This window comes from Helianthus annuus, chromosome 15, assembly GCF_002127325.2.
Source record: "Helianthus annuus cultivar XRQ/B chromosome 15, HanXRQr2.0-SUNRISE, whole genome shotgun sequence".
Lineage (NCBI taxonomy): Eukaryota > Viridiplantae > Streptophyta > Magnoliopsida > Asterales > Asteraceae > Helianthus > Helianthus annuus.
Window position 1 is genome coordinate 23,668,652 of NC_035447.2, and position 68,497 is coordinate 23,737,148.

Genomic DNA, 68,497 nt, shown 5'->3' on the forward strand with positions numbered 1-68,497 from the left:
TAAGTCCGCAACAGATTCGTGAATAGATCGCTTATCATGTCAAATGTAACAGTGCAGGATATTCATGAGGAAGAACGATTTGATGGCTATTATTATAATCAGTTTCTAATTGTGAATGATTGTTTGCACAGATACAGATTCATGGCAAAATGGATGTTCTTCTTTGATGTTGATGAGTTTATTTTTGTTCCCAAGAAGAGTACTCTGAAATCTGTTATGGATTTGTTAATGGAGTACACACGATTTACTATTGAATAGAGGACCATTTCTAATAAGCTTTGTTGTGGATTTATGAACTGTTATTAACCTTTGTCAAAGTGAATAATTGTGTGGTCCAATCGCATGCAATGTTGGAATAATTTCTTGCCCAATGTTGTAGATCTGAATTTGGAAAGAGTTAAATTGTTTAATCTAGTCTTTTTTGTGAACAAGCATTTGGGATATCTAGTTGTTTATGTTACATTTAGGGTTCCATCTGTAATTTTGATGTTTGCTATTATTATTTTTTAATCATTTTTAGGATGTTTCTTTATTGTGAATTGATTTCACCTTTCATTCGTAGTAGTTGGGTGTTGGTGGTGGTGCTGAGAGATGGAATGTAGCGGCTGAAGGTTGGTGGTTGGAGGTTGTGGCGGCGGCTGAAAGGTAGTGGTGGGAGGTTGCGACGGTGGGTGTTGGTGGTGGGAGGTGGTGGTAGTGGATGAAGAGAGAGAGGAGAATGTGTGATAGAGAGAGAGAGAGAGAGAAGTGAGAGGGAGGGAGAGTCAGAGACAGAGAATTCAATATTTATACTTTATTTGCCATTTCTTACACAATTAGTCCCTTGAATATTAAGTTATTTACTCAATAGTCCATATGGATTTAAAATGACAAGAATACCTTCATGTGCAAAATACATGATCATATTTAACTAAAAAATATAGTTGGGTTTGGCCTAAAGGTTAAAATGTGCAAGATTTTGAAACATAAAGCACAAAATTTGCAAACTTTTGTGTTAAAGGACACCGCCTGCAAAGTGGTGTAAGCATAAAGGACAAAATTTGTAATTTACTCTAATTATTATTATTACTGATGTTTTCAAGATTTGGTTGCCTGTCCTTCTCACATTGCTCGCAAATTGCGCTTCCTTCATCCTCTAAAATCATGTTATGTAAACTAACACACACGTAAAGCGCATTTCTAACTACAAATTTTTCCATAATCCTACACGGTATGCTCAAAATACGCCACCTGTTCTGCAAAACACCGAAGGCTCGTTTGATGTCTTTTCGTGCCGCAATTTGAGCACCATTAAACTTCGTTCTCTTTTCTTCTAACGTAGTACGCTTTGTAAATGATTTTACGAACACCACATATTCCAGGAAAATTCCACCCGTTAGATAATTACCGTCTTTGTACTCCGCACTGTTGACAAAAAAAGCCTACGGTCCAACACTATTTATATAGTCGTTGAAAATGGGTGTTTGATTAATAATATTTAAATCGTTATGATATCTTTCCTCCTTTTGGGTTGTGAGGTCCCTTCATCTTTAAATATAGTTTGAACAACTTTCTGAACCGCTGATATTATTAGCTCGGGTCTCTCGTCATCCGATGATGAGAATAAAAGAAACTTTTTAAGCGAAGACGATGGCGAGGAAAATGAAGATGATGAACTTGAGCGTTTCATTTTTCTAAAGAATAATAAAATTAAGAGTGAAAACAAATGTTTACAGGAAGAAATAGGTTGAATATGTTGTGTGTGTTTGAAGAAATAATGTTACAATGGTTTAATATATAGGATTTTTTGGAAATGTTTTTTAAATTTAGAGTGGTTCAACGGCTAGTTTTTTAACCAATGAGCCACAACCACGTCACCAACATCAACCCCTCCACGTCGGTCGAGTTATCTACGCCCCTCCCCCCCTCACGACGGGCCTTGCGGCGATGTGCCAAGGTGGTTGAAGCCTTCACGCCACCCCTAATCCTTCCACACCGTCCGATGTAATAGTTCAAGAGGGAAGCTTACAAAGTTGTTTAGGAAAAAAGAGTAAATTGCCAAAATCGTCCCTAAGGTTTGGGCATTTTTGCCATTTTCATACAAAACAATTTTTTTGTACAACATAATCCTTCACTTTTGGGTTTTTTTTTCCATTTTCATCCAAACATCTAATTTGCTTTATTTTTTCTATCAAACATTTGGATGAAAATGACAAAAAATCTTAAATCTCAGGGACGATTTTGGCAAATAAAGTCAGACGTTTAGATGAAAATGGCAAAAAATACCAAAAATGAAGAAGTATATGGTACAAAAAGTTGTTTTGTATGAAAATGACAAATATACCCAAATCTCAGGGTCGATTTTGACAATTTACTAAAAAAAAAAAAAACTAAAAACATAGTATTGTCGCAATAATTAACCTTACCTCTACAAACGAGAGACTCCGCTAGGAACCTTTTAGGTGCAAGATTTCAAGATGCATGCTTGTTTTAGGAGGCGTTTGTATTGTCAAAATTTAATGTAAACCAGGATTGTTTCATCTTATTGGTGGTTAGGTAGCAATAAGAATAAACTGGAAAATGTGTAAAATACCCGCTTTACAAGATAATGAAATTTCTACAATTCTATCATCTTATAAAATGTTTACAAAATAAATATTAGTAATAATTGTTTCAGTTGGCTTATTTTATTATTCATTTTTTTTAAAAGAAAACTTTATTAAAACATAGCCAACCTGAAACCCGGGTGGCAAAGAACAACACACAACTACGTAATTACAAATTTACAACAGTTATCCCAAGGGAGCTGATTCCACTTAGACCTATTCTTAAACCAGATATACCCGGTTGAGCGAATATCGCTCAAAACATCGTCAATCTTAGAGATCTTTCCGGAAAAAATTAACTCATTTATGGCCTTCCATATATGCCAGTACACTATCAGAACCAACCCATGGTAAACCTCTTTCGCCTTACTATCGAGCCCCCATAACTTAAATGCCTCCACAATGTCTTTAAAGGAAAAAGCCACCAGGTAAGGAGTCTTGGTCCACCTACTGATCTTCTACCATAGACCCGAAGAGAAGTTGCAGACGGGGAACAAATGGACCGTAGTTTCCGAACCTGAGTTACATAACGGGCAAACATCATCCAAGATAGGTATGTTTCTTTTACAAAGCTCGACTCTAGTAGGTATGTTTCTTTTGCACCAATCCCATACGAACCTAGATCTGCTGTTCAAGTTTCTGTCAAAGAGTCTCTTGATCGAACCCACACTGAATTAGAGAGGACTCGTTATAACACATTATCTTTACTATTATCATTAATTAGCGGGATTAAACCTGCGTGTTGTTGTGAGAACACAACATAAATTAATTGGTATTGGTATCAGCTCGATACGGCATCAGTATATATTATAGCAAACGAGAGATAAAATCTAAAAACGCACATATGGTACCGGTTTGGTTGGTAAAAAGAAAACCAAACCCAATAATTACAATAGAGGTTAAAATAGTACATAAGTTTACTTAGATTATTTTAATTAAAATTATGTCAACATTTCTATCTATTCCATTGTTTAATTTCTTAGAATAATACATCAACAAATAACATCTATTATCAATTATCTAAATCTAAATCTAAACTATATAATAAAAGAAACCACTTTAGTGACACTTGTCATCATATTAGACAATCTCTGATAGATAATTATTATTTTAGTTTAATCACTTCTAATTAATTATAGATAACCCTCCTACTAAATATTATTTAGTTTAATATCTTATATTATAGATAACCCTTCTACTAAAAATTATTAGTTTAAGATCTTCTGAATAATTATTATATAGTTTAATCTCCTTCTCATTTATAATATTATTTATTTGAATTAATTATATTTGAACGTTTTGTTTAGTTTGGTATCAAATAGATTTTACGAAACTTAAAATAAATTTAATTAATATTATTTATCATTTATACATTTACGGTGTTTTAAGTAAAGGATTAAATTTATTGAGATTTCGTCAACAAATTTTGCAACAACATAATAATCTATTTTTATCACAAAAACCAAACTTTATTTTCATTATACAAAATTACATTTCGACCCATGTAATACATTTAAAGATATATTGTTTTATTATTTATGTAATACATTTAAAGATATATTGTTTTATTTTTTAGTATATAAAATTCATTTATTCAACCCGGTGCAATAACAAACACATCCATACATCATATATCTTCTTTGTTACTACACAATTCTGTCACAGGTTTGTTTATTATTTATGAATATAAAAAAACTGTTTGAGTAAACAAACAAAAAACAAAACCTATTGAAGCCAGATAAAAAAAGCAAAAAAAAAAAAAAAAAAAAGCAAAAGAAAATTGAAATATGGAAGCTATCACCCTTTATTATGTGGATGTTTTATGCAGATAGGTGGTCTTGATACAATTACTTAATTAAGTAATCGTTTTAATTTAGTTTAGTATATGTGGCCTGATTATGATATGTAAGTTATTAGTCATATTTTCATTTATTATAGTCATTAAAATAGTAAATTATATAAACATCAAAGTAAAAATTGCATATTTGTCCTAACGTTTATTTTTAAGAAATTAACGGGTATGCCCGATACCCGACGGGTAATTACCCGAAAAATACCCGACGGGTAACGGGCCTGGTATGGGTCAAAAAATTACAACCGGGTACGGGCCTGAAATTACCAATACCCGGCCCAAGCCCGGCCCATTGCCATTCCTAAGAAATACCAGGTCTAGAAACTGAGTCATGCATATCTAAAAACATTAACGGACTTACCACCAGACTAGATAGTTGTTTAACTATCTTTTTGATGTGTCATTTATATACTCGTAAAATATAATGGATGTAGCACTCATCCGTTAAGTAGGAGCATATTAACACCATAGAATAGTTTAAACCTTCTTTCTTTTAAGGCTAAATTGCACTGTTCGTCCTTTATGTTTCAGGGTTTTTCAGGCGCTGTCCTTTAAGTTTAAAAATTACACTCTATGTCCTTTATGTTTGCAACCTATAACAGGCGGTGTCCTTTCTGGGTTTATGAGAAAGGACACCGCCTGTTATAGGTTGCAAACATAAAGGACACCCCCTGTTATAGGTTGCAAACATAAAGGACACCGCCTGTTATAGGTTGCAAACATAAAGGACATAGAGTGTAATTTTTAAACTTAAAGGACAGCGCCTGCAAAAACTCTGAAACATAAAGGACGAAAAGTGCAATTTAGCCTTCTTTTAATATTATATATAATTATTATTTTGCATATTTATAGCATAATTATTATTTTAACTATCTATTTTTATGAAAAAAAACCATTTAGTAATAACCAAGGTTTCCACACATCACTTTTAGCATATTTATAACATAATTATTATTTTAACTATTGCTACCAGTGACGGACCCATAAATTATTTGTCGGGGGTGCGGATGAGGTGTTCAATCATATTTTCAAGGGGTGCGGTCGGGTTTTTTTAGCTAAAATATACATTAATTTTTTTTAAGGGGTGCGGCCGCACACCTTGGCCAAAGGGTGGATCTGCCCCTGATTGCTATTTTTATGAAAAAAAAAAATCATCTAGTAATAACAAAGCATTCCACACATCACGTAAGTGCTCAAACCTTTTTTTTACTCTAAAATCACACCTTTTTAGCTAAAATACATCACAAACCTTTTTAGCTAAAATACATCACATTGGTGTTTAAAGCTTTTTTTTTTTTTTTTTTTTTTTTTTTTTTTTTTTCTAAAATTACTCAACTTTTATTAGTGAGTTCACATTTGAATCATCATTCTCATCCCTATATTTAAGCTAAAAAACACGTTTATCTCTAAACATTGTTTATCTTTTAAAAACCTCTTACATCCAATTCCCCATATATTATTTTTATTATATATTTTCTTTTTATTTCACTCTTAAGAAAATTATTATTCACTCACAAGAAAATTCCCTATTTTAGGGAATTGGACGGAGTCAAAAACTGACGAAGACTCATTTCTTTCTTTAAATTATACAGACGAGGATAACACAGGGATTCTAATGTGAATGCTCTTTTATTTTCAAAACTTATTAGAAGTTCATTTTTTTTATAAATGTAAAACGCTTTAAACTAAGTGATTTAAATAGAACATATTTAAATCATGTTTAATATTAATGATTAAGGATTCATTTCCTATGAGAACGTCTCCGAGTTGAGTTAACTAGCGAGAACCCTACTTACCGTATGAGTTTTGCAACCAAATTATGCACAAAGGTAGATTAACATCTAACAAATGCACCAGTAAAAAAACCGAAAAGAATTTTACAAGCCGAGTTTTTTTCGACATGTGATTTTCATTTATGGTGGTGTAAATCACTGTACTCAGAATGGTAAAGTGATTCTACCCCACCATAAAAAAGTTATCTACCATAATTTTTCATTTTAACCCTTTCCTAATGATTAATGTCTTAAATATGGCTTGAAGCAAGAAGTAATAGTAAAGAAAAATAATTCATTACCACTTAAAAAAGAGTAAATTACGATTTTGGCCTCTTTGGTTATATCAATTTTACTTTTTTAGCACAAAAAAATTCTTTTTAACATCTAAGCCCCAACGTCTTTTTTTCTAACCATTTTGGCCCCTAACGTCTTTTTTTTAACCCTTTTTGCCCCTAATATTTAATGGATACGGTTAGTGTTAGGTGCCAAAACGGTTAGAAAAAAGATGTTGGGAGCTCAGATGTTAAAAAATTCTTTTTTAAACTAAAAAGGTAAAAGTGATATAACCACATGAGCTATAAAATCGTAATTTACTCTAGAAAATAATGAAAAACCACATTACATCTTAGAAAATGGGTCCAAGCCCAAAAGAAAAAAAGGCTGGACCATCTGCTAATCCACCCACAAAAGCCCAGCACAAAGATCGAGGTTTACACACAACCCACCACCACTATAACAAATCCGACCGTTGGCACCTCAACTCGCTCGCCATTGTCACACAACAAACACTCGTTGAGAGAGAGTCAAGAACCTTCAACGATGGTGACGATGAACAACAACAACATTCAAGAAACAACCCCAACTGCTTCTTCTGATTACGAGAAATGCAGAGAAGAAAGAATCAAAGAAAACCTTGAAAGAATGCAGAAGCTGGGGATTTATGATCTGTCACTTAAGATGAAATCTGTTAAGCCCAATAGCTACAGGAAGAACAATAAACTGTTGTCGAATAATCAGATCAAAACCCCTGATAATCGGTGTATTCCCCCTTTGCCTTCCTCTGTTCCCACTAGAAGATCCTCCAGGTTTTTTTTATGCTTTTACTTAACTCTTGTTTAACGATTAAATGAATCTGACACGAAATTTGTGGGTTTAAGTTTAGTCTAAATGGGTTGGGTCATTTTTTCGGTGGATTTGTGGGTTGACCCGTTTGTTTACTTTAATTTTATTTTTTAATGTATTTTATGTGATTACTTTGACTATCTTGGTTTTGTTTATATTTTTTCTATTTAATTGTTGTTTAGTTTTAGGGATGCGAGATTTTTTTAGGTGACACGGGAATTTGTGGGTTTGGTTTAAACGGGTTTGGGTCAGTTTTGGGTTGAACCCGCGAAGACGTTTTGCTGAACGGATTATGTTTGTGGATTTTGCGTTTGGTCTAAACGGGTTGGGGTATTTTTGGTCGAACCCGGAAATCTGTTTAGCTTAACGAGTCATGTTTTTGTTAACCTGAGAGGTTCGTGGGTTGACCCGTTTAAGTGTTTAATCCATTTATTTAATTTTGTATTTTTTTTTTCAAGTGTTGGTATTTTTTATGCTAAAATTGTAAAGTCTATAAAATAAGTTGTCATAGGTTAAAGATTATTGCTTAAAAAATAGAAGTTATATGTATATTTAGAATTTTAAAAGTGTTTATATGCAAAAAGAGGTAACTAAATTTTATTGGATTTAAACGGATTGTGTTTGTGTCAACCTGTGAATACACGTGTTGTGTTTGGGTTCATTTGTGTGACACCCTTTTTGGGTTGGTGTTTGGTTCTACACAGATTTGCACTTTGCAGTTTGTTTGTTTGTTTTTTTTTTTTTTTTTTTTTTTTTTTTTTTGCATTTTGAACTTTAAGTTATAGTAATTTTGTGTCGGTTATTATGATTTGATTGCATGCTTTGAAATTGAATTTTGATGTGTAGACTGCAGAGTACACCAGCAGTTAGCTATGCGGAGGTAGACGTGTCAAAACCGGGTAAAAATGTGGACGACTTGTTGATGTCAAAGAACCCTAGGCCCGAGGTTTACACAGAAGAGCATGAAAAGCTGTTGGGTGAGGCTAAAACCGAGTGGACTCTGTTTGTTGACGGATACGGGAAAGATGGTAAGAGAATCTATGATCAAGTCAGAGGAAAAACTTGTCACCAATGCAGGTATCCGACTTGAGTTTTGATCATGATCATGATCATTATCAATCATCATCAACGTTGTTGTCGTTATTATTTCTTTTGTATATATTTGTTTTTGAATTGTTAAATATTTGCTATTATGCTAAAGATGGTTTGGTTGGTTTTCTTGAATTTGTTGCAGGCAGAAAACGCTCGGTCATCGCACCCACTGCATCCAGTGCAACCTTGTTCAAGGCCAGTTTTGTGGAGATTGTTTGTATATGAGGTATACATTTACACTGGTTTCTTTCTTTATTTTTTTTTTAAATTAAGAATACAAGTATAAATTTTATTATTTTACATCCTTGGTTTAAAAGGTAACATGTGCTTTTGGGTCAAAATTGGTCAACGTTGGTTAAAGTTAGGGGTATGTTGGACACTGATATGCAAAAACAACCCTAAACCCGTAAAAAAAATTTAGTGTATTATTTAGGCAAAAACCCCAGTCGCCCCCCCCAGAAAATAAATCCTGGGTCCGCCACTGCTCGCGTATGTGATGCCCGCACCTTTTTCCTTGGCTTTTGGAACCAAACACCTCAAAGCGTCTCACACTTTTCTTGATTAAAATTTTATATCATATATACAATTATCTTTCTTCTTTGTAAACAGATATGGGGAGAATGTACTTGAAGCAAAGCAAAATCCTGATTGGATTTGTCCTGTCTGTCGGGGAATTTGTAACTGCAGTTTGTGCCGCCAGGCCAAAGGCTGGGCTGCCACTGGTATGCTTTATAGGAAGGTTCGTTGTTCCCGTTTGTCAAATATATTTTTAAAGTAATAATCTCAGTTTTCAAATAAAATGATTTAAGAGGGTTTATGTAATCCCGTTTAAATTTGAGCGGAATGTATCTGTTTTGTTATTAGATTTCAAGTCAGGGGTACAAGTCAGTTGCGCATTATCTGATCCAAACGCGTCGATCTGACCCAAATATAGAGACGAACGAGAAGAGCGATACACAGGTTTGTGCTAAAAGGTCACTACCCTTTTCAAAGGAGGAAGGAGTGGCTGAAGGCGTCGCTGAAAAAAGTGAAAATGTCGAGTTAAAAGAGAAGAATCCAGAGGAAGAAGTCAACAATGAGAAACCGCCTGAATTACAATCAACAGACAAATCTGAAGCCATTTTGGCCAAAAATGAAAGTTTCGAGTCAAACGATAAGAATCTTGAGGCGGAAGTCAACTCTGATGAGAAACCGCCTGAATTGCAATCATCAGACAAATCTGAAACAGAAGTTAATGAAGGTGAAAATGAAAAGTCAGAGTTGACAAATGGTGAAGATAAAGTCAACAACACAATTGAGGAGGTCAAAACCGTTGTTCTTACACCAGAAACAAAGCCGGGGTCACGAAAGAAACGTTGTAGCATCGTGTTAGGGGATAGCATTGCTGGAAGACTCAGGTCTAGGCGTGCACGCGCTTGAAATCTGTTCTATCGTATGTAATTTTCTTGGAGGGACTATACTAGCCGTTTCGTGAGTTTTCTGCAACATTTTGTTTCACCTTTGGCCCTTTTCATGTAATTTAGCATATCTGGCATTTTGTTTCATATATGGCATAATTAAACATGGGCGTGAGTTTTTGAGATATCAAAACTTTTTATGGATAGTTATTGAAATGCTGATTTCGTAGGCAGAGGCGTTTTTCAATTAAAAAAAATAAGTAAAGAATTGCAACAACCGTATAAAAACTTGCTTGTCATGTATAAAAAAATTATTATTGGCCCGTCTACCGTTGGGGAACGTCCACACCGCCCCCCACAGCCCCGTCGCATCCCCAACGTCTCCTCCTGAACGATGCCACCGACGGCCCACTTTTCAAAAAAAAAAAAGTCGTTTGATAACGGCTATATTTTATTAAGAAAATTATTTAATCTATATAAATATACCAAATATATTATCCATTTTCAACATAATCTCCACCAAATTCTCTTCTTTTATAAAATCTCCCTACATTTTTTAAAACTATTCAACTTTTGCCATGGATCCATACAATCCAAACAACCCGAATCCAAACCCGAATCGTAACCCGATTCCAAACCTTTTCGAGGTACCGGGCTATGCTCCAACGCTCGATCCGGAATGGTCGGCATCCCGATTTTCTTTTGTGGGTTTCCAAGAAACCCCTAACGCTTTCACCCAAATGAACCAAATGCAACAAATGCTAATGCGAAACCCGTTTAACACGCAATTTCAACCGCAAATGCTAATACACCACCTCCACCGATTGGATCGTCACAGCCAGTAGAAGACGAGGTTCAAGAATTTGTGCCTGAAACGCAACCCCAAACTTCCAAACGGAAAAAAGCAACCTGTGTGTGGAAGCGGTAACCAAACTTCGAAACCAAAAGCACAAGCTTGGTCGAAAATTGAGGAGGAGACATTAGTCAAGGCGTGGGTTGCTACATCAAAATCCCCAATTGTTATATTTTTATATCTTTTAATACATTATTAAAATTGTAAAAAAATGTGTGTGTGTGTATATATATATATATATATATTGTTGATAATTTTTATTAAAATGTAGGCAACAAACAAACCAGAGATGGTTTTTGGAAGAAAATAGTAAAAAAAATTCCATTCGATTATAGAGCAAGGTCCGTATCGAGAGATTGATTCCGTCTCTTTCAAGTGGCGGAAGATGAATACCACGGTCCAACTTTTTTGGGGGATTTATAACAATTTGTATACTCATCCTCAAAGTGGGTGGAACGACGAGAATATTTTCAAAGAGGCGATGCGTAGATACGAAGATCGCCACAAGCATCCTTTCCCGCACGTTTGGGTGTGGGAAGTTATGAGGAAAGCTAACAAGTGGGCGCCGATTTCAAACGACGTTGCAATAGCTAAACGAACCAAAACTTCGGAGACTGGAAGTTACAGTGCGGGGAGCTCGGACGCACGTTGTCAAATAAATATAAACGACGAGCCTGAGTTTAACAAGAATATGAATGAAATTCTGAAGGAGGAACGTCCCACAGGAAGGGACAAAGCCAAAAGGCGGTGGAAGCAAAAAAAAAAAAAAACAAGCCTCATCAGAGGGCAGTTCGAAAATTGTCGATTTGATGACCCATTTTAAAGCATACACTAAGGTCACAACCGAAAAGATAAAAGTGATGAAACGTGAAGTCGACGAAAGACTTAGGTTGAAGGAAGAGGCGGCAAAAAGAGAGGATTGGAAGATCATGACAACTGATATCAACACGTATCGGGAAGAAAACCGTGACATTTTAAGAAGATGAAGGAAAAGATTAAAAAAATGGAGTTTGTAGGTTTTTTAAATTTAAGCAATCTAGTATTTTTTTTTTAAGTTAGGATTTTTTTTTAAATTAGTTTATGTTTTTTAATTAGAGAAAAATGCCCGAATAGTCCCCGTGTTTTGCTCATATTTCTATAATTACAGCTATAGTTCCTAATTTTTGAACACTTGTTCTCGGATAGTCCCTGAAGCGGATGGAGGTTAGTTTTTTTCAGTTAAGTGGGTATGAAATGACCTAAATACCCTTACTGTTAAATAAATAACTAAAAAGTTAAAAGAAATATAATTAATATGTAAAAATTTATATGGGACCCAACACCCACCCCACCCTCTTCATCTTCCCCAATCTTCGCCACCTCCACCTTTCACCACCACCATCACCTCACCCTGCCGGAAAAAACGCCACCACCTCACCCTTCCACCATCATCTTCAACTTCATCCACCACTACCATCACCCTCCACTTCGTCCCCCAAAACACGATTTCTCTCCCAAACACTAACCTTCATCCCCTCAACTCAATTCCCACACAATCCGTTACTATTGCGTCAACATTCACGGAGAACAACTGTTATAAGTAACCGATTTAATTTATTCCGTGTTGCTAGCTAGTTTGTTTTGGTTTTTAATAAAAATTGCAGCCTTCCAAAAAAAAGTCTTTTTTATGAAACTTTATTTTTCATGAAAAATAAGAAATCATGTTTGCTTTTTATTAACCTCATAAACAAATGTCAAATCTCTAGATCAAGTGTTTGAAGGTTTGTATTTCTTTTGTGAGATTCAGGGTTAACTCTCGTTTGGTGCAGAGTAAGATATTGGTGGGCAATGATAAGAGACCCAGAGAAACTTGAGTTCGATCTTTGAGCCAAACCGGTTTTACCGATAATTTCACCGTCATGCCTACAGGCAGATGAATTATCGGGTTTTCCCCGAAATTGATGATGGACTCAGGTTACTCTATTGTAGTGCGTTTGATATAGCGGGTATCACATAGTGCTCGAGATTAATTATGTTGGTGGTTCAAGAAAAAAAATCGAAAGAAATAAAAATGATCATAACTCTTCACATCCCAATGTATAAATATCCATTAATTACGATATGACTGTCTATTGCAGCAAGAAATCGTCATCAATTACGTGTAAGTAATCATTAGTCCGCCGATTCATTTACATGTGGTGGTAAGTAAGAGGTGGTGGTGGTAACTAGATCATTCACAGTTTGAAAATGAATTTCAGAAATGGAGATCAAGCTTCTTCCTTCTACAGAATCTTGCCCAACAACGACTCAGAATACCTAGTGAGTTCCATCATATCTTTTAACACACCATTTTCTATGATCGTTATCACACTAACCTTCATTATGCATATGTTGCAGCCATTACCGTCTGCTTTTGCCAAAAAGTATTTGGAAAACGGTGACAACAAGAAGCAAATCATTGTTCTGAAAACACAATCTGGTGTCGAATGGAGAGTCAAATATACAAGGATTGAAGACAGGTATTACTTCACGGGTGGATGGCTCAAGTTCATGAACAAAAATCATCTTCAACTTGGTGACCTTCTCGTCTTTTGGCTTCGGTCTTTTGATCCAAAACCCATGTTTGAAGTCATTATCTATTCACCAAATGGATGTCTTAAAAACACAACTAGTTCAGACGATACAGGTTTAGATCGTAAGAAGAAACCCTCTGTTGAAGAAGCAACAAGTGATAGTGTTTCGTTGAAAAATGTGGATGAGCCGTTGACATTGCTGAGGGTTGTCAGGAAAACTTACATATATAGAATGGTAACTATGTTGGTATATATAAACAGGGCTATACTATATGCTATTCGGGGTTTGCTTTCTAGTCTCACACCGTTTTAAAATGATTGTTTGAAATTGTCCCCTAATTTTAAACGGCCGTTTGATGATTCGTCGATCGGCTGTTTGAAGGTTAGGGCTTGCGTCATAAACTCCTACCGGGTATTTGTTAAAAAGGGTGTAGTGGTATAATGACCCGTAATGCCCAATAATGGTTACCCGATTATTATCTTTTTTAGAAAAATAAAACAAATAAATGAGTTGGAAATTTGTTATTGGTTTTGAAACTTTTGAACAATGTGGCGTTTTAATCAAGACGCCCAACAAAAAATTGCGTGTTCGGCGTGGATGGGGCAAAAAAAACGGCCCAAATTGGCACCCACTACGGGTGGTCTAAATTGTCGTTTTGAGTTTCATCAAAAGGCTGTTTGAAAGTTGGTGGAGTGTATTGCATCATATAAACACTCAATTATGTTTCCAAGATCGAACTGGTTTCAAAGAAAAACCAGTTCGGTTTGGAAAAACTAACCGATTTAGGAAAAAAAAGAGGTTTTGTACACCTTTACTTTCAGCCTCACCCTTATGCATTCACTGATAACCTTGTGAATATTATTGAACACATACATATATATACTGAATTACATGGAATTTAATAATTAAGCTAAAGAAACTAAACAAACAAAAGAGATCATGTTGGTGTTAAACCTTTTTTATAATTGAGTAATTCTCAACAAATTATGTAATTATCTATTGTAATCCTAGAAGTTAAAGATTAAAGCTTTATTCATGTAGTTGGATTTATTGCAGCCGCTGACGAGGGATTTCGTGAAAGCTGCTGGAATCGATGACTATGGTGTTTTGCGGCTGGAGAACATCGATGGAAAGATGTGGGATGCTACTTTAGGTAAGATTGGACCGCACCAGGCCCCAGTCATTGGAGCAGGATGGTTTGATTTCACGAAAGATAACAATGTGAATGTAGGAAGCAGGTGTGTTATTACTCATGTTCAAGACAACCTCCTTCGTGTTCATGTGAGCAAGAAGAGAGGAAGACCCAAAAGATGTGCCAAACACAGTTCAGATGATACAGCTTCTGGTAATGAGAAGAACCCCTCTGTTGAAGAAGCAACAAGTGATAGTGTTTCGTTGAAAAATGTGGAGGAGCCGTTGACCTTGCCGAGGGTTGTCAGGAAAAACTACATATATAGAATGGTAACTATGTTGGTATATATAAACTGGGCATATATGCTATACCGGGTTTGCTTTCTAGTCTCACACCGCTTTAAAATGATTGTTTGAAATTGTCCCTTACTTTTAAACGGCCGTTTGAGGCCTGTTGGAAGGTTAGTTTGAAGTTTAGGGCTTGCGTCATAATCTGCTACCTTTAAACTGTCAGTTGAGTTTTCGTCGTGGTGGTGTGGGAAAAATAGCATGCCTCATGTAAACACTCAATTATGTTTCCAAGTCCGAAATAGTTTTAAAGAAACCAGTTTTAACTTGTAATGATAATATATATACTTAATTACATGAACTTTAACTAATAGAGCAAAAGAAGTAGACAAACAGACTATTTAATTATATTGAATTACATATTGTAAACAAATTATTTAATTAGATGTTGTTATCCTAGAAGTTAAAGATTAAGGCTTTATTCATGGAGTTGGATTTATTGCAGCCGCTGACGAGGGATTTCGTGAAAGCTGCTGGAATCGATGAATACGGTGTCATGCGGCTGGAGAACAACGACGGAAAGACTTGGGATGCGAATTTCGAGAAGTCTGGGCCGCGCGAGATCCCGGTCATTGGAAGGGGATGGCCAGATTTTAGGAAACATAACAATCTGAAGGTAGGAAATAGGTTTGTTATTACTCATGTTCAAGACAACCTCTTTCGTGTTCACGTGAGCAAGAAGAGAGGAAGGCCGAAAAGATGTGCCAAACAAAGTTCAGATGATACAGGTTCAGGTAATGAGAAGAAACCCTGTGTTGAAGAAGCAACCAGTGACAGTGTTTCGGTGGAAAATGTAGAGGGGTCGTTGACATTTCAGATTGATGTCAAGGAAAGCTACATGCATCAAATGGTAATTATATAATTATAATTGGAGTTTAGTAATTCAAATTATGAAATATCGATCCATAATAATCATCGTTCTTATTAACAAAGGTCACGAGTTGGCTCCGCCTCGTTATTAAACGCTCCTCAGTAAAGGTTGGGTTCGAGCCCTTTTAAGCTCAACTCAATCGGAGTTTTTAAGAGTGAGTCAATCTTGACTAGCCCACGAGCAGCTTAGCTTGTGCACTAGCGGGTGCCAATATAGACTGGCCAGAGTAATAGTCTAGAGTATCAAAATCCAATTTGTGATTATTTAATTATGCATTGTTATGGGAGAAGTTTTAGGGTTAAAGGTTAATGTTTTACTCATGAGGTTAGATTTATTGCAGCCATTGAATGAGGCTTTCGCAAAAGCTACCCGGATCAATGACTATGACCGTCTGCGGCTAGAGAACAACAAGGGAAATACTTGGGATGTGAGTTTGTGGAATGGCGAGCCGAACCGGGTCCCACGCATTGGAAGAGAATGGTCCGATTTCGTGAAAGATAATAAGGTGAATGTAGGAAACAGTTGTGTTTTTACTCATGTTCAAGACAACCTCCTTCGTGTTGATGTGATCAAGAAGAGAGGAAGACCCAAGCGGTTCAAGTCAAAGGTTGGTTGATTGTTGGTCAAAGGGGTCCACCTGTAGTCTTCTTGCACTTTGCTGAACTCATAGCTAAACCGTTTTGAAGTTATTAGATACGACACTTTAGGGTTGGACCCGGAAGATCTTGTTGAACCATCTCTAAAACTTCTTATTATATATTATGAAATATTATGCTTAGTTATGTTAAATGTTTTAGAGCTAGTTTTCCTTGTCACTAATAAAATTTCAACATACCACTTAGTAGTTTAGACGTAAGTTTAGACTTTAGAGGTATGGTGTTTGTTAAAAAAATGATGTAGGTAGTTCAGAGGTATGGTGTTTGTTAAAAGAATGATGTAGGTAGTTTAAAGGTATGGTGTTTGTTAAAAAAATAATGTAGGTTTAAATGTTCAAGTGATAGATTAGAGGTATGTAGGTGTAAAAAAGTTGTTTACTAAAAGTAAATAGACAATAAATTTTCAAAAATTAAATAAATATAATCTTATTAGGTCGTTTTAAATAATAGTTAGTGATTTTGATTAAAGTTAAAAAAAAATGTGAATACTTTTTGGGACGGTAGGATAACATTATCAATCAAACAAGCTCATACAAAGTTATAGTATAATATTTACCGAATCGACATAAACCTTGGCCATGAATAACCATATAACTAGCTGAGAACCCGTCCGTAGGCCGGGTACCTTAACGGCATAATAACATAAATACCCATAGAATATAATAAAGAAAATGATAAACGTATTTATATTGTCACTAAACAAATAACCAAACATTAAAATGAACAAAACAAAAGAGCATACTTATTGGAACTAAATATTTGGTGAAGCAAAGAGTCTCGGTGTACATTGCTCCTTGTAACCCGTGAAACCAAAGTACAGGAGAGTAACAATCTTCTCCTTTCATTGTCGTGTCTATTTCATTAGCAATTCACCACAAGGAACCTGCCAGTACTTATAATATGTGTGATAGAGCATGATAAAATAATAGGCTGTATGGGAGGGATCCCATCCCGTTTTCTTGCCTCGATTAATCTCGTTATAACATCACGGAGCCCAAAATCATAAAAATGGTCGTAAAATATCACAGGCTGCAAATTAGTCATAAAAAATAAAGCTCAAACACGCTGTTAAAAAAGTTTAAAAAATAAAAGAAGCCGGTCACTCTTATTACAAACACACAAACTTACCGTTCCGGGATGGGTTAAGATGTATGCATATCCTTGCATAAGCATATCTCGTGGGAACGACCAATGACCTTGTAACAAAACAATATATATATATATATATATATATATAAAACTTCTTTAACTAATATTCTTACATTTAAAGCTATCATATAATTAAAAGGTATGTATTTGTAAAAAGAAATACGCAAATTGGCATAAAAGGTGTTCCAAGTCAATAGAATGTCTACAAAAATTGGTTGTTATAGCATTACTCAACCACTGTAGAATAAATTTATTCAGAATTTTTTAAAAGCATAAAGAGGAACTTTATAGCCCAAACTAATAAAAACTAAAGAAGGGCTTTAACAACAGGCTTTTGGCTTTCCTACTGATCAAGTAGATTCGATGCATCAATGTGTAGCCATGTAAGTGAAAGCAAACAACAATTTATAGACTAACAATTCATTACTCTCTTCTAGATAGCCAAAATCAACATAGTTCAAATTAAAATCACATCTCAACCCCCCATATGGCCAGTTTGATCATCAATAACATGTCCCCTTTATAATCTGATCCATTAAAACATGGCAAAAACCCAAACCAAAACTGAAACGAAAAAAACCATACAGCTAACTAATGTAATGCAGCAAAAAAAACGACTTCTCAAGTTCAGGCCACTTCTTTCATTTTAATAAGTATTACCAGTGCAATAACTCAACAAAAACAAATAACATACAGACATAGAAAAGCGTATACCAAACCAAGAAAGGAGGTGTCTACAATCTTTGGAAACACGCACATAAGCAGGACATGCTCAACAATGCGACATGTCATGCCATCTATATTTAGATAGAAAGGGTACCTTGGATGGGTTAGCAACAAAGATATGAGAAAGGAGGTGTCTACAATCTTTGGAAACACGCACATAATCAGGTATCGAGAACTGAACAGATAGGATTCTCTGTAAATACAATAAGAAGAACTTGATGTTATAATCATTGGTTTCATACTTTACCTAACTTAATACTTTTAAAAGTTGAACTAAAATAAAGACCTTAAATTTGGAAAAGGAAAATATCTAACCGGGTGTAGTGGCCATTGAGCGACACTTAGTGGTGATGGTGAAAGCTTCCTGAAGGTGACAATCACGCCTCCTAGTGCTGACGGTTTAGGATTCAAAGAGCATCAGGCAGCGGTTTGAAAACGGTATGCTGACATTTGAAAAGCATATATCACCAACATCACATTAAACATAGAGAGGACTACCTAAAAACAGTTTTATCGAGTTCAAACAGTAAACTCTATTAAACATATCTTTCGCCTTTTCAAGCCAATGACTTAATACAATTTAGGGTAGCCACTATTAGAATCGAAATTTGGAACCTACAGGTATAGAAATAAAATAGCAATACAATTTTGAATTAAACTAAAGGGTAAGAACGTACAACATCTCCCCATCAGAAAGTAGGTCACCTATGCTTATTTGCTCATCGAATCTTGTGCGCAACACTTCTCCAAGCCATATTCTTGCTTGAGACTATATCACATGAAAAGAAATAAAAATTAGATAACAACCTTAAAAAACGATATAAGTTAAATCATTCGAATTCTACAACTTTTATATTTATAAAATATGCATCGACAAAATAAAAATTAAATATATTACATTCCCACAAAAAATGTGGAAATATTGACAACCCTGTAAGGTATTATGTATCATTGATCAACTATTTATAGAATTATTAATGATGATATTTGCAAAGGAAACCTAATCTAATCAAGTAATCATAAGTTTATAACTCCTAGCTATGATAAATATAATATAATATCTTATCTACACAAATGCATATAAGTTTTAAACACCCCCCCCCCCTAATGCATATCTTTTTGTTATAACTGATATGATATAGACATATAGAGTTCCCTTAGTATGCACATGTTGGTAATAAAAAGAGGCGAAATCTGAATATTTTTACAGAAAATTGGGCAATCTGGTAGGCTCCACTGGTTTACAAGTCAAAACACGAACTAATAAATCAAACCCAAATTCACACACTACCAAGTAGAAGAAAACAATTATAACCCCATTAAACCACACAACCATAACAACACAAATAAAATAATAAATGCAGTTGGTGTTACAAACACATCAAGATCTACATCAACTTTGCATCTGAAAAGTGAAAACCACTAGCTTTGACCTCCAAAGTCAACATCCAATTAATTTCCCCCAAAAAACACAAACTCTTCACTCAGGACTTAACACAAACACTTGGTGTGCAACAAAGTAAACCCAAAAAATACCTGCAAAAACACATCATCAAGCTCACGGAAGCTAGGCGAAGAAGATGAATTATCAACAGCCATGGTGATACACCATCAATCGAGTGAATTTGCTCACAGATTGAAGTGGGTTTGAGAGAACCCATGTGGAAAATTGGTGAATTTGAGTGGATGAAGAGGTAGAATCATTGAATTTCAGGAGGAGCATGGGGAACCGTCGTCATGGAGAACTCCACTTCAGATTTCCTTCTTGCGCTCATCATTCTATATTTAACCTCTTCAAACCCTAAAATTAGGGGAGAGTGGGCAGTTGAATTGGTGGTTTACCTGCAAAATCGATTTGTGAGGATGCTTAAATCAGTATTTAACACAGAAATCAAACTATTGAACCTGTCGTAAATACTCCAAACACAACGTAGTGGGGTGATTCGTTCAATGGTGATGGTGGTAGAGGATTTATAATGGATAGCCTATGGTGGTTGGGGCGAAGAAAGCGGTAAACGTGGGTGCGATTGTGAGGCAAACGTGCGCGATTATGAAGGATCTTGTAAAACCATCGCCAACTGCAGATTGAGAGGAGAGAGAGTGTGAAACTGCCATGAACTGCTGTTTCTAGAAGGTTTTTAGGTACTTTAAATGGCTAGGATTAAAAGTTGAAGACTTTATACGGTCAAGATCTTCTAAAAAGTTGGTTACCACTAACGGGAACAATATAATATATAATGTCACAATTAATAAATACGATTGTGAAGGGATTTACTATTCACAGTCGTTTGTTTTTGTGTCTTTTTTTTTTTTTTTAATTTCAATCAAACAACTTTAAAAAGCTTTAAATAATATACGATTTTTTTTTTCATTCGTTAACCTTATTTTTTTTTTACCAAATACACAACTATGTTGAAAACCCTGTTCAATTTTTATTTGATTTGATTTTCTCTAATAACTTTTGTTCATTTACTTTTGTTAAAAAGTTGAGTACATGTCTCTGTTGAAAATAGATTTGAATTAAAAATGGACTATTTTTTCCAGTATTGTAAGTTATAACGAGTGATATTATCGTGATGGCCCGAACGAATACCGATTGAACATTGGTACCGGTATGGTTATTTTGGAACCAGTACCAGTATTCACTTTTATGGGGTTCAATTGAACAAAAAACACGTGCAAATATGCTTTTGGGTATATCGCAACTTTATCTTGTTGTTTTCTCCTTAAGTTGCTATTCCGAGTGTCAGTACTGTACGAGTACCTAAATGAAACGAATCGATACTGATCGAGTGCTCGTCAGATCACGTGACAAATCTACTAACTCTTAAAGTCTTCAAGTGTCCTTGTCTTGATCAATGGCTCCCCGACTCTCGAATTTCAATGCTCGCAACTTTATCTTGTTGTTTTCTCTCTAACCAGTTCATTTACTACTAACCGTTGGCTGTTATGAGTTAATGATTGTGTAAAGAATCCTTATAAGCAACCCTAATGAGATGATAGCTTGAGACACACCCCCACCGGGTGTCCTATGATGTATGATAAACATGGAACAAAAGAATACTTTTGACACAAGAGAATACTTGTGGCACACCCCTACTGGGTGTCCAATGATGAAATCTTAATGACTTGTTTATAATAATGTTACATTTGTGAAATCATTGTTATTGAAGAATTGTATTAAAGAATGTGATTTAGGTTTGTACGTGTTTCACCCCAAAAAGTTAAAAACAGAAAGGGGCTATGATCTCACCTGATACGTTGCTAAAATCCACATAGAAGTTTGCTAAAGTTGATGAAGGTTCGTCATAGACGAAGGCTACAACACATATGTAGTGTGTAAGGGTTATATTTAAATGATAGATAAGCATTTGTGGTGATTGAAGTTGTTTGGTAAAAGTTTATATTTGTTGAATTATGAGTTTTTATGTTAAAAAAAAGTTAAACATGTTTGGTTATCGTTTATTAAATTTACATTAGGGTTTTGACCTTACTTATGAACTATTAAGGTTGAGTGAGTCCATTGATGTCAAGTTATGAGGTATTTTCACGAATTACATTAAAATAATAAATTGATGAATTAAATTATGAAAATTTTATGGCATGTTTCTATGGGCTTATGAGACTCAAAAATAGTTTTCTTTTGTTGTAAAAGTTTATAGAAAAATTATGAAAATTCATACAGCATTGAAACGTGGTAGCAACGTTTTTCTCATGAGAGTTTACGCCAAAAATCATTAGAAATTCCACGTTTATTCAAATCATATCATTCTAGTTCGAAAACCTTTGTAGTTCATAGTGTACTACTCCAAAAATACCAAAAATCAGTTATCTTGTTAAACTGATTATTAACATGTTATAATATAACTAGGAAAGTCTTAAGCTAGTTAAACTATTAGTTATTTACTAGTTGTGTTATGTGGATTTTAGCCAAACAAATAACTAGTGAAAATAAAAGGGGTGAAATTGAACAGGTGACAAACTTAACTGATTTAAAAAAAAAAGAGAGAGAACGAGGAGGATATGTGTGTGTGTGTCGTGATATATATATATATATATATATATATATATATATATATATATATATATATATATATAGGGGAAGGTTCATTTGAGAAGAAAATTTAATTGAGAAGAAAAAGAACAAAGGGTAATTTTGTAAAACGTTAAATAGTTTTTCACTTATCTCATTTATTATCATTTTTGACTAATTAATTAGTCATAAAGACTATTATCCTTCACACTAACTTTTTTTGCCTACACACATCAAAAAGTTGTCCTACATATTTCGAAATTCATCCTACACGTTGAAATTTATCTTACATAACTCGTAATTTATCCTACACAACTTCTAATTTATCCTACACTTTAAATTATTTATTTATTTTTTTTGAAAAAATATATATTTTGAAGATAAGTTACAAAAAAAAATTAATGTATTAGCTATTAAAGAGGAAGACTACAAATTAATGACCTATGTAGATTACCAACATACCCTTATAGTAACATTAAATACTTATATTAAATGAAGTAAAATAAAGTATTCTTATTGGTTGAAATTTGTTTCTTTTTTCTTCTTACAAAAATTTCTTCTCATTTGAACTCTCCACTATATATATATATATAGATATATATATATATATATAGGGAGCCGCTAGAATGAAAACCACCCCGAGTTGTAAGAACCGCGAGAACCACACCATCCGGGTCGCCGTTTACCATGATTTTTTTACAACTAGATGTGTATATTATAAACACATCCGTAAAAAAAAAAAATTTAAACGCCCCCCCCCCCCCGAGGGGGTAGTTTTTTACACCACAAGTTTGGTGAAAAAAAAAAAAGAAAAAAAAATAAAAACACCAAACTTGTGGTGTAAAAAACTACCTCCTCGGGGGGGGGGGGGGGGCGTTTAAATTTTTTTTTACGGATGTGTTTATAATATACACATCTAGTTGTAAAAAAAATTATGGTAAACGGCGACCCGGATGGTGTGGTTCTCGCGGTTCTTACAACTCGGGGTGGTTTTCATTCTAGCAGCCCCCTATATATATATATATATATATATATATATATATATATATATATGTAGGGTTGGGCTGTATAGAAAACCCTAAATATTTAAGAAACCCGGGAAACTCAAAGCTCCCGACTTTTTTTTTTTTTTTGAAAAAAATAATACATGTAATATACACGTTTTTAAGAGTTTTGGGCCAAAAAATCAAAAAAGCGCCGAAGGGTTTTTTTTTTTAAAAAAAAACAAATTTCAGCAACTTTCAGCATTTTTTGTCTAACACATGTTAGTCAACGAAGTTTTTGGAACTTGTTTATTTTTTTTTTAAAAGTACTCGGCGCTTTTTTGATTTTTTTGGCCCAAAACTCTTAAAAACATGTATATTACATGTGTTATTTTTTTCAAAAAAAAAAAGTCGGGAGCTTTGAGTTTCCAGAGTTTCCTAAAATTTTTAGGGTTTTTTGTCTAGCATTACCCTATTAGAGAGAGAGAGAGAGAGAGAGAGAAGAAGGGGAAAACCCTCTTTTGCACAAGAACACAAATTCAACAAATTTAGACTTGAAATCAAAGGGATTTTTGTGCATGATTGAAGGTTTAGGTCACATAATATCATCTAAACCTAAGGTATGTTACAATTTCAAGTTTTATGGGTTTTCTTGTTCAAGAGGAATTCATGAAGTAAGAAGGTTTAGTGATTTTGTTATCATAAGAATGTGTATTAATGATTGTATGGATGTTATGATTATCATACTTGTAGAATATGTGAAGTATTTGATGTAAAATAGATGTTAGCTGATTATCAACATATGTAGGAAGTGATTTTAACATGAGAATTGAACCCATTGATTAAGAAGGTTAAAGTATGTATTTAGTGCTGAGAAACTGAAATTTGCGTTTGAAATAAGATGGTAAGAGGTTGATAAATTAAGTTAATAGAGTAGTATAAAAACAATGCTCATTAGGTGTTTGATAAAATGCCTAAGTGAAAAATAGTTGCTAGTAACTTATTAAAACCCTTGGTAAGAACCCCATGAATGATTGTTTGCAAGTATTGATAAACGACTATAAATGATGGTGTCCTAATGATCAATCGAGTTGTAAACTATAGGCAACTCAAGTGAAACTCCGGGAGGCCAAGCCGGAAAAGACGTTCGTCTCAAAGGGAAGCTTTAAGGTACGTAGTTATATCGTTACGTTATTATTATACTAAATTGTTGTGGAAATTGCCAAATGAAACACTAATGGAAATAGAATTAGGAATCCCTTTATGGGATTAAATGGGAACATAAGTGTTTTAAAGAAACTCGTATCAAATGTCATGTAAAACCGAAGTATAAATGACTCAGGGGGTCATAGAAGCGGAGGTATTGCCTAACGGGAATAAACGTGGTCTTGGACCATGACGGAAATGGATAAAAAGGGTTGTGTCACCCTTGTTTGATGAGAATCATGAGTTGCGAACCAAACGGGTCGTTTGGGGTCTATAAGGCCATGAGCTAAATACCAGGCATGTAAAACCAAGGTATAAGCGACCCACGAGGTCGTAGAGGCCGAGGTATTATCCTTTGATTAACAACTATGATTTTGATTATGGTTGGGGAATATAAATGATAAACTTTGTTGGCGAATGGAAGACTTAAGTTAAGTAACTTAAAGTCTCAAACGGGTCGATTTGTATAAAATGCCAAATCGAAGGGTAATAAGGGAATATTAAGGTTTGTTCAAGGTAACCAACCATAATGGAGGTTATGAGTGAGAGAAACAAGAGAAACCATTATAAGAGAATAGGAAGCATAAATTACATCACCTAATGCTTCCTAACGGGTCGGTTTGGGTAATAAATACCAAACTGAATAAAGAAAGTGAAATCTTAAAGGACCTGGGCCCGAACAACGGATTCGGATAAACTCTTGGAATAACTTTGAAAATTCTAATAATATCTATTGGGAGTCGTGAGAATGAGATCTGGATGATCAAAAATGAATTTTGAAAGGAGTTTTGGGGAATTTTCAGCATCTCCAAGGAGTAGCCTACGCCTGAGTTGTAGCCTACTATATTCAGTAGCTGGTAGGAGTAGGCTACTCCCCAGGCGTAAGCTACTCCTAGGAGCTGCTAGAATTTGATGGGAGAAATGGTTTCGTTACATGTTTTAACATTTTCATTCAGTTTAAGGTAGCGTTTGGTGTGCTGGAGTGAGAGGTGGAATGAAATAGACCATTATCAGGTAATGAAAAAAAGTGTGTTTGGTTGGTCGAGGGAATGGAATCACCCATTACATAAGGCATTCCATTCCCTCAAAATCATTCCATCCATCCCCCTTTCACACTTCAATAATAAAACCATAACCCACAAAAGTCGCCACCACCCACTGTGACAACTGGCACTTTTCCATGTATTCCGTTCAATAATAAACAGTAATATGTGCTTTAATGACTATGCATGATTGAATTAACAAGACGAATGAATTTCTGATTTCTATCATATACATACAAAGGCATTTCATGTTGCAAGATTGTACATCATTATCACATGCAACACAATATGGTTCAATTATTGCACGAAGCAAAGTTAGCACAGTTATCAGACAAACTAGAAGTACTGACGGGAGTTCGGTACTCAGACAGACGTGATGTTAAGACGCAGAATGAACCCGAAACCAAGAGTTACACTAGAATAGTGTGTAGAAAAGTAGGGATTACAAAATTGCCTTCCTAGTGATGATTTAGGTGCCGGAAAGTACCAAAAACACACCAAAACTGCAGAATCCTGCAGAAAATAACCAAATTCAGCAATTTTCAGCATTTTGACAACTAAATATAATGCAGAAATGTGGTTTAAGGGCCCAGAATACTTTCCTAAGTGTCGGGAATCAAAACTGTCATAAAAGGGAACATAAAGCACACTAAGCTGCGTAATTTAGTACCTTAACGAACCGGTAACCAACCGAACAACCGGACACTACCCAAAACACCAAATTTACACTAGAAGCATTGTTTTAACATTTCCGAGCTAGTTATGGCCACCGAATATCATATTCCATCTTATAACACTTAAACACACTAAACCCCTAAATTTAACACTAAATAAGTAACTAAACTAACTAACTACAATTGAAACCCAACTACACCCCCCCACTTACGGTTACAAACATGGGCGACCCACCCATGATTTTATTTGAATTAATTACTAGATATGTTGGTGACTTTTGAAGCATGATATCCAAAGGTTGATCTTATGTTGGAGAAACTTGTTGTAAGAACCTTAAGGCATTCCTTCTCTTTCATTTCACCAAAACAACAAGTTCATTTATTCTTCTCCCCTCCTTGTTCTTGGCTCACATCACCTACACATCAACCACCATCTTCATTCCTCTAACAAACAATCTAAGGTGATCCAAGGGTGCTAGGAGCTTAGTTAAGAAGTGTGGAAGCATTGGAACTTAAAGGACCTTCATCAAGAGCTTTTATCCACCTTGTTCATCATCATCTTCATCTTGATTTCTTCCCTAGCCATTTGTGCTAGTAGTAAGACTCTTGTAACTTGATTTTACTTCTTATTTTGTTGGTTAAAAGAATATGTAAATGGTTAATCATGAAGATCATGAGCAAATAAGAAGATGAACTCTAACATAAAGCTTAAAATCATAAGAATCTATGTTTATGTGTATGAATCTTGATTGTTGATTTCTTGTGATTATGATGTTAATCATCATAAGAAGCTTGCTAGATTGTGATTAAACACACGATCTAGCAAGTGAGAGGATGAATCTTGTAAGAAATCTAAATGATCATCCTTTATGTTTCTCATGAACTTGAAAATGAAGATGATTTTGCGTATGATGAAGTATGATACATGTTAAAAGTCTTGTAAATGGATGACTACAAAACTAATTTTCCCAAGAAACCAAGTTTATATACAAGATTTACATAATCATGATTTTTAAAGAAACTAATCATATTTTTAGTGTTAAATCAAGACAAGAAGCATGTTGTTAACAAGAACAATACAAGAAAAATCATTTTTAGAAAATCTTCAAGTAAGTTGTAAAGGACTAAATTTTACAAGAAGGTGATTTATTAACAAATATGTTAGGATCTGAGTTTGGATTGATTGTGATTTGTGTTTGAATTTAAATGAACAAATGAAAGAGTAGTGCAGCGGAATTTAATGGAAGCAAACTTTTCACAATCAAACATAAGATATGCTTTCAATCATACATTTTCATCATTGAATCACATGATTAAATTTAGTTTTAAACTTCAATTACAATGAATGTATGATATGCAAACTCCCCCTCAGCCCGAGCTCAATATTTGTTCGTGCAGAAAGAAGATGGTGAAAGAGCTAAACAGAACAGTACAGAGTACTGTTCTATTTATAGGCACTTGCAAACCACTGAGCATCAAAGCTGACGTCACCATGAAAGTGACATCTAACCTCCTAACAAACTCTAACCTCTGATCTATACAAACACTGCTATGCTAACTACTGATATTACATTTTAATACATAAAACAGACACAAACTACTGCTGCATCCTTCCACTGCTGTGAGCCTAGCAGTTGTTGTCATGATCAGCAATGCTTGAACCAAGGCAGTAGATTGAGCAGCAGAGCTTTAGTTCTTCTATCAGACTTTGTCTTGGTCAGCAGTTGTAGGTCAACAGATTGCATGATCAGCAGATAGGAGGTCAGCAAATGTTGAAACCACTTTCAAGGGGAGAGACTTGCAACCAAACATCTGCTTATTCTGAATCTACTGCTGTGATCCAGTTTTGGCTTTTATTATCTGTTCCTTTGGTAGGGTTCAATCCCAACAATCTCCCCCTGGAACAGATAATGCCAAAACTCTCCATTATTGTAGATTTTTATTGCCTCAACAACAGTTCCCTTATTTTCCCTTTGAATTGTAGTTCAAAGGTTAAGGCATCTGTATCATCTTCATCCTTGCTAAGTGGAAGATCAAGGAGATCCTGCAAATCTTCAAGTCTCAGGCCAAGAGCTTGTTCCCTTGTAAATTTCTTCACTTCGCCATCTGCCCTGACCATAGTCAATACGTGGTTCTGTTTATCAGTTTTCCACTCCTGTATTTTTAGGCGAGATGGGTTTCTTGGGAAATTTTTATTTGTTGAGGAGTTTGGTGAGGCTGGCCTATTCATAACTGGCTGAGTAGTTTGTGCAGATTTTTCCAGTTCAGCTTCTTCTTTCAACATTAACAACAAGCCCTTTTTCACAATGGCATTTCCAGTAAGAATCTCTTGAACTGTTTTAGATCCTAACTGGCTTTGTCTCCTTCTTTTGTAGATGGCAGTACCAGCAGGAGCAGTGGTTCTTTTGGGATGTGGCTTTGATGATCCTTTCGAAACCTCTGTTTTGGAGTAATCAGGCTTTTGTGGAGCTGTTTGATCTTTCTTCCTTAGCTCTTCCAACCTTTTGTAGGTGGCCCTGACCCTCGCTTCTCCCCACTTAGACACAGAGTTCTTTGACCCATAATCAGCAATTATCAGCTCCTCTTTCATTCTCTTCAGCTCTAAAGCCTTATCAGCTTCAACCCTTTTGAATTTTTCTGGGGGAGTCTGCTCGACCTTATTCTTGATCATTTCGTGAATCCTGGCTACTTCCTTTTCAAGCTCAGGAATGGTCCAATTTCTGAACATGTGTTTCTCCCCCTTGTATGTCTTGTAGGTCATTATATTTTCAATGTAGTCTTTTCTCAAGGACTCATCTGCCTTTTCAGAGATTTGCTGACATACATTTTTTGGAAACTGTTCCAAAGCTCTGACCTGTGTAAGTAGAAACTGATAGTTTTGTTGATACTCTCTATCAGATTTCCCTTGTTTGTTTTTGATTGAGATATCCTCTACTTGCTTGGCCTTGATTTTCAAGTATTCTTCAATATTAGTTGGCCTGGGATATCCTTCAATCGATGGAAAGCTCCTTTTGGCAGGGTCATCCTCATAGTAGAAAGACTTAATTTCATCTCTGACTGTTACAAGTTCAAGAGGAAATTGAACACCTGCAGGAGGTAAGGGTTTGTACATTTGAGCTGAAGAGAGAGGAATGGGTTTTGAAACTATGACAAGTGCTTGGGATTTTGAAGCTTTTGGTGGTGGTGATGGAGAATCATCATCTGATATGACAACCCTTCTCCTTTTTATTTTAGGGAGGGCAGATGATGTTTTGGGTGGATCAGTGGGAGTGATTTGGATGGCAGTGATTTGTGACTGACTAACAGCTGTTGAAACAACTGGTGTTTCAACCACTGTTGTCATTACAACAGATGTTTTGACATCTGCTGTCTTCTGCTTTAGGACAGGAACTGATGGTGGTGGTAAAGCAGTGGTAGTGGTGTGTGTTGAAGTGGTGTGTGTTTGAGTGGGAGCAGATGTTTCAGCAACTGCTTGGATGGTGGTTTGATGTTGGTGGCTTTTGGACTGTGGTTTTGGAGTGTGCTTTGGAAGGCTGGATGGTGTGGATTTGGGTTTCCTTACTTTTCTAGTAAGATTTCTTTTTGGAATCGGATTTTGATCATCCTTTTCACCAGAACAACCCTGCGCATTCAGCTCTATAAAAACTCTTTTCTCCTCATTCCACCTTGCTAGATCCTTTGCCGCTCTATCCTTCTTTACACTTATAACAGCATCATCAAGTGCATTTTTGGTAACATCAACCTTTTTACTACCATCTGGCAAAGGAATATCTCTGAGCATTGCACCTGTTACTGTATCAAGATATAGCCCATCATCAATCCCCTTCTTTACCCACTCCTTAATTTTCTCCCCCCTTTTTGGCATTATCTGCAGGGAAGTCATCAATATAAAGCACAGTTGGAGGAGCAGTGCCAGTGGTTGTTAACAAATGGGCCTTAATTGCCTTGATGTCATCGTTTGTATCCCTGAACCTAGACTCCATTGCCTTTTTGAGATTTTGAACATGTTTTTCATGTTGTTGCTCGGCCAACTGAAATTGTTGATGGAGAAAAGGTTGAAAGAGGTTCCAGAGCTCATTTGTAACATCTGCTGGTGGTGGAGCAGGTGTTTGAGATGGAACAGTAGTGGATGGTACCTTTTGAATTGTTAACAACTATTGCAGCATTTCTTTAATTTCTGCAACAGATGTATCCAATTTATCAACACGATCCGTCAATTCTTGGTACTGTAAACCATCACCCAAGTTAATGGGATCATCTGATTTCCCACTAGCAGTGGTTTTATCAGAAGTGGAAGTAGGGAGTGTACTCCAAACATGTAACACCCCGTGTTTTTGAATGTCAAAGTCAAAGTCAAAGTCTAAGTCAACTTTGACTTTCTTTGAGTGTAGATAGTTTATTTTATGTTTTAGTTGTATTATGTGGAGTAAGTGTTGTAATCAGCAAGAATCGAAGTATCGAATGTGTTTTAAAAGCGAATCGATCTACGACTGTGAATTGCAGGAAGTAACAATGCGATAAAATTAACCTAATCAGAAATCAAACCGATCTAACAATCATCGAACTCGAGACTCGAATTATGCGAATGGTGGTACTGTTATACGTGTGTGTGTGTCTTATGTGTTACTTGTGCATGATTACTTTATGTTTGGTGTGGTATTCAAGCAAATCAATCGAAGATCGAATCGAAACTCGAAAAGCAATCGAACTAAATCAAAACCGACATCGAAATGCGACTTATAGAAGATTGTATGTTAGATATAGTGGTTGGGATTAAAAGTAATTTGACTAGGAACTCCATCGTAGTCGTATCATCGTACATCGAAATCGAAACGTCGGAAATCGTCGCAAAATACTCGAAGTGTGTGGCGGATCGAACAGGAAGCATCCTGATCGAACAGGCCAGCCGATCGGCTAGCATCTTGCCAGCCGATCGAGCAGCCCACTCGATCGGAGCTCCCAGCCGATCGGCTGCCACTTTCCTCTTTTGGAAGCCTATAAATAGGGCTGTCATTGTCATACTTTCCATTTTTGGAAAGCTCTGACCGAACCAGCTATCTTCTTCACCTTTTCTCAGATTCCTCTCAATCCCGGTAAGTTTTCACTCTAAGTCTTGTATGTTTTTGATCATTACTTGATTCTACACCTTTCTATCTTTCAAAACTTGGATTCTAACCGTGAAATCACCAAGATCTAAGTGTTCCGGGGTGATGTCATCATGGTGTTCTTGAAGAACATCATGTTTTGGCCTCATTCCACTATGATTAGCTTATATCTAACCGATTTCCACATAAACAAGTTAAGATCTATCAAAGATCTAAACATCCACAAGTTGTGAAGGATTGAAAGGAGGAATTCCAACTTTCTTTCAACTCTTTTACACTCAATGCCTTCAATCAATAGAAACGGAGCTTGAACCGGTTAACTAATCATTCAAATAGTTAAAAGGTTCAAGATTCGGGTTCTATGAACAAGGTTCACCGACTTCGGGTTAAACTTTAAACCGACATTCCGAACCGTTCACCGGCCGGACTTGGGTGATTCCTGTTCGAGCCAAGGGAACAAGTAGGAACGAAGGTTATCATAGTTCAACACGTTGTCAAGATACCTTGAAAGAATGACAAAAAAACAAACAGCCAGGTGTTAGACGAAAGGCCGACGAGGTCAGAAATGCTGGCCGAACGGCTAGGCTGTTCGAACAGCCCAGCCGATCGGACATGCCAGCCGATCGACCGGGCCAGCCGATCGACCGGGCCAGCCGATCGGCTAGCACATGGTCCCACACTTTCAAAATCTTATGAGGTATAGTATTGACGAAGTAGTGTTCGATCGAACATGGCACTCGATTGGTGAACATTACTGTTCGGATCATGAGATACTATGCTTCAACACTTAATCGTTTTCACAACTCGTTCGTAGTAGGGAATGCCAGCCGATCGAACAGACTGTTCGATCGAGTGACATACAGTTGAGGACCACTTCTGAAATTCCTAGCCGATCGAGTGAGCTAGCCGATCAAGCGAACCGCTCGATCGATCGACTTGAAAGGTAGGAACACATCAGTGTTCTCAAATGCTGCAACGAAAACTTCAAAAGTTCAAATCCTCAAACACAAACACCAGAGGAAGAAACAATCCACTCGAATGGTCCAGCCGATCGAGCCAATCGGATATACCAGCCGATCGAACAGGCCGTCCGATCGAACCTGCCGTTCGATCGACCAGCCTATTCGATCCATTCACACTTTTTTACTTTCCACGTTACTCATTGTTGTGCTATCGAACTACTCAGGCTAATCTTACTCTCAGCGCTCCCTTCAATCCATAATCAATCACTGTGAGTATACTCGAACCCTTTTTGCTTTAGCACTTTTGGGTGTTACATACGTTAGTTATCAAAATCACAATCGAACACACTATTCAAACTATTGAACGCTAACCGATTGCATGTATTACGTGATTAAATGTATGCTTGTTATTATGTTTACACGTGGAAAGCTGTCTACCTGCCTTAGCAACGTAGTACTATAGTTTGGACTCAACACCCGCTCACACGGGGGTTGTTAAGGACAATTTACTTGCATGATTTACGGTGGTGGTCATGTATTGCGAACTGTCTCGGACAGTCAACCCGCAGTCATTGGTATTGATAGGTCCATGTCGATAATTTACATGCATCATTGCCCTCTGTGTACATGCGTAAACTATTCGAACTCTATAGGCTATTATCAAACTTGTATGCTCACCTTTACATTATATGTATTGACTTTATTTTAACGTATGTGACAGGTGCTTAAGATTGCTAGGATGCTTAGGTGCATGGTGATGAAATCAAGGCTTGGGAGTCTAGAAACAATAAACATTTGTCTGTAATAATTAAATCTGAGTTGTCGGAACGGAATTACTTGTCTTGTTGCTTTCTGTGATAACTTGTTATTTATTTGGGACACGGTATGGGACGTGTCATTTAAACTGAATTTATATAATAGTTGTTGTGGAAAACTTCTGGACAATCTGTTTCGCTCAGTGCCGCGCCCCGATGATTCCGCCATCGGTTGGGGTGTGACAGATTGGTATCAGAGCCATAACTATAGGGAATTAGGTTAGACACGACCTAGTCCGGGTCGCTGTCTTAGAGACCTAGACTATAGTTAGGAACCATCAGACCAAGTTTATGTGCTTATTCTGTAATCCTTCACTATCACTGCGCTCGAATTTTCAAATAAAGTCGGTAGATTTAGTTAGGAATAGGTGTGGAAGCCGCGAACTCCTGACTAAACTGCCTGACTTATGCTAATTTTATTCGTTTATTCATGCTCATCTCATTATTTTCACCAACAAACCAAGGAGGTTATGCCAATCATGAGTGAAATCCATATTTTGACGAATAACCTCCTTTATTTTATTAAAAACAAGGAAGAAATTGCTAAGCCAAGGGGTGAAACCCTGACCTTGGCAGTTTGTTCTGGATTTTATGTATCTCACCAAGGCCTCGATGGACTCCAACGACCTGAACTCACAAGTATGACCTAGGAAGCGCGTGCGGAATGCCCAAGAATCGAGGCAGAAACACGACCTCTAGAGTCGAAAGTGACGACAAGTCTACTGTGAATAGTCGAGTTGCCTTGGGTAGTCGATATCTAGTAGCCGTAGACAATCTATCTCTCGATTTTATGTGTTTCGATTCTGAGAACCGTAACTGTGTACTCTGATGACTTGTTGATTTTATATGTTTATGTGTGCTTTCTTGTTTTACGCTTATGTTTTGGGATATTATTCGATTTTTCTATCGACACACACGACTCACAATTGCTGTTCTATCTCAATTCGACATCCAGTTATCGCAACTCTAAGACGATATCATACTATACTGTGCTGTACGACTAAGTTAGGCTATACTATACGATGCTATTCGATACGATATTCGAACGACACGCGAACTTTGAAGGATAGGTTTCTTTTTTTCTGACTACCTCAGTGATTAAGCGCCTAGGTTATGTGCTTCTGTGTTCTAGGTGCTTTTGTGCTTATGTGCTTCTGTGTTCTAGGTGCTTCTGTGCTTATGTGTATCCGTGGTTATGTGTTTATGTGATACGTATTTCGACATGATTCTAAGCTTTAAGATAGTAGTAGACGTGTGAGGTGAGATTCGATTTCGTTGTGTTGAGACTCGTGACGATGTCTAATGCAGACCATGTCGTCACCTGGATCCCGACCCCGAGCCCCACTTACCCGTCAGGAAAAGAGGGATAGACGTCTCGCGGCTATCATCTCCAAAACTGTGGCGAAAGCTGTGAGCGAGGTGTATGAAAACGCTAGCAAGTCGTCAGAAGAATCCCGAGCTGAAATCCCTAAGGATTCAAGCAAGGCTGCTTTCAGCTTCAAGCAGTTCAAAGCATGCGGACCAAAAGAGTTCACTGGCGAAGATGGTCCTACAGCCATGTTTCACTGGTTCGACTCGGTCGAAGTCACTCTGCGCCAGAGCGGATGTCCTAAGCATCTCCGCACTCTCAATGCTACAGGCGTCTTCCAGTCCCGTGCTCTAGACTGGTGGACGGCCGAACGAAACAAGCGCGGGAATGATGCAGCTTACGGGCTATCATGGAAGGAGTTGAAGGCGATTATGATCGATGAATTCTGCCCTCCTCATGAACGCCAAAAGCTGGAGGACGAGTTCTGGGGAATCAAGCAGAAGGATGGAGACAACGCTGCTCTCACTGCTCGCTTCAAGCAGCTTAGCATTATCTCTCCTGATCAAGTCAAGACCTCAGATCAAGCCATCAAGAAGTACATCCGAGCCCTACCTGACTGTGTAGCCGACTTTGTTCATGCCGCCAAGCCAGCAACGATCGAGGAAACCTACCTACTCGCCGCTGAGATCAATGATAAGCGAGTAAAGTCTGGTTTCTGGGATAAGCAAACCAAGTCCCTGCACCAAGTCACTGCAGCACCCACCGATTCATCTACTCAATCCTCCAAGTCTTCAAGAAGGAAGAAGAAGAACAACAACAGCTCTAGCAACAAGAGCTGTGCTGCCGCAACAAACACCACTCCTCTGCAAACTGTACCAGCTCAACAGCAGCAGCTCCCTCGCTCAGCTCCAGTGATCAATGCACCGCCAGCAAAGCGTGCATACACAGGCCCTCACCCATTCTGCCCGACATGTTCGTATCACCATCCAGTGGGTCTAGCTTGTCGTTTTTGCGCTCACTGCAACCTGTACGGTCATTTCACTGTGAACTGCCGCTACGGTCCCCGTCAAGCCCCAGTTCAAGCTACCGCCAACCAAGCTCTGCTCCCTGCCCCTCAAGGCCAACAAGCAGCTCAAGCACCTGCAGCTAATGCTCGAGTCTGCTTTGCATGTGGTGACCCTAACCACTTTGCCAACAGATGCCCGAACAGGGTAGTCAAGCAAGAGCCCCAACAGCAACAGCAACAACAGCAGCCTCAGCAACAGCAGCAAGCAGCCCATGCCCGAACCTTCAACATCAATGCCCGCCAGGCTCAGGCGGATAACAACGTGGTTAATGGTACGTTCCTTGTGAATGGTATTTATGCATCATGTTTGTTTGATACTGGAGCCGTAACTGCTTTGTGTCGTTTGAATTCGAGAAGCTCCTTAGTCGTGAGCGCTCCTATCTGTCCTCTTCATTCGAAGTCGAAGTTGCTACAGGAAGAACTATTGCCATCAATTCAGTACTCCGTGATTGTACTCTCGAACTCAACAATCATGTTTTCCCAATCGACCTCATTCCGATGCAACTCGGAAGCTTTGACGTCATAATCGGCATGGACTTTCTTCGTGAAAACCATGCTGAAGTTGTGTGCTTTGAAAAGATGATTCGATTCTCGCTCGCAAATGGTGACCTTCTTTGTGTATACGGTGAAACAACGTCGAAAGGTCTCAAGCTTATGTCGTGTATTCAAGCCAGCAAGTATCTCCGCAAGGAATACCGAGCCTTCCTGGCCAACATTGTAGTAGCGGAGAAGGGAAAGAAAAAGAAAGTTGAAGTCAAAGATGTTCCAGTGGTTCGTGAATTTCCTCAGGTGTTCCCTGATGATCTTCCTGGACTACCACCAAGTCGTGATATCGACTTTCGTATCGAACTCATTCCTGGAGCTAAGCCTGTCGCCAAAGCCCCTTATCGACTCGCACCATCTGAGATGAGGGAACTCTCGAATCAACTCCAGGAATTACTCGAAAAAGGCTTTATTCGCCCAAGCACCTCTTCTTGGGGCGCGCCAGTCCTTTTCGTCAGAAAGAAGGACGGGTCGTTCCGGATGTGCATCGACTATCGGGAATTGAATAAGCTAACCATCAAGAACTGATACCCCTTGCCCCGAATTGACGATTTGTTTGATCAGCTACAAGGTGCAGCATGCTTCTCTAAGATCGATCTACGTTCAGGATATCATCAGCTACGGATTCAGGAGGAAGACATTCCTAAAACCGCTTTTCAAACCCGTTATGGCCATTACGAATTTGTTGTTATGCCCTTTGGTTTAACCAATGCACCCGCGGTCTTTATGGACCTAATGAATCGCGTGTGTAAGCCATACCTTGACCGTTTCCTCATCGTGTTCATCGACGATGTCTTGATTTATTCCAAATCGAAAGCCGAACACGCGCAACATCTACGTTTGGTTCTCGAGTTACTCCAGGGGAACCAACTCTATGCCAAGTTCTCCAAGTGCGAATTCTGGTTGGAGGAGGTTCAGTTTCTGGGTCACATAGTGAATAGTCGGGGTATCCATGTCGATCCTGCGAAGATTGAAGCTGTCAAAAGCTGGATTACGCCTAAGAACCCGTCAGAAGTTCGTTCTTTTCTCGGACTAGCGGGCTATTATCAACGATTCATTGAAGTATTCTCCAAGATCGCTGTGCCGCTTACCGCCCTTACCCATAAGGACAAGCCTTTTGTGTGGGGAAACGCACAAGAGACTGCCTTTCAAACTCTCAAGCATATGCTGTGCAACGCACCGATTCTTACGCTGCCCGACGGAAGCGACAACTTCATTGTCTACTGTGATGCTTCTAACCTTGGTCTCGGCTGTGTTCTCATGCAGCGAGACAAGGTTATAGCCTACGCATCTCGTCAGCTCAAGATCCACGAGAAGCACTATACAACCCATGACCTCGAGCTAGGCGCGGTTGTCTTTGCATTGAAGATTTGGCGACACTACCTGTATGGCACCAAGTGTACGATCTACACTGATCACAGGAGTTTATAACACATCTTTAATCAGAGAGAGCTTAATATGCATCAACGCTGATGGGTAGAACTTCTCAATGATTACGACTGTGAGATTCGTTATCACCCAGGCAAGGCGAATGTGGTTGCTGACGCTCTCAGAAAGAGTTATGTGCTCAGTACCCGAAACATCCAAGCCCAACACAATCTCGAAACTCTCATCCGTGAAGCCCAACATGCTTGCTTTAACGAGCGTACATTGAAGAAAGAGAGGATCTATCACGATGGAGCTCAGTTAGTAAGCAAATCAGATGGGATATTCTATTATCTGGACCGAATCTGGGTCCCTAAGCGGACCGATTTGTGAAAGATTATTATGAACGAAGCCCACAAATCTCGGTATTCTATTCATCCCGGCGCAGACAAGATGTACCAGGACCTGCATTATAAGTACTGGTGGCCGGGTATGAAACGGGATATCGCTCTGTACGTTGGAAGCTGTTTAACTTGTGCAAGAGTCAAGGCTGAACATCAAAGACCTTCTGGCTTACTCGAACAACTGCCGATACCTAGATGGAAGTGGGAGAGCATAGCTATGGATTTCATAACAAAACTCCCGCCCACGCCATCAGGTCACGACAGTATTTGGGTTATAGTTGATCGTCTAACAAAATCAGCCCACTTCTTGCCGATACGAGAAGACTACAAGGTGGAACGACTAGCCCAAATCTACACCGATGAGATCATTCATAATCATGGTACGCCTCGTGACATCATTTCAGATCGTGACGCTCGGTTCACTTCGCGATTGTGGGAAACGTTTCAAGCGGCCCTTGGTACGTCGCTTAATCTGAGTACTACATTCCACCCTCAAACCGACGGACAGATTGAAAGAACGATCCGTACTCTTGAAGACATGCTCCGAGCGTGTGTAATAGATTTTGGTGGTAGTTGGAACAAACACCTGCCATTGGTAGAATTCTCGTACAATAACAGCTATCATGCCAACATTCAAATGGCACCTTTTGAGGCTTTGTATGGTAGAAGATGTCGATCGCCTATTGTATGGCACGAGATCGGTCACTCGCAACTAACCGGTCCCGAGATTCTACAAGAAACGACTGACAAAATCCACCAGATTAGAGACAACTTGGTGAAAGCTCGGAACAGACAGAAAAGTTACGCCGATAAAAGACGCAAGCCCCTTGAATTCGAAGTTGGTGACTACGTACTCCTAAAGGTATCACCTTGGAAGGATGTAGTCCGATTCGGCAAGAAAGGGAAACTCGCGCCTCGATATGTTGGACCTTTTAGGATTCTGGAAAGAATCAGAAAAGTCGCCTACAGACTCGAATTACCGGAGGAACTCAGTAACGTCCACCCGACTTTCCACGTCTCTAACCTCCGAAAATGCCTTGCTGATCATGATCTAATCGTACCACTCGACGATCTTCAGGTAAACGAAATGTTACACTTCGTGGAAAAGCCTGTCGAAATCATGGATCACCAAACCAAGCAACTCAGGCGCTCTCGCATCCCGATCGTGAAGGTCCGATGGGAAGGCAAACGAGGCGCGGAGTTCACTTGGGAACTCGAAAGCGACATGAAGGCCAAGTACCCGCAGTTGTTTAAATAAATAGATCTGAAGCATCAAATTGGTAAATCACGGTGTTGTGTAGCCTTCGAGCCTAATTTCGGGTCGAAATTCCCTAAACAAGGGGAGGCTGTAACACCCCGTGTTTTCGAATGTCAAAGTCAAAGTCAAAGTCCAAGTCAACTTTGACTGTAGATAGTTTATTTTATGTTTTAGTTGTATTATGTGGAGTAAGTGTTGTAATCAGCAAGAATCGAAGTATCGAATGTGTTTTAAAAGCGAACCGATCTACGACTGTGAATTGCAGGAAGTAACAATGCGATAAAGTTAACCTAATCAGAAATCAAACCGATCTAACAATCATCGAACTCGAGACTCGAATTATGCGAATGGTGGTACTATTATACGTGTGTGTGTGTCTTATGTGTTACTTGTGCATGATTACTTTATGTTTGGTGTGGTATTCAAGCAAATCAATCGAAGATCGAATCGAAACTCGAAAAGCAATCGAACTTAATCGAAACCGACATCAAAACGCGACTTATAGAAGATTGTATGTTAGATATAGTGGTTGGGATTAAAAGTAATTTGACTAGGAACTCCATCGTAGTCGTATCATCGTACATCGAAATCGAAACGTCGGAAATCGTCGCAAAATACTCGAAGTGTGTGACGGATCGAACAGGAAGCATCCTGATCGAACAGGCCAGCCGATCTGTAACACCTCGAAATTTTTGTGTCCAATGATGTGTTAACACGTGTCATTTGTTTACACGTGGCATCTATAATAAATAAAGGACTAATTTTGACAAACCTTGAAAGTATATAAATTCGAGGGTTATAAAATGTCAACAAGGGTAAATATACTGTATAGTAACCCTAAATAAATGCTTGTACCTTCAAACGAATAAATCATAAAACGTACGGAAGCGAAACACGGAAGAAAGTGAGAGATTACGAACTACAGGGGTTAACTGTGTCAACATGTTTAATATTACCTCTGAGTGACCCTTTAACATTCCCAAGGCTTCGTAACAGTATTATACGCTCACTAGAATATACTATAAAAATTCCGCGAAGTTCCGTCTTAAAACGAAAGAGTTATACTCAAATTCGTATGAGAAGGGTTAAAAGCGTCAATAATGAAAGTTAAGGTTTTCTGAATAAATTAATAAACTAACCGGGGACTTAATAATGCGGGTAAATAACACGAGGCCCCTATCGGTAAATAACCGAGGGCCAAACCGCAAAGTTACCCCTTCAAACCCGAAAGGTCAGGTAAATCATTACGAAAGATTTCGTTATTAATGGTCAGATTCTGTAATCATAACAAAAGATTTAAAGTTTCTGAAATAATAACCTCTCGCGACCCGCGTGAAGGTTAGGGGTAAGTTGAGGCGGGCCGCGAGCCACCTCAATTACGCATCTGATTTATCAAACTCAGGCGACCCGCATTATAGTGTATGGGAACTCCCATGCGGGCCGCGTAAAGTGCCCAGATGCAGAATGTTGATGTTTTCTTTACTTTTGGAGCCTTGAACGATCAATAACCAACAAATGGGGCATGGGCACCCTATGCTCAACCCATAACACTTAGGGGACACCTACCATCACCTCTGGTCTGATTGTAAGTGTTGTAATGATCATGTTTGCTTGGCATTGGCTATAAATAGCATGCCTTAAGCTCATAACAATTCACACAACTCAAACTCACATCTTTGATCATTCTAAGTGCTCTCAAGTCCTCATCTCTGCTCCATAAGCAAGAACACAACTTCTGTAAGTGATCTAACCCTTTGTGGTTTCACATTTCCTTAGTAAATGGCTAAGAACCAAACCGTCGTAACTACGGTTTGACTTTACAATAAATCAGTAATGGTTCAGTCTTATGACGAATCAAAAGTGGTTATGAGTTGGTATTTATGTGGGTAATAAACCTCTAAAATGGTTCCCCCTGATCACCACTCTAACTATGTCAAATGTCGAGTCAAACGTGCGGTTAAAAAGTCAACAGAAAGCTATTTTAGCGATTTATGCATAATCTGTAATATATATGTTATGGAACCTGTTTTGATAATCATAAAACATGATAATAAGTATATAAACATGTTTGCGCGCGTTTGAATCGATCATTTGCTATATTGAACCGGTTCGGAGCCGAATGTCGCAAAAGTTTGACTTTTGCTTTGACTTCAGTTCTGACCCGTTTTAGTGAGGTATAAATATACCTTAGGACTCTCTTAGGACCAGGTCACATGTCGGTATAAACCTCTGTGGTCGGTTCATGAGTTATCCGAGTCTTTTACGTATTTCCGTCATTCGCCTAAAAGTTGACCGTAACGGCCTTTTTAAAATTAAAACGAGTATTTCGGACACGTGAACGGACCAAAACCTTGCTTATTAAATTATAAGCATGTCCTTAAAGTTTCACGTCAATCCGAGGTCTAGAATGAGAGTTATGCTAAAAGGCGCACTTTTAAGAAAGTTTGTAATTTACGGCGCAATTAGCATAACGCCCATCTAACCCAAGTTTTCGTCACCAAAACTTTTACCCACTGTGGTAAAATAATATTTTGGGAATTTTAAAGATTTTTAATAATTTTTACCTCGCTCATAACCTGCGGTTATGGCTACGGTTCGGAAAATACCGAATATGCCCTTTTTTGGCCAAAACGGGAGTTCTACAAGGTCTTTTGACCCGATTCCAATTGCCACTGGTTTTAAATAATAAATAAAGTATTTTAAACTTTATAAACTGCTCGGGAAACTCAGATTTCCTGTAGAACCCGAAAAGCTCTTTAAAGTCTTTAAAATGACCGAAAAGCCCCTACGGGGCATAATATTAACTTAAACTCGTTACGGGCATTACGGAAGGTATCCTACTGATACCAAAATACTTTTAAGGCATATTGACTTAGGAAATAAGCGTAGGACGCTTATGGTTAACCGTTTCGCCTGTTTGCGCACACGGTACGGCTCATGGAACTAGTTTTCGTGCAATAGCCGATACGGGTCAAATTATATTATTTGAACCCCAAAATCCAGAGTATGAACTATAAACCCATATAAAACAAGTCTCTGAACTTGTTGGGTCCAAATCATACTCCATTCTCGGTTTTCGCCTTTTCGCGCGATTAAACCATATCAATATATATCGGAACCAACCGGTCTAGGCTACGGCCATATAACGACCCGTTAGGATTCTAAGAGGTTAATTAAAACCTTCGTTCCAGATTAGGAGCCCCAGTAAAAGCTATCGGTGACTTGATCTAAATTAAGGAATTATACTTGCAAAGGTAAATACTTTAACTTATTTCCCCTATATGGGCTTGGGTTACGGTATATTAATACCGCTTGATTGAGCATTATATAATTCCATCGCTTAGGTGGTTAATTGATTAAATATGATCGGCTCATTTAAACAGTTTTGTTGCTTATAAGCCTTTGGGGGGTTTAATGACCGTTGTCCCGGATATCCTTGGCATCATTTTACGAAATGGCCACGACCATCGACATCCCGGTGTAGGCGTACACCCGGTATAAAGTGTCGACATTAAAATTAAAAGACGTAGCCGTTGGTTTTTATACTACGGTTTTACGCAAACGTGGTGTGTCTATAAATCTTTAACCCGGCACGACCCGGGCTACTGAACGCATAAAAGAACATGTAAAACGTTCACAAGATTTTATTATAATTTTCCCAAGTTATAAAAGAGTTTGTGCCTTGTGCATTCAAATCAATTTTAATAAACATTTTCAAATGTGTCAGTTGAATGTATTTACCAGTGTAAACTGACGTATTTTCCCCAAAAGATTAAGTGCAGGTACCTAAACGTAAATTGGCTGGTATTAGCTCCCAAGCGTCGTGATAAGTCTCGCAAGCTTGATTGCAGTATCTGATGGAACAATACTTTATCTTTATTTACGATCCACTGTGGATATTCAACTTCTGTAATACATTGATATTATCATCAGAGGTTGAAATATATATTTATCTTATGCTTCCGCTGTGCATTATATAATTGTGTGGTTTGACTATATTGTTGCCAACATCGTCACGGTAATCCCCCACCGGGCCCACCGGTGAGACACGTGGAAATCGGGGTGTGACACGATCGGCTTGCATCTTGCCAGCCGATCGAGCAACCCACTCGATCGGAGCTCCCAGCCGATCGGCTGCCACTTTCCTCTTTTGGAAGCCTATAAATAGGGCTGTCATTGTCATACTTTCCATTTTTGGAAAGCTCTGACTGAACCAGCTATCTTCTTCACCTTTTCTCAGATTCCTCTCAATCCCGGTAAGTTTTCACTCTAAGTCTTGTACGTTTTGATCATTACTTGATTCTACACCTTTCTATCTTTCAAAACTTGGATTCTAACCGTGAAATCACCAAGATCTAAGTGTTCTTGGGTGATGTCATCATGGTGTTCTTGAAGAACATCATGTTTTGGCCTCATTCCACTATGATTAGCTTAGATCTAACGGATTTCCACATAAACAAGTTAAGATCTATCAAAGATCTAAACATCCACAAGTTGTGAAGGATTGAAAGGAGGAATTCCAACTTTCTTTCAACTCTTTTACACTCAATGCCTTCAATCAATAGAAACGGAGCTTGAACCGGTTAACTAATCATTCAAATAGTTAAAAGGTTCAAGATTCGGGTTCTATGAACAAGGTTCACCGATTTCAGGTTAAACTCTAAACCGACATTCCGAACCGTTCACCGGCCAGACTTGGGTGATTCCTGTTCGAGCCAAGGGAACAAGTAGGAACGAAGGTTATCATAGTTCAACACGTTGTCAAGATACCTTGAAAGAATAACAAATAAACAAATAGCCAGGTGTTAGACGAAAGGCCGACCAGGTCAGAAATGCTGGCCAAACGGCTAGGCTGTTCGAATAGCCCAGCCGATCGGACATGCCAGCCGATCAACCGGGCCAGCCGATCGGCTAGCACATGGTCCCACACTTTCAAAATCTTATGAGGTATAGTATTGACGAAGTAGTGTTCGATCGAACATGGCACTCGATTGGTGAACATTACTGTTCGGATCATGAGATACTATGCTTCAACACTTAATCGTTTTCACAACTCGTTCGTAGTAGGGAATGCCAGCCGATCGAACAGACTGTTCGATCGAGTGACATACAGTTGAGGACCACTTCTGAAATTCCTAGCCGATCGAGTGAGCTAGCCGATCAAGCAAACCGCTCGATCGATCGACTTGAAAGGTAGGAACACATCAGTGTTCTCAAATGCTACAACGAAAACTTCAAAAGTTCAAATCCTCAAACACAAACACACCAGAGGAAGAAACAATCCACTCGAATGGTCCAGACGATCGAGCCAACCGGCCGATCGAACAGGACTGTCCAATCGGATATACCGGCCGATCGAACAGGCCGTCCGATCGAACCTGCCGTTCGATCGACCAACCTATTCGATCCATTCACACTTGTTTACTTTCCACGTTACTCATTGTTGTGCTATCGAACTACTCAGGCTAATCTTACTCTCAGCGCTCCCTTCAATCCATAATCAATCACTGTGAGTATACTCGAACCCCTTTTGCTTTAGCACTTTTGGGTGTTACATACGTTACTTATCAAAATCACAATCGAACACACTATTCAAACTATTGAACGCTAACCGATTGCATGTATTACGTGATTAAATGTATGCTTGTTATTATGTTTACACGTGAAAAGCTGTCTACCTGCCTTAGTAACGTAGTACTATAGTTTGGACTCAGCACCCGCTCACACGGGGGTTGTTAAGGACAATTTACTTGCATGATTTACGGTGGTGGTCATGTATTGCGAACTGTCTCGGACAGTCAACCCGCAGTCATTGGTATTGATAGGTCCATGTCGATAATTTACATGCATCAATGCCCTCTGTGTACGTGCTGGTTATGCGTAAACTATTCGAACTCTATAGGCTATTATCAAACTTGTATGCTTACCTTTACATTATATGTATTGACTTTATTTTAACGTATGTGACAGGTGCTTAAGATTGCTAGGATGCTTAGGTGCATGGTGATGAAATCAATGCTAGGGAGTCTAGAAACAATAAACATTTGTCTGTAATAATTAAATCTGAGTTGTCGGAACGGAATTACTTGTCATGTTGCTTTCTGTGATAACTTGTTATTTATTTGGGACACGGTATGGGACGTGTCATTTAAACTGAATTTATATAATAGTTGTTGTGGAAAACTTCTGGACAATCTGTTTCGCTCAGTGTCGCGCCCCGATGATTCCGCCATCGGTTGGGGTGTGACAAAACATCTACAACTGATGCCCCTTTTTCTTGGTACTGGGGTCTTCTTCCTTCAACACTTGATAATCTTTTGATGTTACCAGTGGTTAGTACAAACTCACTAGCAGATAACAGAGGTGTTATAGAAGGAATTGCTTCCAAGGAAGTCTTATTGATGTAACCACTGCCCAAGTGTAAACCTGTAGGTTCAACACTTGTAGTGGCTGCTTCGCTTGGAATACCACCAAGAGTTATGTGTAACTCAAGGGGTGTAACCTCCTCAGGTTGTGTTGGTGGGTTAGCAAAGATTGATACATCAAGCCCAGTCTCTTGTTGAGGTATTTTCTCATGAACAGGTGATTGAGAAGGACTGGTTTGTGCTAGGTTCAAATCAATTGCATCCAACAGCAGTTGGTGTTTGGTGGAATTGGGGATGTGAAGGTAGGTTTAGAAAGCGGAATTGCCCCAGGTATTGGGCTGTGGAGGATGGAAACGAGTGCTTCTAGAGCCTCATGATGTGGCGACCCTATTTGTACAACCTGTTCTTTTTGTGAAGAGACAGGAGGAGTTTCAGGTATGGGTTGAGATATTTCTACCAACTGCTGTAAGGAAGTAGCAGCAGTGGTTTGTTGTGATTTTTGTGCAATCACAGGCAGTGGCTCTGGTATCTCATCCTCCAGAGTTGCCTTTTTGATGGGTTTGGGGGGTTTTTGATTTTTCTTTTTCTGTGGCTTTTTGTTGATTTTAGGTGTGGGTTTCAAGACAGTTGTTTGGCTGCCTTGATCACCTTGAGCAGTGGGCTCAGCAGCAGATACCTGAGGAGCAGTGTTTGCTGCTAAAGTCTGCTCAGGCACCTCTGCTTGTGTTTTACAAGGTGCTAACATTCTTGAAAATGTTTCAGCAGTTAAGCTGTTTATTTGAAAAGATTCACCTTAGTTTATTACCGCCAATCATCCTTACTGAACTTTTTCTCAAAATAATAACTTAAAAATCTTGGGAACAGTAAGAATGATTTTGTTTCAACATTTTTAACCAAAGCATTGAAAATTGCCTTGGAATAGTTAAGATTTTCTCCTTGTAAAATAGCATACCCCAAGTTTTGAATTTTCATTGGTATTTCATTAAAGGAGGTGGTTTTGTTTGAAACACACATGAGAAGGGTATGAAATAAAAATCTGGTTGCAGAAGGGAAGAAACCTTTTTGTAAGGTGTCCCTCTTCATTGTGTCTGCATACCCTCTCTCAATGAAGTCAGTAGGGAAAGAATCTTTACCTTGCAGATCATCGAGTTGAAAGACTTCAGATATGGATTGCGGTGTTATTCGGACTGCTTTCTTCTGCAGAGTAGAGTTAATGGCTATGACATCTTTTCCTTGTTTTTCAAGGATGCAATTTTTCCAAAACTCTCTCTGAGTTTGCAGGTAAATTGGTGCATCAGCGGTTAACAAAGTTTTGTACTTTGAGGCGTTGAGCATATCGAGGATGGAATCAAATGTATCGATGTTGCCGGGTTTTGTGAGAAGATGACCAGAGTGCCAAGGAATTTGAAGTTGAATTTAAGGGAACAAGCTCTTAGCCTGAGACTTGAAGATTTGCAGGATCTCCTTGATCTTCCACTTAGCAGGGATGAAGATGATACAGATGCCTTAACCTTTGAACTACAATTCAAAGGGCAAATAAGGGAACTGTTGTTGAGGCAATAAAAATCTACAATAATGGAGAGTTTTGGCATTATCTGTTCCAGGGGGAGATTGTTGGGATTGAACCCTACCAAAGGAACAGATAATAAAAGCCAAAACTGGATCACAACAGCAGATTCAGAATAAGCAGATGTTTGGTTGCAAGTCTCTCCCCTTGAAAGTGGTTTCAACATCTGCTGACCTCCTATCTGCTGATCATGCAATCTGCTGACCTACAACTGCTGACCAAGACAAAGTCTGATAGAAGAACTAAAGCTCTGCTGCTCAATCTACTGCCTTGGTTCAAGCATTGCTGATCATGACAACAACTGCTGGGCTCACAACAATGGAAGGATGCAGCAGCAGTTTATGTCTGTTTTATGTATTAAAATGTAATATCAGTAGTTAGCATAGCAGTGTTTACATGTGCTGCAGGGGCATATTGGGTATAGTGCACAGTGTTTTGTTGTTGTGGTCTAGGATTTGTGCTAGGGTGAGTTATTATGGGACCAGTAGTTTGACTCCTACATTCTCTAGCAAAGTGACCTAGCTTACTACACTTGTAACACTTGATTTTCGATTTATCCAACCCCACCCTTAAATTTCCATGAAGCCCTGGAAATTTTCTCCCTGTTCTTTTGTAGAACTTGCTTGTTCTTACACTAAGCAAGGCCAACTGATGCAAGATGTCCATCTCCTCTAAGTCAGTGGGATCAAAATGTTGCAAATCATTCAGCTCAAAACACAAATTATCTGACATCTAGTTTTCAGTATTTGCTGTGAAAGCATAATTTGTAGAGTGAGAATCAGAGTTGACAAAGTTACCCCTAGTTGTTATGTCAATAAAATGATCATAACTCTGATCCTTACTACTACTGCCAGATTCTTCCTGACCAAACAGAGCTGTGCTGCCGAATGAATAGTCATCAGCAACTTTACTAGACTCTTGTAACCTCTTTTTTTGGTTCAACTCCCTTTCATAAAATCAGGAGTCTACCATGGAGTTGGGTCAGGGTCAGATCTTTGAATTCAACTGAATTCCTGGTGACAAAAGCAATTGTGTCCCATTTTTCTGGCAATGATCTAAGGAACCTGCTATTTTGGGTTGCATTTGGAAATGTAACCTTAACAAGCCTTAGTTCACTGATGAGACAACTGAAACGTTCAAATTGTTGGGTTAGTGATTCCCCTTTGATGTGACAAAACGTTTCATACTGCTGATTCAGAATTTCCCTATTGTTTTCGATAACCTCCTCAGTTCCTCCGAACTGTTCCTTCAATGCATTCCACAATTCTTTTGCACTGTTACAATGTAACAGTCCAGCATAGATTTCATTGGGGAGTGCAGAGGCTATGATGCTAAACGCTTTGGCATCCAGTTCAAACTTCTGAAAATCCAATTCAGTGTAATTTTCAGTTGGTTTAGGAACGGATTTTTTGGCGTCCTCTGCGCTTGGCACCATAGGAACATGAGGACCGAAAACGACAGACCTCCAACATCCAGTGTTTTGTTGAGCGAGGATGTGACTCATCCTTCGCTCCCAGATGTTGTACTCATTTCTTTTCAGCATAGGTGGTTTAAACAAAGAGCCAATGTTATTTTTATCATCTTGTGATTGCGACATCTTTCCGGTTGTTTTACAGGCACTGATTAATCAACTTTATCGGTGATTAAACCTTACTCTGTTTTTCAACACAACGAACAGACGATCAGTATCAACAATTTCGAGCTGAACTATTTACGTCAAAATGATTGTTAGATCAAGTTTGACTGTCCCAGCTCTGATACCAATTGTTAGGATCTGAGTTTGGATTGATTGTGATTTGTGTTTGAATTTAAATGAACAAATGAAAGAGTAGTGCAGCGGAATTTAATAGAAGCAAACTTTTCACAATCAAACAGAAGATATGCTTTCAATCATACATTTTCATCATTGAATCAAATGATTAAATTTAGTTTTAAACTTCAATTACAATGAATGTATGATATGCAAACTCCCCCTCAGCCCGAGCTCAATATTTGTTCGTGCAGAAAGAAGATGGTGAAAGAGCTAAACAGAACAGTACAGAGTACTGTTCTATTTATAGGCACTTGCAAACCACTGAGCATCAAAGCTGACGTCACCATGAAAGTGACATCTAACCTCCTAACAAACTCTAACCTCTGATCTATACAAACACTGCTATGCTAACTACTGATATTACATTTTAATACATAAAACAGACACAAACTGCTGCTGCATCCTTCCACTGCTGTGAGCCCAGCAGTTGTTGTCATGATCAACAATGCTTGAACCAAGGTAGTAGATTGAGCAGCAGAGCTTTAGTTCTTCTATCAGACTTTGTCTTGGTCAGCAGTTGTAGGTCAGCAGATTGCATGATCAGCAGATAGGAGGTCAGCAGATGTTGAAACCACTTTCAAGGGGAGAGACTTGCAACCAAACATCTGCTTATTCTGAATCTACTGCTGTGATCCAGTTTTGGCTTTTATTATCGGTTCCTTTGGTAGGGTTCAATCCCAACAAAATAACCACATTTTTAAGGGTAACTAAACCTACTAAATAACATATTAAGTTACCACAAGTTTTTACAAAAATTCAAGTTCATGGTGTAGTGTAAATTGTATGATTTTGGCTCATGGTAAGTCTTGAATGATTTGTTGATGATTGATGATGATTTTTAAAAGAAAATAATATGCTTTGAAAGCATGGAAACCTCCATTTTTAAGGGGAAACTATGGCAAATGTTTTGTAGAAATTAAACACTTAGAAGAATATTTTTAAACAAGTGTTTATAAGTAAATTTTAACCATGGGTTTTCATATGAAATTTGCCATAATTTTTGTTACAAATATTACAAATATTGGAGGTTGGTTTTTGATAAATAAAAGTGACTAAGTATATATTTAGGAAAATATATATTTAGATGTCACAATTTGTGTGATTACTTGTATATTATGTGTATTAGTTATATTATTTTAGGAACTTGAAAATAATATAACACACCAAATACCAAAATTTTTTAATACAAAGTAATACCAAAATTCCAAGAAAACAAATATATAATTTATACCCGAATATTGGACAAATCGAACACGGACGTATAAACTACACTTATATATATGTATTCCGGAAATAGATATATATTTTGACAAACGAGTTAAACGGTATTTTGGAAACCGAAAGAACGGAAATTATAACTTTTACAAGTGTTACAAAAATATATCATGTTTTTGTCAAGTAGAAAATACATTATTTTTGTGTGGAGAAAAATAAATATATTTTCTTGAACAATTACAAGATATACTATTTTTGGAGAAAATATATATTTTCTTAAACAATTAAGAATATATTATCTTTGGGTGAAAATTTGAAATATATATTTTCTAATGTTAATCTTAAAAATACATATTATTTTTGAGATATATATATGAAGGTATATTTATTTTGCCAAGTAAAGTTAAAGATATTTTTCTATAAAAATTCTCTTAAAAGATGAACATTTTAAGAATATACTTTTGGTGATTTTTAGTTGATTAAAAATAATATTACGGAAAATTTAATACAAAATTAAGTATAGGAATACTTAATGAATACAAGAAGATACGTATTCTCGTACGTACAAATACACATCGGAATACACCACCAGTACTTGGCAAAATACACAAGTACAAGTATACCAATGCTTGGAAAATATTTATGTGAAAAATACATAATGAACTAAGTTGAGAATTTATTGTTTTAACAATATTTCAAATAATGAGATAAATATAATTTAAGTTAAAATATTAATATTTTAACTAATAATTATATACTTTAGAATATTATAATATACATCAATGATATAACTCAAAATATACCAAGATTTCCAAAACAAGTCTTAATGAACAACTAAGACAAAGAGTCGTTACACGACCTAAACGTCTAATAAAACATGGCACGTGTGTAGGTGGTTGTACGACTTATAGAAGGACCTTTGAGCATACGAGATATCAGGACGCCAACTTGTGAGTTCATGTCCCCCTTTTCTCTTAACTGTTTTTGGATTTATAACTCTCGGGGGTGAAATACATGTTACATATGTTTCAATGGTATGATTTGGCTATGAAATGAACTATTAAATCATGTGAGGATAGGCTGAAAACTGAAATGCCAATAACTCTCATAAGAATCATGGACAAAGGTTAGATCTAACGAGTACGACCGAGCCCCACTCATGGTCCTTATGTGACCACTTAGAGTGCTTTAGTGTCCCAGTCGAGGTGATTCGACAACGGTCAAGGGGATTTGACACAGTCATGGTGATTTGATACAGTCAAGGGGATTTGACACAGTCAAGGTGATTTGACACAGTCGAGGGGATTCGACACCGATAATTGTCTACTCGGGTTGAGTACTCCCTATGTCTTCACATACATTAATGTCCTTGCAAAACATTAATTGATCTGTTCATAGACGCTTTTCATACCTGTTTTCAAAGGAGTCTCTCAAATGTTTACAAGTTTATCAGTACTCATACAAGACACATGAACTCACTCAACTTTTGTTGATGTTTTCAAAATTACATGTATTTCAGGAAACAAGTTGGATCTTGGGCGCTGGTGTTGTTTCGGGATGTAAATTTCAAGTTTAGATGTTATCCACTTTTGTTGGTTTGTAACTTAATCAGAGGTTGTGTTGTTTGAAACTTAACTGACTGGTGTTTGTAATATTTTAAACTTTATGAATGGATGAACATCATTTTGATCATATAGTTGTTTATTATAATCAATTGTAATGAGAACCGATCTAGTCACACGCATACGCTTCCGCAAAAGTCAGGGTGTGACACCCACCATCGCCGTCACTACCAACTCCGCCACTGACCACTACCACCGTCGCCGCCACCCACCTCTGCCCTCACCGTCACCCGCCACCACTTACCAACGCTGCCACCTACCTCAGCCCCCGCTGTCACCCGCCACCACTCACCGCCACCATCCGCCGCCGTCACCCACCTCCGCCGCCACACGCCACCACCTCTGTCGCCACCCACCGTCACCCACAGCCGACATCTTCGCCCCTGCCATCACCCCCCACCACTCACCACCCCCGCCTGGAAGCGTCACCAATCTCTGTCGCCACCCGCCACCACCTCTACCACCCGTCACTTGTCGACACCTACCACCAACGGCAACACCGCCACTGCCACAACCACCACCCACCCACTGACCACCACCATATCAAACAGACTTTAAGTGTTTACTAATTGTTTATAAATTCAAAACTACTTACTTAGACTTATCGAAAATATTCAAAATTTAATATATGAATTCTTGACTCATAGTAATATATTTAGACTCAAGAATCATTACAAATAGTTTTTCCGTGATCAGGTGTCACACCCCCATTTCCACGTGTCACCGGTGGGCCCGGTGTGGGGTACAGTGACGTAGTTGGCATCGTCATAGACAATCAACACAATATAATAATGCACAGCGGAAGCAGAATAGAAACATTTCAACTTTAATTAAAATGCAATGATAAATATCACAGTCGTTGAAATGGATCCACAGGCGGATCAAATAAAAATAGAAATAAATAGTTCAACAGATAAACGTCGTCCGAGTTTGCGAGACTATTGTGGACGCTCTTTAGGAAACAGCCAGCCTATTTCCGTATAGTACCTGCACTTTAACCTTTTGGGAAAAATACGTCAGTTTACACTGGTAAATACAAATCGACTGACTCATTTTGAAAATGATTGAAAATTGATTTAAATGCACAAGGCATAAATATTTTTATTAACTTGGGATAATCATTTAATATGAACTTGTGAACGAATTACATGCACTTATATCTCTGGTGGCCCGGGATCTACTGTCCGGGCTAGAGATTTAATTGACACACCACATTAAAGAGTTATACACGACGAGTGTACGCCTACACCCCGTGCTCTGGTCGTGGCCATCTCGTAAGATAATGCCAAGGATATCCGGGACATGGTCAATAACCCCCCAAAGCCTTTAAGTAAGACAAAACTGTTTAAACGAAGTCGCACAAGCTATTCAAGACTGTACACCTATAAGGCGCAGGACTTGTGCGCCCGATCAAGCGGTATTTTAAATACCGTACCCCAAGCCCGTATAGGGAAAATAAGTCAAAATGTATTTACCTGAGCAAGTATAAGTCACAAACGATAAGTGGTGGTAGCTTTTACCGGGCTTCCTAATCTGGAACAAAGGTTTATAATTAACCTATTAGATTCCTAACGGGTCTTTTATTTAAGCCTAAGCTTTGACCGGTTAGTTTTAGGAATGATACGGTTTACGCACGATTAAGCGAAAGACCGGATAGAATGTGATTTAGACCCGACAAGTTTGAATACTTGTATAATATGGGTATACTAAATACATTCTGGATTTTGAAGTAAAAATGATATCGTTTGACCCGGTTCGGTCAATTTACGCAAACTAGTTACGTAAACCGAACCGAACGCAATAAGGGCGATACGGGTAGCCAAAAGATTCAAATGCAAGTTCCCTGAAGTAATACGCTTAAAATATGATATTATATCAGTAAGTTATGTTCTATATTGCCCGTGATAATTTTAAACTCAATTTATGCCTTAGAAGGGCATTTTGGTCATTTAAAAGATAATAAAAGGGTAAAATTAGAAATCTGAGTTTCGGGTCTGGTTCATACAGTAATTATACTTAATATAACATATTATATCAGTAGGGTATGACCCATATACCAAATATATCATTTAAAACCAAACTATGCACCGTAGGGGTATTTTAGTAATTTCACAAGGGCTAAAAATGCCAAAACTGGAAACCTGAGTTCAAAATATTATACTTACTGTTATTATATGAAAATATGTAATTTACATCAGTAGGTATAAGTCTTATAGGTTTAAAACAAGTATAACGCTTACTATGCGCTTAAAACGCTAAATATGCGATTCAAGGGCGTTTTCGGGTTTTCAAATTAAATCTGAGATTTTTATATTTCCAGAATACTTAAAATAATTTATTCATCATATAAAATCAGTAGAAAAAGGTTTCTGGTCAAAAGGAGGTGTAAAACTCATTTTATGGCTAAAACGGTCAAAACCGACATAAGCCGAAATGACTAGGTGATCTAGGATCCGTTCAGCCAAAAATTAATTAAAAATCACCAAAATTCCCAGAATATTATATTACTTCTGTTGGTAAAAAGTTTTGCATCAAAACGTGGCCAGAAATAGGTTATACGCGAAAAGGACCGTTTATGTAAATTTATAATATAGTTTTACGCTAATGGCCATAACTCACAATCTGGACCACCAACTGATCCGAAATTTTCGATGCAAGTTCATATATTAAAAATAAAGATTTCTATCCTTTCACTTTTCCAAAAATCCCGTTTTAAATCAAAAAGGGCAAAATAGTCAACTTTATGCATAAACCGGAAACAAGCATTCGAATAGGCTAAGCATAGACTCAATCAAAGAAAATTCCAGAAAGTTTAACTAAAATAAAAATAGTCAAAAATGCTTTCCAATACAGATCTCGAACATGCATGTACGAATCCGAATCGATAGTCTACGAAATAATCGTTTTACAAGACTTTCGGTTCCGATTCGTGGCTATACTATAGATTGTCGAGTTGATGATGATTAAAACACATTTATATATATATTACAAGTTATTTTCAATGATCAATCAGGTTGCATGTCATCTATATCATTAATCATGTCGTTTTTCACAAAAATCACTTCTGTTGACTTTTTAGAAATAGGTTTGACTCGACATTAAGCATGCATGTAGTGGGAATCAGTTAGTACCCTTTAGAGGGTTTGTTTCCCACATAAATACCAATCTATAACAAGTTTCAATTCGAGAAATGACTGAAAGAAATCCGTTTAATCAGAAAGTCAAAGGTTATGAACACCCAGTTTGACTTTTACTAATAATCAAAGCAAAAACGGATTATAGAACGAATTGAAAGCTTACAATGGTCCTATAGATGTTAAATGATCACTAGGAGTCGGCCTTGTTGATCAGAATTCCTCCAGAAGCTTGCCTTGAGAGTTCTTGAGAGAATGTGTTCTTGAGCACTTGCAAATGTCCAAGAAAATGATCAATAATCTGATTTAAAGCCAAGATTTCGAGGTTCCTGTAGTAGTAGCCATGCATGGCTCTTAATTGGTGCAATTGGAGGCGAAACCAGCTGGATTCCACTCAAATTCGGACTCAATTCGACCCAAAACCGAATTTCTGGTCGCTGGCAGTCCCACGCGGCCCGCTTGGGCTTTCCCAGGCGGGTCGCCTGACCCTTGTTTCAGCCAAACAACTTTCATACTTGACAGCTTTGACCCCTGAACTTGTACGCGATGTTTCGGCTACTTTTCTCGACCCGTAAACCCCCAAACTTGGTTTCTAAGAACCTTAGGACTTTTACCAACATGGTAATGCCCTCGGATAACTTTGCGCTCAACCGAAAAGCCCTGAATTCGACGTTGACGCTTTTAGTCCCTTAAGTACGGTTTTGGCCATAACTTTCTCATACGTTGACGAAACTTCATGAAATTTTTACCACATATTCTAGTGAGTATATTTTAGCTATACAAAGCTTCGGGTCTGCCAAAAGTTCACTCAGAGGTATAAATTAAACATGTTGACACTTTTGGCCCCTATAGTTTACAATACATCACTTTCGTGCAATTTCCGCGTCGTATGATCCATGAACCATCCGTTAAAGGTTATAAACATTATGTGGGGTTATCATAGAGCCTATTTATCCATTGTTGGCACTTTGGATCCTTACGTCCCATAGTTTTCACTGTTTGTCACTTTTAGTCCCTCTAAAGTATGTTTTCACATAACGGAACCTTATGACACGTGTCAAGACATTATTGGACGAAATTTTTTCGAGGTGTTACATCCTCACCCCCTTAAAAGAAATCTCGACCCCGAGATTTATTCAAACAAATGGGGATATTTATCTTTCATCGTGGATTCCACTTCCCACGTGTATTCGGGACCTCTACGGGCATCCCATTTGACCTTTACAATAGGCACGTGCTTCCTTCGAAGCTTCTTTACCTGTCGATCCTCGATCGACAAAGGTTTTTCAACAAACTTTAGACTTTCGTCTATGTGTATATCTGTATGCGGTATAACCAGTGAATCGTCAGCGAAACACTTCTTCAAATTACAGATGTGAAACACATTATGAATGGCACTAAGCTCTTCAGGCAAGTTTAACTTGTACGCGACTGCCCCGACACGTTCGATTATCTCGAAAGGTCCTATATATCTCGGGCTTAGCTTGCCTTTCTTTCCAAATCGCATTACACCTTTCCAAGGTGATACCTTAAGCAACACTTTTTCACCCACATCAAAGTGAAAATCTTTGCGCTTAGGATCCGCATAACTTTTCTGCCTATCCCTGGCAGCTTTCAAACGATCACGGATCTGAACGATCTTGTCTGTCGTCTCAAAGACGATATCTGGTCCAGACAACTGGACATCTCCAACTTCTGCCCAACAAATGGGCGATCTACACTTTCTACCGTATAGGGCCTCAAAAGGCGCAGCCTTTATGCTGGAATGGTAGCTGTTGTTGTAGGAGAATTCAATCAGTGGTAGGTGCTTATCCCAACTACCACCTAGGTCGATCGCACATGCACGAAGCATGTCTTCCAAAGTTTGAATAGTACGCTCACTCTGACCATCAGTCTGAGGATGGTAAGCCGTACTAAAATTCAAACGAGTGCCCAACGACTGTTGGAAACTCTTCCAAAAATGTGACGTATATCTAGTATCTCTATCAGAGATAATCGATATAGGTATACCATGTAGCGCTACTATCTTATCGACGTATAATTGAGCTAACATATCTGAGCTATACGTCTCTTTGATGGGTAGAAAATGAGCTGACTTAGTCAGTCTGTCTACTATGACCCATATGGTATCATTTCCCTTTTTCGTCTTTGGTAACTTGGTGATAAAATCCATTGTCACCATTTCCCACTTCCATTTGGGAATTTCAGGTTGTTGAAGCAAACCTGACGGCTTCTGATGCTCGGCCTTGACTTGCGCACAAGTCAAACACTTGGCCACATACTCGGCCACGGACTTTTTCAAACCAATCCACCAGTAGTTTGATTTCAAATCCTGGTACATCTTATCAGCTCCAGGATGAACGGAATATTTAGAGCTGTGGGCTTCCTGGAGGATAACATCCCGAAGTCCTCCATATACAGGAACCCATATTCGTCCGTTTAGTCGTAGCATTCCATCTTTGTCGTGGGATAACTGTTCCTCAGTTACTCCCAACTTTTCTGCAGGATAGTTAGCTTCCAGCACAGCTTCCTTCTGTGCAGCTAACACCCTTTCATTCAGACTATTCCTTATCTCAATGCGCTTGGCATTGATTCTGATCGGTTTAACCCTTTCTTTTCTGCTTAAGGCGTCGGCAACCACATTTGCCTTGCCTGGATGGTATCGTATCTCGCAATCATAGTCATTGAGAGTTTCCATCCATCGCCTTTGACGCATGTTCAATTCCTTCTGATTGAACAGATGCTGAAGACTCTTATGATCCGAATAAATTATGCACTTGGTTCCATACAAGTAATGTCTCCATAGCTTCAATGCAAATACCACTGCACCCAATTCCAAATCGTGGGTGGTGTAGTTCTTCTCGTGCACCTTGAGCTGGCGAGAAGCATAGGCGATGACTTTGCCTTTCTGCATGAGTACACAACCCATGCCCGTATGCGATGCATCACAGTACACCACAAATTCATCTATACCGTCGGGCAATGTCAACACTGGCGCATTGCTCAGCTTCTGCTTCAGAATGTCAAAGGATTCCTGCTGCTTAGGGCCCCAATCAAACTTAGTCTTCTTACGGGTCAATGAGGTTAGGGGCGCAGCAATCCTTGAGAAGTTCTCGATGAATCTCCTATAATATCCTGCCAATCCGAGGAAACTGCGAATCTCGGTAGGCGTCTTCGGCTCCTGCCAATTCATGACTGCTTCGACTTTAGCGGGATCTACTTGGATACCACGCTCACTTACAACATGTCCAAGAAATTGGACTTCTCGAAGCCAAAATTCACACTTCGAAAATTTGGCATAAAGCTTCTCTTGATTTAGAAGTTTGAGAATACAACGAAGGTGTTTCTCATGGTCAGCTTGGCTCTTCGAGTAGATAAGAATGTCATCAATAAAGACGATGACGAATTTATCTAGATAAGGTTTGCAGACGCGATTCATGAGATCCATGAACGCGGCTGGTGCGTTAGTGAGCCCAAACGGCATCACTAGGAACTCGTAATGTCCATAACGAGTCCTAAATGCGGTCTTGTGTACGTCTTCCTCCTTGACCTTCAACTGATGATAACCTGACCTCAGGTCAATCTTGGAGAAATAACTTGCTCCTTGCAACTGATCGAACATATCGTCGATCCTGGGTAACGGATACCTATTCTTGATAGTGACTTTATTAAGCTCACGGTAATCGATGCACAGACGCATCGAACCATCCTTCTTTTTAACGAACAAGATTGGCGCTCCCCAAGGAGATGAGCTAGGTCTGATAAAACCCTTAGCTAATAGATCATCCAACTGCGTCCTCAACTCCTTCATCTCCGTTGGTGCCAATCTGTATGGTGCTCTTGCTACAGGCGCAGTGCCTGGAATGATATCTATCCGAAACTCTACTTGTCTATCCGGTGGCAATCCGGGTAGTTCTTCAGGAAACACTTCAAGATATTCCGAAATAACAGGAATATCTTCAATCTTCGGCTTCGGCTCATCTATGGTAACTTGTGCCATGTAAATGACACATCCTTTCTGCATGCACCTGGATGCCTTGAGCATGGACACTTGCTCCGGCAATCCATGCTGGGTATCTCCTTGAATAGTAAGTGACTCACCAGACGGAGTCTTAACTATTACTTGCTTTCTATTGCACAGAATCTGGGCTTGGTTACTCGACAACCAATCCATGCCTATTACTATGTCGAATCCAGCTAACTTAAAGGGAAGCAAGGATAGCGGGAAAGAATGATTCCTAATGGATATAACACATCCATCTAGAACAGTTGAGGCGGTTTCTATGGTTCCATCGGCTAATTCTACCTCATATTTCACGCTTAAGGTTTTAACAGGAAGGTTCAACAGTTTACAAAATTTATTATCTACAAACGACTTATCAGCCCCCGAATCAAACAAAACTCTAGCAAAAATATCGTTTACAAGAAACGTACCGGTAATGACGTTATCGTCAAGGACTGCTTCCTTTGCGTCCATTTTGAAGACTCTCGCGTTAGTCTTCTTCCCTTCCTCGGCCTTCTTCGCAAACTTTGGACAGTTGGGCCGAATGTGCCCTTTCTCGTTGCAGCCAAAACACGTTGCATCCTTCATCTTCTTGCAATCCACAGCCTTATGATCTGTGGACTTGCAGATTCCACATCGTTTCTCCGAAGACTGGGATTTTGTTTCAAACCGACACCTCCCAAAGTGGTGCCTCCTGCAGATCTTGCATCTGGGTTTCTCACCCGACTGATGATCATTTTTCCTAGACCCCGACCCTTTCCTGTGGTCGTTGTTCCCTCTATGTCGCTTTTCAGATCTTCGTGAGGTGTCATCCTCACGTTTCCGTTTGTTCTCCTCAGAGCTCCTCATAGCTCTCAATCTAACCACGTCTTGAGTGAGGGAGAGGGATAGATCCGCTACGGATCGAAATGTTGTGGGTCTTGAAGCTTTGACGCTGGCTTTAATCTCCGGTGCCAGACCCCCAATGAATCGAGCAATCCTACGCGGCTCCGGGGTCACCAAGTAAGGCACTAAACGAGACAGCGTGTTGAACGTAGTAAGATACGCTTGACAATCGAGGTTCTTCATGACTAAGGATACAAAATCCGATTCAATTCGCTCGACCTCGTGCTGCGGACAGAAGTTCTCTTTAATCAGGGCCACAAACTGTTCCCATGACAAACCGTACAGTGTGGCCTTACCGGCAGCTTGTAGAAGTGACTTCCACCACGCTAACGCATCTCCTTTGAATGACTGGGACACGTACTTCACGACGTCCCTATCAGCACACCCGCTGATATCAACTACAGTGTCCATCTCGTCGATCCACGTCATGCAATCGACGGCTCCCTTTTCCCCAGTGAAATCTCTGGGCTTGCAGGATACGAAATACTTGTATGTACAGGACCTGCTGTACGTGTCATGCCTCAGCTCAATCTCCTGCTTTGGGACGCTGCTGTGGTTGGAGGAATGATTATCATCCTCGGCTTTCTTCGGCTCACTCTTTTTAGACGGCGGCTTACTATGAGCCCCAGAATGAGTCTTAGCCTTGACATGCGTCACTGAGCGGGTTCTACTCTGAGTACCACTAGATTCTTTGAACTGCCTATCCATAGCCTTGGCGACAGCATTATCAATCAGTGCTTGCAATTCTGCACCGGTAACGTGAATCTTTGCATTATCTGAGCGTTCCCCAGAATGACTGTTGGTTTCTTCCGATTTGGCCATCGTAGCTTTAAGCTACAATAAAGGACAAGGTCTAATTTAGAACCTAACGGTATTATCGTTCTAGACGATTTATTAACCATGGTATCAAAAACCTTAGCAGTTAATTTAATAAATTTCATTCAGGCTCTTATTAGCAATCAAGGAATGAAAATATATATATTGGCACCATAGGCCTAGTCACAAGGACAATCACTAAATCATAAATTTAGATTTTTATAGGATTATAAATTGTATAATTAAACAAATAATCCTTTACTAGACAGAGAGTCATAAACCACAACTGTCATTATATAACATAGTTATAACCCGTAGGTATCAAGCCATTAATAGACTTGTATACAGATATAATCTGTAGATAATTCTTTACTAGGCAGGGAGTCATAGACCACAACTGCCACTATATGACATAGTCATAACCCGTAGGTATCAAGTCATTAATAGACTTGTATACAGATAAAATCTGTAGATATTTTATTAAAAGGTGGGTCGTGTGATTCTACAGATCACGCTTAGCCCAGAATGTCAACATGTTCTCAGATGTTAACAGGGAGTTGAATCTTTTCAACCAGGTTTTACCATCAGGGCCAGGCCTGTTAATAAGGCATTCAGGCTAGGTTATACCTTACTAAGATTCTTATAAAATGGCAAATCAAATAAAAATTGATACTTCCCTTTATTTAAATGTTAAATTCATGCACATAATTAAATAAGAAATTAAATCAACCATTTCAAATTTTAATAAAGTACGAGTACATCTATGCCCCAAACGGGGCTTTGAAATAACATAACTAGCATGAATAACATGCCCGCGCAGGGGCTAAACAAGTACAACAATAACAAAATAAAATAAAACAAACCCACGCAGGGGTTAACAGGATAACATACCCACACAGGGGTAGAGAAAGATAGATATACCCGCGCAGGGGTAGAGTACTGGAATAAATGTCCACGCAGGGACATGAGTACATGAAATGATAATCGAAGGATTCAACGATCCTTCTTGCCCTTACCCTTGAGCAAATCGAATACCTTCTTAAACATGCCACTGGTGCGTCGGCGATCCTCTCGCATATTGTGCTGAAACTCGCGTCGCATGCTATCAATCCCCTGCAGGATCTCCTGAACCTGCGGCGACGACATCATAGGCGCCGGTGGTGGTGGCTGGAAGTACTGTGGCTGCGGCGGCTGGTAAGGCTGCGGCTGCGGTGGCTGTTGGTAACCCGGAGGGTAACCAAAAGTAGACTGCCCAGCAGTCCAAGTGTCTCCCAATGGACCACTAGGAGGGAGGGAGCTGTAGTTCCCAGCTTGCCAATAAGGGTCTCCCGTGTAATCATAACCCTGAGGGAATACCTGCTCGAACGGGTTGAACTGAGCGGCACTAGCATAAGCCGGAATCGGCTCTCCAAAATTCTGCGGCGGCAGAGGCGGAATCGGAACAGAAGTGACCTCCAATACGGGATGCTGAGACTCCCCTGTCTCAGACTCCCCGGGAAGAGACGTGTAGCGGCTGCTACTAACACGTGGAGGGGTGCCTATGCGAATCCCTCCGCGCGTAGACATGCGCGCGTTCCTCCTCGGCCTCTGAGGTGGAGGAGGTAAAACTGGCGGCGGCGGTGGTGACGGGGTGATCACGTCACGCCACAGGGCCTCAGATAGGTCCTGCGGTAGAGGCGGCTGCTGCTGGAGCTGCTGCTGCTGCGAGGGGTGCTGTGAGTGCACCGGCGAACCATGGAGCGATTGGAGCATCGGAGTACCATGGAGTGATTGAAGCATCGGAGAGTTGTGGCTAGGGGTGAAGTACCAATCATGCTGCTTAAACCTCTCCTGGAAGCTGTCCACACCATTAAATGGTGATCCTGTGTATGGCGACCCATCCGATATCTCAATCGGGTGGTTTGGTGTACCTGATGGTGGTAGCGAGGGGTCCGTCTCCTCGTCTACGTCCATCTCGTGACCACCAGAAAAGTGGTCCTCCTGTCCAAGTGGGTTATGGCCCACTGGCTCCTCTACATAAGCATTAGGGTTATACAAACCCTGGTAGGCTGGCGCTGGATACTGGTGCGGTGACTGCTGCAAAGGTATGTAGGATCCATGCGAACCATGGGGCCCATTCTCCGAGTGGGGCCCAAACGAGTGGGGTAAAGACGGTGAAGTGCTGGCGGACACCGAGTGTCTAGCAGGCTCGGCGAAAGACCTCCAAAGGTCGTTGGCGGCTGTGTTGTGCGTGGCGGATGGTGCTCGCCTATGTGAGGGCCCTGCCTCATGGTCGTGAGACGTAGCAAATCCTCCTCGACCTCTCATCCGTGGCGGCATAGTGATCCTGTCAAAAGTCAAACAAGTTGCACAACAAAATATATAAGACAATGCAAAATAATAAACATAAATTAAACGAAATGTTGAACATTTCCTAAGTTCTTTGTCTAGACTCGAAAATCGAGGAATGTGCAATTGTGTAACTGAGATTAAACACATTAGGATAGTGTTTAATTCACTCAGCGTTGGCTCTGATACCAACCTGTCACACCCCCATTTCCACGTGTCACCGGTGGGCCCGGTGTGGGGTACAGTGACGTAGTTGGCATCGTCATAGACAATCAACACAATATAATAATGCACAGCGGAAGCAGAATAGAAACATTTCAACTTTAATTAAAATGCAATGATAAATATCACAGTCGTTGAAATGGATCCACAGGCGGATCAAATAAAAATAGAAATAAATAGTTCAACAGATAAACGTCGTCCGAGTTTGCGAGACTATTGTGGACGCTCTTTAGGAAACAGCCAGCCTATTTCCGTATAGTACCTGCACTTTAACCTTTTGGGAAAAATACGTCAGTTTACACTGGTAAATACAAATCGACTGACTCATTTTGAAAATGATTGAAAATTGATTTAAATGCACAAGGCATAAATATTTTTATTAACTTGGGATAATCATTTAATATGAACTTGTGAACGAATTACATGCACTTATATCTCTGGTGGCCCGGGATCTACTGTCCGGGCTAGAGATTTAATTGACACACCACATTAAAGAGTTATACACGACGAGTGTACGCCTACACCCCGTGCTCTGGTCGTGGCCATCTCGTAAGATAATGCCAAGGATATCCGGGACATGGTCAATAACCCCCCAAAGCCTTTAAGTAAGACAAAACTGTTTAAACGAAGTCGCACAAGCTATTCAAGACTGTACACCTATAAGGCGCAGGACTTGTGCGCCCGATCAAGCGGTATTTTAAATACCGTACCCCAAGCCCGTATAGGGAAAATAAGTCAAAATGTATTTACCTGAGCAAGTATAAGTCACAAACGATAAGTGGTGGTAGCTTTTACCGGGCTTCCTAATCTGGAACAAAGGTTTATAATTAACCTATTAGATTCCTAACGGGTCTTTTATTTAAGCCTAAGCTTTGACCGGTTAGTTTTAGGAATGATACGGTTTACGCACGATTAAGCGAAAGACCGGATAGAATGTGATTTAGACCCGACAAGTTTGAATACTTGTATAATATGGGTATACTAAATACATTCTGGATTTTGAAGTAAAAATGATATCGTTTGACCCGGTTCGGTCAATTTACGCAAACTAGTTACGTAAACCGAACCGAACGCAATAAGGGCGATACGGGTAGCCAAAAGATTCAAATGCAAGTTCCCTGAAGTAATACGCTTAAAATATGATATTATATCAGTAAGTTATGTTCTATATTGCCCGGGATAATTTTAAACTCAATTTATGCCTTAGAAGGGCATTTTGGTCATTTAAAAGATAATAAAAGGGTAAAATTAGAAATCTGAGTTTCGGGTCTGGTTCATACAGTAATTATACTTAATATAACATATTATATCAGTAGGGTATGACCCATATACCAAATATATCATTTAAAACCAAACTATGCACCGTAGGGGTATTTTAGTAATTTCACAAGGGCTAAAAATGCCAAAACTGGAAACCTGAGTTCAAAATATTATACTTACTGTTATTATATGAAAATATGTAATTTACATCAGTAGGTATAAGTCTTATAGGTTTAAAACAAGTATAACGCTTACTATGCGCTTAAAACGCTAAATATGCGATTCAAGGGCGTTTTCGGGTTTTCAAATTAAATCTGAGATTTTTATATTTCCAGAATACTTAAAATAATTTATTCATCATATAAAATCAGTGGAAAAAGGTTTCGGGTCAAAAGGAGGTGTAAAACTCATTTTATGGCTAAAACGGTCAAAACCGACATAAGCCGAAATGACTAGGTGATCTAGGATCCGTTCAGCCAAAAATTAATTAAAAATCACCAAAATTCCCAGAATATTATATTACTTCTGTTGGTAAAAAGTTTTGCATCAAAACGTGGCCAGAAATAGGTTATACGCGAAAAGGACCGTTTATGTAAATTTATAATATAGTTTTACGCTAATGGCCATAACTCACAATCTGGACCACCAACTGATCCGAAATTTTCGATGCAAGTTCATATATTAAAAATAAAGATTTCTATCCTTTCACTTTTCCAAAAATCCCGTTTTAAATCAAAAAGGGCAAAATAGTCAACTTTATGCATAAACCGGAAACAAGCATTCGAATAGGCTAAGCATAGACTCAATCAAAGAAAATTCCAGAAAGTTTAACTAAAATAAAAATAGTCAAAAATGCTTTCCAATACAGATCTCGAACATGCATGTACGAATCCGAATCGATAGTCTACGAAATAATCGTTTTACAAGACTTTCGGTTCCGATTCGTGGCTATACTATAGATTGTCGAGTTGATGATGATTAAAACACATTTATATATATATTACAAGTTATTTTCAATGATCAATCAGGTTGCATGTCATCTATATCATTAATCATGTCGTTTTTCACAAAAATCACTTCTGTTGACTTTTTAGAAATAGGTTTGACTCGACATTAAGCATGCATGTAGTGGGAATCAGTTAGTACCCTTTAGAGGGTTTGTTTCCCACATAAATACCAATCTATAACAAGTTTCAATTCGAGAAATGACTGAAAGAAATCCGTTTAATCAGAAAGTCAAAGGTTATGAACACCCAGTTTGACTTTTACTAATAATCAAAGCAAAAACGGATTATAGAACGAATTGAAAGCTTACAATGGTCCTATAGATGTTAAATGATCACTAGGAGTCGGCCTTGTTGATCAGAATTCCTCCAGAAGCTTGCCTTGAGAGTTCTTGAGAGAATGTGTTCTTGAGCACTTGCAAATGTCCAAGAAAATGATCAATAATCTGATTTAAAGCCAAGATTTCGAGGTTCCTGTAGTAGTAGGCATGCATGGCTCTTAATTGGTGCAATTGGAGGCGAAACCAGCTGGATTCCACTCAAATTCGGACTCAATTCGACCCAAAACCGAATTTCTGGTCGCTGGCAGTCCCACGCGGCCCGCTTGGGCTTTCCCAGGCGGGTCGCCTGACCCTTGTTTCAGCCAAACAACTTTCATACTTGACAGCTTTGACCCCTGAACTTGTACGCGATGTTTCGGCTACTTTTCTCGACCCGTAAACCCCCAAACTTGGTTTCTAAGAACCTTAGGACTTTTACCAACATGGTAATGCCCTCGGATAACTTTGCGCTCAACCGAAAAGCCCTGAATTCGACGTTGACGCTTTTAGTCCCTTAAGTACGGTTTTGGCCATAACTTTCTCATACGTTGACGAAACTTCATGAAATTTTTACCACATATTCTAGTGAGTATATTTTAGCTATACAAAGCTTCGGGTCTGCCAAAAGTTCACTCAGAGGTATAAATTAAACATGTTGACACTTTTGGCCCCTATAGTTTACAATACATCACTTTCGTGCAATTTCCGCGTCGTATGATCCATGAACCATCCGTTAAAGGTTATAAACATTATGTGGGGTTATCATAGAGCCTATTTATCCATTGTTGGCACTTTGGATCCTTACGTCCCATAGTTTTCACTGTTTGTCACTTTTAGTCCCTCTAAAGTATGTTTTCACATAACGGAACCTTATGACACGTGTCAAGACATTATTGGACGAAATTTTTTCGAGGTGTTACATCAGGTTATCATTTCCACAGTTTCAGGATCATATTCTGTTTGAAAACTGATGTTATTGGTTTGAGTTTTTAACGCGCTTTAACGTTCAAACTTGCATGTATGACCCATATAAAGACTAATTAACGACTTGTTACTTTATATCACTAGGTTCATTTGTATTTGGAGTTTTCATCATAAATTAATTTCAGATAACCAAAATATCAAAGTTAGGGTTTGAATCTTACCTTAGAATGATGTTCTTGCTCTTAATATCAATGGAGGCTTAAAGATTTTTAGTGTATGGGTTATAGGGCTCATGAAGAGAGAGAGGGGCTGATTAATTTTGTGGATTGGGGGAGGGGGGGTAGGGTTAAGAGAGCAAATAAAAAAGATTTGAAATTTTATTATCAAGATATTAGGGAGATTTGTTTGCAAAACAGTCAAGGGGTTTTTTAGTAGTGATCCAAGCTGAATTCATAGCGGGTCATCGAAGGGTTTGGCTAGATCATGGGGTTCATGGGTTGGATTCATTTGTTGATTCGTTCTAAAGCGTTATGCATTAAATATAATGATGACGTTTTCCTCAAACGATATGAAATTAACCCTTGATTCCCAGTTTTTCAATAATAATAATAATAATTAATATTGTTCCTCTTCTTGTTATTAGATGATTAAGTATATAATTAACTCAGTATGCTTAAGTTCGTTAATTGTGCAAATAGTGTTACATGTGTAACGTTAGTCTTTAGTTTTGAAACCAAAGCTTCTATTTATGAAAAATTTCATCGATTTTGAATGTAATTAGATAATAATAGCAGAGTTTTGATATGGTTGAAGTTTTGTTGGGGTAATTTTCATATTTGGACAATTACAGGGTATACACCAATGCTTATCGATTCCCAATGATTACTATAAATAGTAAGTCATGTCTAGTATTACTATGAGCTTCCTATACCAACATAGAAAGTTAATAGAAAGACACACTTAATGTGTCGTAATAGCAACAATGTTGTAGTTAAGATAAGTGTTAACCTTGCTAAGTGACGAATGTCACAAGTGAGCAAATCATATGGAACATACACGTAAATTTAAAAAGTGGATTACTAAAGATAACTATTGGTAAACCATATGGACTATCCGTGTAATCTTCTAAAATAATATGCGTATACTTTTTTGGAATAGCTGGATAACATTATCAATCAAACAAGCTCATACAAAGTTATCTTGCTTTGAACGATTGTTATATAGAGTTATGAGTGTTAACATATAAACATTTGGACTAGGCCTTGTGCGAGGTTGTCAGTTCGATTTTCAAGCTCAACCTGGTTTTCGTCCCACCGTGTGTTACGCCAGACAGTTCTTCTTTTGTGGTTGCATAACGACTGTCAAGTGGCAGCCGGCGGTATGGTTTCCCCGGGGAACGCCCAAAAAAGCCAAATTTTGAAGCCAGCGTGAGCCCGGTTAAAACAACATAGTCTGATCAAAGTGGGGCAATACAGGGCTGTCCGATTAAGAGAGTGTGGTAACATTATATATGAAGTTTACCGTTAAAAAACATTTGAGTATTTACACCAAAGGCAAAACATTTTTTATTTAATTATAATGGCTATAAGTGTTAAATCTGTTAGTCTTAGTCTTTAGGTTATAGTTATATTTGCGTTATATATAATGGTTACGAAATCCGAATGTTGAACATTATATTTATTTTATTTTGATGGTTATTAATGACTTTAAATTGTTAGATTTTAATACTTAGTTATATTTTTAAAAGTTTTAACTTACCAAAACTTACTAGGGTTTTGGTCAAGAGATTAACCAGTGGCGTTCATGAAATATATTAATGATGGATGTGGCATGTTGTTGCTGTAAAATATGAATGATGATTAAATAAGAAACAAATTGATGTATCCAATAAAATTAACTCGTTTGGGATGGCAAAAATAACCGAGCTCAACGGGTACACCTGAAAACTTAAATATCTTGTACGGATATACCTGATATCGAATGGGTATAAGACCATGTATGAGATTGAAAAAAAATATTTCATAGGTATGGATGGGATTAGCTAATTTCCAACCCAATTACCCAAAATTATTTACATGTTTATCCAAACCATATACTCAAAACATATTACCAAACAAATATCTTTATTTTCCATTCCATTCCA

General features: G+C 38.4%; 4 protein-coding genes across 8 annotated transcripts; 3 read left to right on the forward strand and 1 right to left on the reverse strand.

Moving 5' to 3' along the window:
* Positions 1 to 6,956: 6,956 nt before the first annotated feature.
* Positions 6,957 to 10,027, forward strand: LOC110894244 (cell division cycle-associated protein 7). Its single transcript, XM_022141437.2, has 5 exons — positions 6,957 to 7,297; positions 8,181 to 8,411; positions 8,569 to 8,652; positions 9,036 to 9,165; positions 9,291 to 10,027. The coding sequence occupies exons 1-5, from the start codon at positions 7,032 to 7,034 to the stop codon at positions 9,843 to 9,845; spliced, it is 1,266 nt and encodes a 421-aa protein (XP_021997129.1). The 5' UTR covers positions 6,957 to 7,031; the 3' UTR covers positions 9,846 to 10,027.
* A 1,989-nt stretch (positions 10,028 to 12,016) lies between these two features.
* Positions 12,017 to 16,366, forward strand: LOC110894245 (putative B3 domain-containing protein REM15). The gene is made up of 5 exons (XM_022141438.2): positions 12,017 to 12,974; positions 13,053 to 13,463; positions 14,286 to 14,690; positions 15,154 to 15,558; positions 15,920 to 16,366. Exons 1-5 carry the CDS (start codon positions 12,903 to 12,905, stop codon positions 16,193 to 16,195), a joined length of 1,569 nt encoding a protein of 522 aa, XP_021997130.1. The 5' UTR covers positions 12,017 to 12,902; the 3' UTR covers positions 16,196 to 16,366.
* A 495-nt stretch (positions 16,367 to 16,861) lies between these two features.
* On the reverse strand, positions 16,862 to 20,250 carry LOC110894246 (protein OPAQUE10-like). 5 transcript variants are annotated; one of them, XR_004880504.1, is made up of 7 exons: positions 20,016 to 20,233; positions 19,647 to 19,952; positions 18,788 to 18,879; positions 18,397 to 18,553; positions 18,205 to 18,303; positions 17,364 to 17,431; positions 16,862 to 17,264 (listed from the first exon to the last, which is right to left on the reverse strand). XR_004880504.1 is itself a non-coding variant. In XM_035983714.1 (5 exons), exons 2-5 carry the CDS (start codon positions 19,707 to 19,709, stop codon positions 18,272 to 18,274), a joined length of 264 nt encoding a protein of 87 aa, XP_035839607.1. In that variant the 5' UTR covers positions 19,710 to 19,952; positions 20,016 to 20,232; the 3' UTR covers positions 17,474 to 18,271. The 5 variants fall into 5 exon arrangements, 1 of the variants encoding a protein (XP_035839607.1); XR_002566224.2 differs by having other exon boundaries at positions 18,426 to 18,553; positions 20,016 to 20,230; XR_004880503.1 differs by having other exon boundaries at positions 17,364 to 18,303; positions 18,426 to 18,608; positions 20,016 to 20,250.
* Positions 20,251 to 51,555: 31,305 nt separating this feature from the next.
* Positions 51,556 to 51,990, forward strand: LOC118487432 (extensin-like). Its single transcript, XM_035984272.1, has one exon. The coding sequence runs from the start codon at positions 51,556 to 51,558 to the stop codon at positions 51,988 to 51,990; it is 435 nt and encodes a 144-aa protein (XP_035840165.1).
* The last annotated feature ends 16,507 nt before the right edge of the window (positions 51,991 to 68,497 follow it).

Bases quoted from the DNA above. Each gene is read 5' to 3' on its own strand.
- LOC110894244 (XM_022141437.2), top strand. From the start codon at position 7,032: ATGGTGACGATGAACAACAACAACATTCAAGAAACAACCCCAACTGCT. The intron at 8,412-8,568 runs GTATCCGACTTG...AATTTGTTGCAG, and splicing joins AAAACTTGTCACCAATGCAG to GCAGAAAACGCTCGGTCATC. The intron at 8,653-9,035 runs GTATACATTTAC...CTTTGTAAACAG, and splicing joins GGAGATTGTTTGTATATGAG to ATATGGGGAGAATGTACTTG.
- LOC110894245 (XM_022141438.2), top strand. From the start codon at position 12,903: ATGAATTTCAGAAATGGAGATCAAGCTTCTTCCTTCTACAGAATCTTG. The intron at 12,975-13,052 runs GTGAGTTCCATC...CATATGTTGCAG, and splicing joins ACAACGACTCAGAATACCTA to CCATTACCGTCTGCTTTTGC. The intron at 15,559-15,919 runs GTAATTATATAA...GATTTATTGCAG, and splicing joins AAAGCTACATGCATCAAATG to CCATTGAATGAGGCTTTCGC.
- LOC110894246 (XM_035983714.1), bottom strand. From the start codon at position 19,709: ATGGCTGTTGATAATTCATCTTCTTCGCCTAGCTTCCGTGAGCTTGAT. The intron at 18,503-18,787 runs GTACGTTCTTAC...CTAAACCGTCAG, and splicing joins CTTTCTGATGGGGAGATGTT to CACTAGGAGGCGTGATTGTC. The intron at 18,304-18,425 runs GTTAGATATTTT...TTGTATTTACAG, and splicing joins CTCAATGGCCACTACACCCG to AGAATCCTATCTGTTCAGTT.
- LOC118487432 (XM_035984272.1), top strand. From the start codon at position 51,556: ATGAGAACCGATCTAGTCACACGCATACGCTTCCGCAAAAGTCAGGGT.